General features: G+C 35.5%; 4 protein-coding genes and 1 long non-coding RNA gene across 7 annotated transcripts; 4 read left to right on the top strand and 1 right to left on the bottom strand.

Moving 5' to 3' along the window:
• The first annotated feature begins 3610 nt into the window (after nt 1-3610).
• On the top strand, nt 3611-5574 carry LOC133854015 (ankyrin repeat-containing protein BDA1-like). Its single transcript, XM_062290035.1, has 2 exons — nt 3611-4573; nt 4921-5574. Exons 1-2 carry the CDS (start codon nt 3716-3718, stop codon nt 5572-5574), a joined length of 1512 nt encoding a protein of 503 aa, XP_062146019.1. The 5' UTR covers nt 3611-3715.
• Nucleotides 5575-24469: 18895 nt separating this feature from the next.
• Nucleotides 24470-27974, top strand: LOC133854076 (ankyrin repeat-containing protein BDA1-like). Its single transcript, XM_062290103.1, has 3 exons — nt 24470-24971; nt 25786-26420; nt 26958-27974. Exons 1-3 carry the CDS (start codon nt 24944-24946, stop codon nt 27675-27677), a joined length of 1383 nt encoding a protein of 460 aa, XP_062146087.1. The 5' UTR covers nt 24470-24943; the 3' UTR covers nt 27678-27974.
• A 16298-nt stretch (nt 27975-44272) lies between these two features.
• Nucleotides 44273-49012, top strand: LOC133854077 (ankyrin repeat-containing protein BDA1-like). The gene is made up of 3 exons (XM_062290104.1): nt 44273-45072; nt 45400-45921; nt 48827-49012. Exons 1-3 carry the CDS (start codon nt 44479-44481, stop codon nt 48995-48997), a joined length of 1287 nt encoding a protein of 428 aa, XP_062146088.1. The 5' UTR covers nt 44273-44478; the 3' UTR covers nt 48998-49012.
• An 8213-nt stretch (nt 49013-57225) lies between these two features.
• On the bottom strand, nt 57226-60018 carry LOC133855007 (uncharacterized). 3 transcript variants are annotated; one of them, XR_009896905.1, is made up of 4 exons: nt 59821-60018; nt 58913-59031; nt 57632-57778; nt 57226-57512 (listed from the first exon to the last, which is right to left on the bottom strand). It is a non-coding gene; the product is annotated as an uncharacterized LOC133855007 (long non-coding RNA). The 3 variants fall into 3 exon arrangements; XR_009896906.1 differs by having other exon boundaries at nt 57632-57807; nt 58913-58961; XR_009896904.1 differs by having other exon boundaries at nt 58913-58961; nt 59821-60016.
• A 9895-nt stretch (nt 60019-69913) lies between these two features.
• LOC133854987 (ankyrin repeat-containing protein BDA1-like) lies at nt 69914-71575 on the top strand. Its single transcript, XM_062291278.1, has 2 exons — nt 69914-70604; nt 70732-71575. Exons 1-2 carry the CDS (start codon nt 69939-69941, stop codon nt 71500-71502), a joined length of 1437 nt encoding a protein of 478 aa, XP_062147262.1. The 5' UTR covers nt 69914-69938; the 3' UTR covers nt 71503-71575.
• Nucleotides 71576-72089: the final 514 nt, after the last annotated feature.

The raw sequence follows: 72089 nt of genomic DNA, 5'->3' as shown, positions 1-72089 counted from the left end.
GATCCTATAAAGAAACACTTGATTCTAATATATCTCTACATTTACAACGTATCTGCACTTTAGTTTTTAATCCTTATTTTCAAATTCCTACTCCTTACTCAAATTTTTGGATGAATTCTAAGATCCTTAAATATCTTAAGAAATATTATTCATACGCTTTGCCTTTATCTTAAAGAAACTAGGGTAGCATAACGACAAGTCTACGTGTGTAATCAAATCGCATGCATGCTCCTTTTTACATAGTTTTATAGAAATAATATCTAAATATTATATTACCATATTATGTATTCTAATTTAACCACATAAACGGTTATCATAATTTTCCCATACCATCATGATAACATCAGTACATCACCACAACCTGCCACACCATCATTTAAAGTAATTGGCATTGTACACATCAGTCGACCGAGCTCTTGCAGGAAGCTTGATATTTTTCATCTTCTCGGTCCGTTTTTGACCTCTTATTGAACTCCGATTGATCTCATTTTTTGAGGGTATCCAAGTAATTTAAGGTAATACACACAGAGAGAGAGAGAGAGAGAGAGAGAGAGAGAGAGAGAGAAGGGTTAGGAATTTTTACCGAATTCAAAATCTTAGGGCTCTTGCATTTCTCTCTTCAAGCAATCTCTGAAACATTTACGATATTTTGGCCTGATCAAGGAACTCTCACCTGACCTTTTTAGTTGCTGGAAGGTCTTTCTCTTACACTCTTTGCGACATGCTATTTTTGCTTCTTCTAATTTTGAAATATGAGCTTCTTTTTCCGTAGGAGTATTCACTGGACCAGGACTTTGTTTTGCATTGGGAGGATTTTGTCTATTTGAACGATTCCTTCGAGATTTAGCATCATTATATGGAGAGAGGGAGATAATTGGAAGGGAATGCAAAAAAGGAGTGAGAGAGGGAGGATGATTAAGATAGTGATCATAGGAAAAGGAAGGGTTGTCTACTTGCACCATAGCTTGTACAAGTATAGCCAACTCCAATTGGAGCCGTTTTGTTTAAGCGGCTCCATGTTGAGCCGTTTCGCTTAAAACGACTTCAATTGGATCCGTTTGTATAAAGCGGCTCCAATTGGAGCCGTTCTAGAACGGCTCCAATTGGATCCGTTTTATAAGGAACGGCTCCAATTAGAGTCGGTTTGAACTAAAACGGCTCGAATTAGAGCCGTTTTAACAAAACGGCTCCAATTGGAGTCGGTTTAGTTAAAACGGCTCCAATTCGAGCCATTTTCATTCAAAATGGCTCCAATTTGAGCCGTTTTGTTAAAACGGCTCCAACTAAAACGGCTCTAAAAGCCAGTTTTTTTGTAGTGATGGCATTTATGGAGTTCAAATTTATGAGTTCTTTACTTCAATTTACCCATAATAAGTTGTGATGGTATTCATCAACTCCATTACGTATATCGACTTCATTCAATGGAATACTTGAAGTAGATGTACATCTTCTTTGCCGCAATTAAAAGAACAACCAGGGGTAAAAAAAAATAGTCTCTGAAATTTGGTCAAAAAATCACTGAAAAGGATTTCTTCATGAACAAGCCCACATATTTTTTGGGACCCTCCCATTCCCCATTAAAGCCCACTTTTGTTTTGCCTTTGCCACGATGCTTACCTTCTGTTTGTTTTTTTTCTTTTTTCTTTTTTCTTTTATCTTTTGTGATGGTGGTGTTATGGCTATTAATAATATTCCATGGTTTGAACTTTGAACTCTGCCCCCAGCAAAAGAAGAAGAAAGAAGAAGAAGAAGGTACATGCACAAGTAGAGTAGCAGAAGCAGTACCACTGACCTACCAGACAATCCCAGGCCCACGTACATGCATATGATATCATTCCGAAAGAAAAAGCTCGATCCATCTCCATCCAGTAAACGTGCTTTACACTTGATTGTCCGCAAACAACGTTAAAACGTTGCTTCAATAGACAGATCGACAGTTACTTTGGGTTCCCTTTTTCTTTTTCTTTCTTTTCATTTTTGTACGTCTGGATATTTAAATACCACTTATTCTGACACTTTAAGCGGATAAGAATAAAAATAAAAAATAAAAAAATTCACGTATCACTCGATCCTGACATTTAATTACTTTTCCAATCATACTCATAAACTTTAAAAAGTACTAAATTTAGTGTATCACTCTTTTAATTTTTTACAACTTTACCTTTTTTCTTTTTTTGTTTTCTTTAAATCCTAAAATGGAGTGGTGGCAAAATTCTTAAAATATCCCTATTTTCTTTTTTGGAAAAAAAAATTTCAAGGATTTAGGAGTTGGTCAGGATTTAATAGAATTTGCAAAAATACCCATGCTTGAATATTTGATTTTATTAAATTTTTTTTAATACGAAGGTCATTTTTCCATATCATTTAAATATTATTTAAATTGAATAGTAAGAGAAAGAAAGATGAAAGAGAAATCATTTAAATATTGTTTCAAATAAATGTTAGATTGTTAGAGGAATGAGAGAAGAAAGAGAGAGTTTTTTTTATTTTTTTTTATTTTTTATTTTTATATATATATATATTAAAATAATGCTAAGCAAACTACTTTTGCTTCCCTATACGTAGGGTACAACTTTTGATTCTCTCGATATTTCCTTAGTTTTAGAGAACAATAAGAGAATCTGATTCAAGTGGTTTTCTTAGAGTTCTTTTAACATGTAAGGAAGTGAATGAAATTTAAAAAAGTTGCTACTAGTGCTCTAATATAAATAGTTTGGTACCTCATTTTTGTCCAGATTAAACCCAGTTGTCTTAAGGAATTTCTGGAATTTAACTTTATGGGCTTTTTACTTCAATTCATCCTTGCAGGAGAATAGTCGATGTGGAGGTTTACTCCCTAATAAGGTGTGATGGTATTCATCAACTCCATTACATCGATTTCATTCGAAGTAACCCTTTAAGTGTACGTATATCTTCTTTTGGCCATAAAAGAACACCCAGGGGGTAAAAAAAAATAGTGTCTGAAATTCGGTCAAAAAATCACAGAAAAAGGGTACATGCAAGCCCAATTCTTTTTTCTTTTTTCTGGGACCCTCCCATTCTTTTTGTTACGGTGGTGTTATGGCTTATAAATTTTTTAATATTCCATGGTTTGAACTTTGAACTTTAAATAAATACATTACTGTACATTACTGTAATTTATAATTTATAAATACATTACTGTACGGCCAATCTTCTCATCATTTAAAGCCATTTTCGCTCAAGATCCCCAGAGGTTTTCTTTCTCTTTTTCTTTTTTCTTTCGATTCTTGTAGCTAGGTCTGGATTCCTAGCTATAGCCTATATATGGCCTATTGGCATATGATCTGTATGTATTAACAGATCAACTTCTAATGGGTTTGGCGTATAGTTTGTTATTTCTTGAATCAGTACGTCGTTTATGCTAAAATAAACAAAGAATATTATATTGAAGAGAATATGAAAAAAATAATAATAATTAGAGAATAATGCTGAAATGCATGTAGTGATACATTACATAAAAGGAGGATGTGTTTTTCTCATCCCTGGCTATATCCATACTTCTTAGCATCACATGTTCACTCAGCCAATCCTATAAAAGGAGGACGAGCTAATTAATCTTCTCAGTTCTCATTTGCCAAACAATTAAGAACTTTCCTCATCTCCTCATAGTAGTTGAGTCGTTAGTTTTAACATTTTACTGCTTAACTCATTTTCTAAATTTGGTTGCCTGACTATCACTCTCTTCTGAATTCTAATGGATCAGAGTTTGAGGGATGTTGCTCAGCAAGGAAGCATCGATGCCTTGTACGAATTGATACAAGGGAATCCAAATGTTTTGGACAGAATCGATGACATTCCATTTGTTGAGACTCCTTTACACACAGCTGCATTTGCAGGGCACACCTGGTTTGCCATGGAGATCATGAGGTTAAAGCCCTCATTTGCTAGGAAGCTTAACCAAGATGGTCTTACTCCCTTGCACCTTGCTTTGCGAAAGCTCCGTGCACTTGATCAAGTTTTACTTGAAAATGAGCCAAATGACGGCCAAGTTTTACTTGAAATTGAGCCAAATGACGGCCAAGTTTTACTTGAAAATGAGCCAAATGACGGCCAAGTTTTACTTGAAAATGAGCCAAATGACGGCCAAGCTTTACTTGAAAATGAGCCAAATGACGGCCAAGTTTTACTTGAAAATGAGTCAAATGACGGCCAAGCTTTGCATATGAACCAAACCCAATTGGTATACCGACTAGTTCTTGCTGATAAAGACCTTGTCCGGGTCCAAGGAAGGGAGGGTATGACTCCTTTGCATGAAGTTGCTCGAATAGGAAATCTCGATATTTTGTCCAAATTTCTAGAAGTTTGTCCCACGTCTATAGAAGATGTAACAATTGGAGGAGAGACTGTTCTTCATATCGCCTTGAAGAACAACCATGGACATGCTTTTGAGTACCTTCTAAGATGGCTTCAGTGGACCAGGATTGAAGATGCTTCATTCAGTGTAAAGAAATTGCTGGACTGGAAGGACAAGGAAGACAACACTGTGTTGCACATTGCGGTATCCAAATTCAACAATCAGCCCGCGGAAGGTCCTGGCCCCTCATGGTTTCAGGCAAGTTCTCTCCCCTCATGGTTTCTAATTAATATATTAGGGGAATTGAGTGGGCGTCTAGGGGGGTCTATCTTGTTGGTCGAATGAATGATACTTAGGATTTAATTTCAGGAACATGCTAAAAATTGTCTTCTATAATGATTTTCACTTCAACTTTTGGTACCGAAATTTTATGTTCTCTCTTATTTTTTTCTTTAATGTGTAACATTACATTATTTTTGTCCATTTGTAAAAAAAAAAAAAATTAGCATTGTTTTAAGGCATGGGGTAGATTCGTTGAATGTTGTGAACTCTTTTACGTACAGTGATGAGATCAGTAATTATGCATCACTAATTAAATCATACAGGTCGTGAGGTTGTTATTGGATGCTGGAGTTCGAGGAAACAGTAAGAATTTAAGGGGTTCTACAGCTTTCGACATCTTGCAAGTTCAAATGCAAGTCAACAACAATGAGATGATTCGGATGAAGGATATGTTATGTCGTGCTAGAGCTTTAAGTGCTTCTTCTCTTCCTACAGTTAAATCTTATGAAGCTTTCCTCCAATCTCATCGCCCAGTTGACACGACTTTAAGAAGGTTATATACGTCGATGTATCGTGAACATAAAATGACAAATGAATTGCGCAGTATGTTCATGGTGGTTGTGGTGTTGTTCATAACAGCAACTTACCAAGCGGCACTCAGCCCTCCCGGAGGAGTTTGGCAAGATAACTACAATCCTCCAACTGATCAGTTCAATAGCACATCCGCGATCAACGTTACGAGTGAACTTAGTCCTACCCCACACAAGGCAGGGACAGTAACCATGAACAAAAAATATTTTTGGGCACTCGGTGTCGTTAATACTTTTTGCTTTGCATCAGCTTTCGCAATGATCCCTGTCCTCCTCCCGTTCAATATTTTTAGTTTTTTCTGTATGTTATCCATGGTATTCCTCTATCTGTCCTATGTGATTTCACTTTCCGTCATCGATCCATCTCGATCAAATAGCTGGTTTTAACTTTAATCATGAATAAAACTTTAGGAAAATATCAAATTTTGATTTCTTATGCTTTCACCTTTTATCAAGAAGCTAGCGTATTGTACTTTTAGTTTTACCAAATACATCTTTGTAATTGAATACTTCATCACATAGATATAATATATCTATATTCAACCAATTTTTCTAACAAAATATTAATTATACTCTAATATATATATTTTTTTTTGGAGTATAATTATTAGGGTCATGAAGGGCCATGGAGCCAATTCCAAGGGTCCTAGCTAGGGGTAGGGTTGTCATGGGGGTGAATATTAACTACAAGCATCCTCTATTTACAACAAATTACAATTCATATCCGCACATACGAATGCGGTTAACAAAAATTATAATTTATATATGTGAATACAGATAATAATTTTAGGATATGTGGATGCGGTGATTAATTGCACCGCACCCACATGTACACCACTACCTAGGGGGCATGAACGTTGAGTTTGGTGAGAAGTTGAAGGAAAATGAAAAAGAAAAATTATCGGTAGTTGATTCGGGCCTAAGAAATTTTTGATTTAAAAAGGAGCCCAAGTTATAAGGTTTCAAATGTAAGTAGGCCCAAAGCTGCCATACCCTAAATTAAGGCATGACTCAGCTTCCAAAATTGTGTCGTTAAAGTGAGTCATTACACACTGTCCCTCCAAAATTTTAAAAAATATCTTCAAATCTTATGTTTTTTATTTTTATTTTATGAATTAATTAATTTTTAGTTTTGTCCCTTCCCATCTGAAATTTTTTAATTCTGCCCTGATGAGGCTGCCACCCGATCGAATCAGTGGTTACAACTAATTTGATTGTGTTTGGAATATTTATTGTTAGCTGAAACCAAACACAAGCGACCAATTAACCCAAGCCCGGCCAACAAGTTTAGTTATATTTTGTTGTGGCCTGTCTTAATTAAGACTATATTTCCCAAGGCCACCAGAATACCACCCTAGAGCTCTCGATCAATTGATTTACATTAAATTAAAAATATATGTATTCATATTTTTAATTTAATGTAAATCATATTTTACTCAAATAGGGTGTAGAAATACTTGTATGATGTAGGAGTTTAAAGTCAAGTTTTGGCAGGTAATTATATAAATAAAATTAAAAATTTAATAAAATAAAAATATATACTTTTTTCTCTAAACTAAAATACACCCTTGCATGACAGTATAGTAATATATAGTTTTTCCTCGCAATAGTAAGTTTTGCATGACAGTGTATCTGCAATATGAACATTATCATGATTATCCAAAACTAAAGGCATAAGGCATGCGTGCATATCATTAAAATTTTGCAGCAAATGTTCAAATTTACCGAAGTTATGCATCACAATAGCTAGAGCATTTGACTAGGACTTGCTTTTGATGCCTCTTTCACTTTTCTTACACGAAATATATACAACAACATTTTCAAAATATGTATGCATGTTCAAACCTTAATAAGCTAATACAACACTTAATAATGCATGAATGAGTTAATAGCTTCAAAGTTTAGACATGTTATATCTCAAAACAGATTTCAAGAAACCAGTGATCGACAACACGTACATGATGCAAATTCGATCTATATTTGCATGAATAGTATCAGAGTCATCCAAGTAATTAAAATCTCTGTCCTTCTCTTCCAGCCTGAACATATACATCATACATGAATTTCATGGTCAGTGAGCAATAACTAATTAATAAGTCGGTTAACATGTAAACAAATGTACGTGATAGGCTCACCCTGCTAGATATAAAGGATCACATGAGATCCGTTCATCTATAGTAGTCTGCTTCCTATATAACACATTAATATAAAAACATAGTCAGTAGATCTCCCCCCATTGAGGACGTACAATTATCATAGAGGTAGTAGTTCACAAGCAGCACTATGTTAGGATGGGAATGCCATAATGAAAATGAGAAAATTATCTTTCCATTACATTAATACAATAATTCAACGGACAAAGTTAAGCCTTTTGACTTTTAAAATGCAGAATAAAAAATTCGGATACAAGTACAATTTGGATATTTGTTACTTTGTCCCCGTTCTAATTTCATTTTTTTTTTAATTAATATAATTTTTATATTGCCCATAATTCCCCACATTTGGACATAGCGGCGTAAATGCCTCCCCTTGTTGTCCTACAAACAACGTGCATGTATTGCATGCCTGGCAATATATATGCATCCAAAAAATTAGAAATGAGTTAAACAATCTCTCTATTTTCATCTCAGTTTTAACCATAAATCCATCTTCACTTCCCCGTGAATTTTGGGTTGGCATGTGAGTGCCATTATTCTACTTTCGTTGTTTTTAATTGTTAATTTGTTCAAGAGTCACAAAGAACTCGTACAAGATTTCCTTCTTTCCCAAAATCTACTTTAATTAGATCGTTGATCGATGTTAGACTACATGCATGAAAGTGAGGTGTAGAGTTACACAGTTGGTTAGTCTATAAATGAAAGAGGAATTAATGGATATTTTTTCTGGGAATCGAATACACCAATTAAGTTATTTCTTATGCTTTCACCATTTATCAACAAGCTTAATATTCTACTTCCAATTTTATCAAATAGATCTACTTTCCTCTATATTCAACCAATTTTTCTAACAAAAATACTTAAAATTTATTAGACGTCATACTCCAAGAAATTATTAAAAGTAAACTCTCCATGGTCGTGGCAGACCATGGAGCCCATTCCAGAGCCCATAGGGAGCCATGGAAGTTGAGGTTTGTAAGAATTAAATTGAAGGAAAATGAATAACATGCAAAAATGCTTGGTAGCTAGTTTGGTCCTAAGCGCGCATTTTATCCGTCAGGCCACGAATTAAAAAGGACTTCACTGGGCCTGAGCTGTAAGGTTTTAAATGCAGGCCCAAATCAAGCTGCTTAATTGGCCGGTTGGCCATAAATGAAGGCATGGCTCAGCCTTAAAATCAGGCCCTCAATCGGCCTTGGCTTTTAATTTATAAATAAATACAAGTATATTAACTACAAACTAGGAATAATATTCATGGAAAAAAAAAATAGTTTTAGAAAATTAGAAATCAATCTAAAAAGCTTTAGAGAAGGCCAACTCTAATTAAGAAGGAAGAAATAATGGTCTCCTTTTGGAGGAAGAAATTTCCATCATTTCATACAATCCAAAAGCCTCACAGAAATTGAAGTCAAGATTATATATGGAGTACTATGCATGTCACACGAATTGGTAGTTTCCACCAAATTTGATTGAGTTTGGATTGTCAGACGAAACCAAACACAGGATTCAAAAATCCATAGTCCAAGCTTGCCCCTAAAGCCTTGGTTGGGTACGTATTTTGTCCGCTCTACAAATTAAATTGTGGAACCCAAACCCACAGGATAGATCGACCAACCTAAGGCCAAAAAGATTGCTTATATTTTGCCTTACCCAGTCGTCTTTTAAGATTATACTTATCATGGGAACCAGAGTACTTTCCAAAATGTTTACTCTAATATTAGTTGTCAAGTGATGTGTTACTATCCTATGACTGAAACAATATTATTTGAGAATTAATTTTTGAAAATATAATTGACTAAGGTGCATGTATCACTTCTCGAATACTTATACCATCCTTCCTCTACTAATCCTAATATAAATAATTTGGTGATTTTCAAGATTAAACCCATCTGCCGTGCATGGCATTTATGGAGTTCAAATTTATGAGCTCTTTACTTCAATTTATCTCTAATAAGGTGTGATGGTATTCATCAACTCCATTACGTATATGGACTTCATTCATTGGAACACTTGAAGTAAATGACTAGATGTATATCTTCTTTGCCGCAATTAAAAGGACAACCAGGGGTAAAAAAAAAAAAAATAGTCTCTAAAATTTGGTCAAAAAATCACTGAAAATGATTTCTTATAGCTAATTTTGTACTAACCAAAGGACTACTTATAGATATAAATGAAAATAGAAGGTTAAATGTTGATATGTTGTGTATGTCTTACTATGTGGATGCTTTACTTTTCATAAGTTCGAGTTTGTATCTCCCCTTTTATTCCAAAATGAGGGCGTGGCATTTTCTTTATGATTAGTGTCCGAACACGCGTTCTAATTCTTTCTCCTTACCCCAACCAAATTAAACCAAGAATGGTGCTTCGTTTGTTTGACCACCAGTTGTTGATGAGTAGAGCTGGCTCTTTTATTGGGGCTAGAGCAACCAACGCCTTGGCCCTCAACCCTCTGACGATCTGATTACCACAATGCAGCTTGAGATTGATGTCCGGCCTGTAGTTGCTGGTTACAATATTCGTGATAGAATTCTTAACTAGCTTAAATAGTCAAATCCTAAAATTTGTTGAGGTTTCCACTTCAACCGAATGCACTAATACGTACCTAACGGTCCTAACCTGCAACTTTTTATTAACTCACAACACGCATTCAGATATATTCATAGCTATCAAACTAATACGATCAAAATTGACTCAACTATATATAAAAAGAATACTTCAATTTGTGCTTTGAATTAAAAATGTGTTTAGAATAGTTTAATTATAATAAGCCCGGCCAAGCATGTCGGACAATTCACACTACTCAATTTTCATATTCTTACAAGAATTTAACGGAACTTGCAAAAATATCAATACCTTAATCTTTAAAATTTTTGAGAATTTTAGTAGAATTTAACGACAAATTTAAACAGAATACCTGTTATTGAGACGTTTTAAAAATTTGATACCCTAGTTTGAGACATTTTAAAGTTCAGTATCCTTAAGTCAAATAAGCCGAGAGTTCGATACCCTTAAATAAAGTTCTCCAAAAAAAAAAAAATTGTGTTTTTTTTTAGTAAAGAGTAGGTCTTTCTTTATTACCTAGTAGGTGCCGTGGGTTTATTATAACTTTTATATACTAATCTCAAATAGTTGCAGTGACCGGGTAAAAAAACACGTACATATGCTTTCTTTTTCTCCCATGCATTCCCTCTGATATATATTACTATACTGCTTGAGATTGATGCTTCCCTAGTTGTTCGCTTTCTTAATCTTTCTTTACGACATGGTAGATGGGTTTCTTTTAAAGGGGCTTTTAGGTAGTATCTTTTTAAGAATTTCAATAGAGAATTTCATTGTATTAAGATAATGTTTATTAGGTATAAATGTTTATATATATCTCTCTTAGAGTATTTTATGTATTTTGTTGTTTAACCGTTCAACCATTGAAGTCTAACCAGAGAGGAGCTCCAGTAAATGAATCAATAGAAGAACTCTTTAGAAGGGTATGTGAGAGAGGTAGACAAGTAGGCGTTTGTTAGAATTCAAGAGAATGACTACTGCAAAGAGTTGTGAGGACGAATTTCTTGTAATTAATTATTTCTTCTGATAATTGATTTCATGGATTTGGCTGTCTCGGAGTAACTAGTTTTTATTTTTGATGCAAAGAATTTTTACTTTGTAATCAAATATTTGTATTATTTACTTTTATTGATTTACATATTTAATTAACTGTTTGGTTGAGGTTGTTTAGGAGTCTATATTAATTTTCATATATATACTTTCTTTACTTTTACAATTTTTAATGTTAGAGGTAACGCCCTGAAAGTGCCTATTTATAAGTCTAGATGTTTACTTTAAATTTTCATGAATTATTTGGCATACTAATTATTTAAGAAAATTCGGAGCTATTGTGAGGCCTAAATACCAAAGGACTTCCGAAGGGCCTAACCATGCATCCAAGTTGCTGAGAGAAGAGGGGGCAGAGACAAGGTGGGACCCACGGACGGACTTGGACTGGTGCAGCTGATTAGGGGGACACGTTGTAGGCCCATCGATGGGCAGGCCGCAGGCTGGATCTTCTTATACCCTTTCCGATTGGAGAAGCCTCACTGGTGGCGGTGGGTCACACTCTAACGTAGGGCTGAACCAGTATTTGAGATTTGAAGGGTTAAATTGAAAAAAATTAAAAAAAAATAAAAAAATAAAAAATGAGATGACAAAATTAAAAGAATATAAAAGTTTAGAGGTAAAATTTTAATTTTTTTAGGGATTTTTAAATTTTTTTTTTTAGGGACTTTCACTACCTACCCACCAGACAAGTCGAGGAGCATGGAATATTTTAAAAGAAAATGGATGGAAAAAATTAAAAGAAGTAGGATTGGTACAAATCTGAAGGTGGGTTCAGGGGGCATGTGTTTTTCTCATCCCTATATCTATCCATCTTAGCATCATATGTTCACTCAGCCAATCCTATAAAAGGAGGCCGGACGAGCTAATCTTCTCATTCGCCAAACAACTAATTAAGAACTTTCCTCATCTCCTCATAGTAGCTAGCTGAGTCGTTAATTTCAACATTTTACTGCTTAACTCATTTTCTTTGATTGCCTGACTACCACTCTCTTCTGAATTCTAATGGATCAGAGTTTGAGGGATGCTGCTCAACAAGGAAGCATCGATGCCTTGTACCCATTGATACAAAGGGATCCAAATGTTTTGGACAGAATCGATGCCATTCCATTTATTGAGACTCCTTTACACAGCTGCATTTGCAAGGCACACCTGGTTTGCCATGGAGATCATGAAATTAAAGCCCTCATTTGCTAGGAAGCTTAGCCAAGATGGCTTCGCCCCCATGCACCTTGCTTTGCAAAAGCACCATTCGTTAAAAAATGACGACCCTGTTTTGCAAAGAAACCAAACCCTATTGGTGCACCGATTACTTGACGATGATGAGGACCTTGTCCGTGTCCGAGGAAGATAGGGTGTGACTCCTTTGCATTATGTAGCTGAAATAGGAAACCTCCCTCTTTTGACCAAATTTCTACGAGTCTGCCCAAAGTCTGTTGAAGATGTGACAATTCAAAGAGAGAATGTCCTGCACATAGCCCTGAAATATGACATGGTCGAAGCCTGCCCCGATGGATTCGGCAGGCTTGGTTTGAAGATGCCAAATTGTTGGAGGAGAAAATGCTATTTTGGCGGGACGAGGAAGGCAACACTCTATTGCACGTTGCAGTATCAAAAAATAAACTCGAGGCAAGTCCTTTCCACTCAAGTTATCTAGTGAAGGAGAATAGATCGACTTGGTATATTAATGGAGGTCTATCAATTAAGCTGCGGAAAGGATTCAATGTTACGAATACACAGGCATATGAAAATAAATGTTATTTATCTAATGAAAATATTATTTCTATTAAGATTTTTGTAAAAGATAATATGTTATTTCTAAGTAGCTGTGTTTATCTTTATTATTATGTCTATTATTATCTTTATTAATAATTGTTAGTGATAAGATTAAGGGCGAAGCCAGCCTTTAGGATTTGGAAAAAAAAAAAAAAAAAATTAGACGGGACAAAACTAAAAAAATTAAAAATTTTATAAGTAAAATAGTAATTTTTCATTTTTTATTTTTGGAGAAAACCTTGGGGTTGATGAATAAAATAAGTAAAGATTACTAATTAATATTCAGTTAGCTCTTGAGTTGATGATCAGAAAGGAATTAAAGTTCCTTGAACTACTAGCTTTGGTTAATGGATGTTGATGCATATATCTCTGCTTACTTAATTAATTCTCTAGCTACATCTTCTAGGAAGTGTCGTGGTTAATGGATACAAAATTAGTTGATTTAATGAAAGCCAAGAATTTAGTGGGTGATACGGTGTTTGACATATTGGAACGCCAAACAAAGGAGGCCAGGACAGGCAACGGATGAGAGATAGGCTACAACAAGGTAATTGTTTCAGTCGTTTAAGAGCTAGAGGTATATTATTATTACCTGTAAGAGCTCTGGGATGCCTGGGACGAGAGTGTGAGAAGCTTTACGTACGAATACTGTTGGCATGAGTTGTCAATTTAGTAGGTGATAGAGTTACTTTAGTAGGTAATTGATGATAGCATAGATTCATCATTGTAATTATTATTCTACTTTAGTAGGTAATAGAGTTACTTTAGTAGGTAATTGATGTTTAGTAGATTCATCATAATGTTTAGTAGATTCATCATTGTAATTATTATTCTACTTTAGTAGGTAATAGAGTTACTTTAGTAGGTAATTGGTGTTTAGTAGATTCATCATGATGTTTAGTAGATTCATCATTGTAATTATTACTCTATTTTCTATATAAGATGCAACCCTCACAAAGAGAGGAATTGAATTCAAAAAAAAAAATTCTGACATGGTATCAGAGCATCTCACGATCCGGTTCCTTGTTCACGCCCAGCCCTAGGATTTAGCCTCTTATCTACCTATGGCAGCCACCGAAACACCAACCCAGACAGAGGAATCCACCACCGACCGGATTCTCTCTGAATTACTCACCTCCAAGATGGCCGAAGCTCTGTCCAAAGCCCAGGCCTCAACCGTGACTTCAGAACCTGCAGCTCTACCGATAGGCATCAAGTTGGATGGCTCCAACTATGGCTTGTGGTCCCAAGTTGTCGAGATGTACATCTCTGGCAAAGACAAGTTGGGCTACATCAATGGCGACCTGACCCCGCCATCTCCTAACGACCCGTCCTTTCGCAAATGGCGCACTGACAATGCCATTGTCAAAGGATGGCTTATCAACTCCATGGATCCGACGTTAATTGGAAACTTTATTCGGTTTCCCACAGCCAAACAGGTGTGGGACTCTGCTGCCACCACCTATTTTGATGGTGGTGATACATTCCAGGTTTATGATCTCCGGCGCCGTGTTTCACGTCTCCGTCAAGCAGGTGGATCCCTGGAAAGATATTACACTGACTTGCAAGGTCTTTGGCGTGAAATTGATTTTCGACGTCCAAACCCAATGGAATGCCCTGCTGATATTCAAAGGTATAATACTCTCCTCCAAGAAGATCGGGTCTACGTTTTTTTGGATGGTCTTGACGACAAGCTGGATAACATCCGCAGTGACGTGCTGCAGCTACACCCGTTTCCTACCGTAGAGCAAGCTTATGCTCATGTCCGTAGAGAGGCCCTTCGTCAGGTGGTGATGAACGCAGGTAACCATGAACTTCCTCCAGGAGCAGTGCTTGCTTCAAGAGGCCTCAAGCTTGGAATCCATGGATCGAACCCACAACATGCTGGAAAATCTGGTTCTAAAGGCCGATCATCATCTGACGGATTAAAGTGCACTCATTGTGGCAATATGAAGCACACACGGGAAAATTGCTTCCAACTGCATGGGTATCCGGACTGGTGGCATGAACTCCAAGCCCGGAAGAAACAAGACACTGCTGGTACAAGTGCAGGCATAGGCAAGGCTGCTGTAGCAGCAGCTGAACCGTGTCTCTCTCTAATCCCTCAACATAATTTTTCTTCTGTGGATCAAGGTAATCCCTGTCATGCATTAATTAGTTCTTGTTGCAATACTGACCGTGATGATTGGTTACTTGACTCTGGGGCCACGGATCATATGACCTTTGATCCTACGGATCTTTCTCAACATTCATCTCCACGGCGCACTAGCATTGCAAATGCCAATGGAGTGGTCTCTCCTGTCACAGGAGCTGGTTCTGTGACATTATCACCCTCTCTTCAATTATCCAACACATTACTTGTTCCCTCATTGTCCCACAAGTTACTATCTGTGAGTCAAATTACCACAGACCTGAATTGTGTGGTACTCATATTTGCTGATTTTTGTCTTATACAGGATATTCTCACCAAGGAGATAATTGGGCGTGGTACTAAGAGGGGGGGATTATACTACATGGAAGATTTCAGTATGGGAAGAACTCATCATGTGTCTTCACTGAGTTCCAAGACTCAACAGATTTGGTTGTGGCATCGTCATTTGGGACATCCTTCATTTGGGTATCTAAGGCATGTGTTTCCTGATTTATTTTCTGATGTAGAAGCTTCTGAGTTAAATTGTGATACTTGTATTTTAGCCAAGAGTCATAGGGCTACTTATCCTTTAAGCATGAATAAAAGTGACATTCCTTTTGCTTTAATTCATTCCGATGTATGGGGACCATCCCCCGTGTCTATTGTCTCTGGTGTACGTTGGTTTGTAACGTTTGTTGATGATTGCACACGCATGACTTGGTTATATTTGCTTAAACATAAGGATGAAGTATTTAAGGTTTTTCAGTCATTTCATGCTATGATTCAGACTCAGTTTTCAGCTCAGATTCGGATTCTTCGTTTTGACAATGGTGGAGAATATGTCAATCACCATTTTCAGTCCTATTTTCAACTCCACGGCCTTATCCACGAAACTTCATGTCCCCAGACACCACAACAAAATGGGGTAGCTGAAAGGAAAAACCGACATATTCTTGAAACTGCCCGAGCTCTCCTCCTCGGCGCCCATGTTCCCACAAGACATTGGCCCGATGCAGTTACCACCGCTGTCCATTTGATCAACCGCCTTCCATCCAAAGTCTTAAATTTCCAAAGCCCACTACAATCCCTATCAACCTTGGTCTCTCTACCTTCTGCCCTCATGCTCCCACCCCGTATCTTTGGATGTGTGGCGTATGTACACCTTCATAAGAACCAACGTACCAAACTTGACCCTTGTGCTCGTCGGTGCCTCTTCTTGGGCTATGGTACATACCAAAAAGGCTACCGCTGCTATGACCCTACTACTCAGCGTACTTATGTGACTATGGATGTCACTTTTCTGGAGTCCGCTCTTTTCTACCCTTCCTCGGTATCCACTGCTCCTCTTCAGGGGGAGACACTAGATGAAGAGCTGAAGTGGCTAACCTTTGAATGGCTTGAGAATCAGAAAGACACACCATCCGAAGAAGAACCTCTGGCAGCTGAACCTATACCATCCGAAGAAGAACCTCTGGCAGCTGAGCCTATACCATCAGGAGAAGAACAAGAATCCCCCCGCCTCTCAGTTGCTGCAAGCCCATCTCCTGAGAATATTCCTGAGGTAAGTAATATTGGCACACCCTCAATTGTCAATGCTATAGATACTGGGTATAACTTACCTTTCAGGCATAACCGAGGCAAACCACCAAACAGATACTCTCCAGACATGGAGGAAAGAAGGTCGAGGTATCCAATTGCCAACTATGTTTCCACCGAAAAATTGCCTGAGCCACTCAAGAGTTTTTCACAGGAGCTCTCTGCATGTCATATTCCTACTACAGTTCAGGAGGCATTAATGGATCCTAAGTGGACAAAAGCAATAGAGGAAGAAATGGGGGCACTACTAAAGAATCAAACATGGACCTTGGTCCCACTACCCCAAGGGAAGAAGACAGTCGGGTGCAGGTGGGTCTTCTCAATTAAACATAAGGCAGATGGATCTATAGAACGATATAAGGCGAGACTGGTTGCAAAAGGATACACCCAAACATATGGTGTAGAGTACCAAGAAACTTTTTCACCGGTGGCTAAACTAAATACAGTCAGGGTTTTGCTATCACTCGCAGCCAACCTTGATTGGCCATTACATCAGTTGGATGTAAAGAATGCCTTTCTTCATGGCGATCTTGAAGAGGAAGTATACATGGACACTCCTCCAGGCTACACAGCATCTTCAAACACTGAAATAGTGTGCAAGTTGCAGCGTGCATTGTATGGACTGAAACAATCACCTCGAGCATGGTTTGAACGGTTCAGTCAAGCAATGAAGAAGTATGGCTTCCACCAAAGCAATTCAGATCATACATTATTTTTGAAGCATCAACAGGGCAAGGTAACAGCTTTAATTGTATACGTTGATGACATGATCATTACAGGGGATGATGCATAGGAAATTGATAAGCTTCAAAAACAATTGGCAACCGAATTTGAGATGAAAAATCTGGGAGGACTCAAATATTTCCTGGGAATAGAAGTTGCTAGATCAAAGAAAGGTATATTCTTATCTCAGCAAAAATATATACTAGACTTACTTTGTGAGGTTGGAATGCTGGATTGTAAGCCAGCAGACACTCCAATTGTTCAGAATCACAGGCTCGGAGAACATCCAAGTCAAGTGCCAACAGACAGAGGAAGATACCAGAGGTTAGTTGGGAAACTAATTTACCTCTCGCATACCCGTCCTGATATTGCTTACGCAGTGAGTGTTGTAAGCCAATTTATGCACCAACCGAGTAAGGATCATATGGAAGCAGTGATTCGGATTTTACGATACTTAAAATCCTCCCCAGGAAAAGGACTTATGTTTGCAAAGAATAATCATCTCAGAGTTAATGGTTATACAGACGCAGATTGGGCAGGGAATACCACAGACAGAAGATCCACCTCAGGCTACTTCATGTTTGTCGGGGGAAATCTTGTTACGTGGAGGAGTAAGAAGCAAAAGGTGGTGGCACTGTCAAGTGCTGAAGCAGAGTTCCGTGGAATGGCTAAAGGACTTTGTGAACTTCTATGGCTAAGAAGACTTCTAACCGAAATTGGCTTTGCACCTACCTCCGAAATGGACCTCTTTTGTGATAACAAAGCAGCGATTGCTATTGCTCACAATCCTATCCAACATGATCGCACTAAACACGTGGAGATTGACAGACATTTTATTAAAGAAAATCTCGAAGCTAAAATAATTCGGTTTCCATTTGTGAAGTCCGAAGATCAACTGGCAGATATTCTTACAAAGGCCGTATCAAGCAGAGAGTTTTACAACTCACTAGACAAGTTGCGCATTGAAGATTTGGATGCTTCCACTTGAGGGGGAGTGTTGGCATGAGTTGTCAATTTAGTAGGTGATAGAGTTACTTTAGTAGGTAATTGATGATAGCATAGATTCATCATTGTAATTATTATTCTACTTTAGTAGGTAATAGAGTTACTTTAGTAGGTAATTGATGTTTAGTAGATTCATCATGATGTTTAGTAGATTCATCATTGTAATTATTATTCTACTTTAGTAGGTAATAGAGTTACTTTAGTAGGTAATTGATGTTTAGTAGATTCATCATGATGTTTAGTAGATTCATCATTGTAATTATTACTCTATTTTCTATATAAGATGCAACCCTCACAAAGAGAGGAATTGAATTCAAAAAAAAAAATTCTGACAAATACGTCGTCAGGAAACAGTTATAACAGATGATAGGCGCAATACGCTGTTGGTTGTTGCTGCACTACTATTAACGGTCACCTACCAAGCGGCACTCAGCGCTCCTTCAGAAGCTCAGAAAGCCATTCACTTCAACAGCACAACCCCGATCAACGCATTCGCCCAATATCCGTTAAACATGACAACCCTGCTCAGAGCTTATAGGGACAACATCATTGGAATGGGTACTTTCATCAACGAGAACGTGTTAAATGGAAATGCCTTCCTTTTAGGTAATACTGTAACCTATTTCCTAACAAACGTTACACTTTTATTCCTCATCCCTCCAGATCATATTGGAATCGCGCTCTACTTGCTCTTTGTACTCCTCTCTTTTTGCTATTTCACTTCAACTCCCTTATTAATTAATATTCATCATATAGGCGCTACCGGTGGGTTGTTTGTGGTACTTATTCTCTATCTTTTCGTACTTGTGTTCCGTGTCAAGATGCTCGTCAAACATGCCGTCCCACCTTCCTTTAATATATATAGTAGTGAAAGCTAGCTAGTGTTTGCATACACGCGCCAAAGTTTTTTTTTTTTTATATAAATCTTTCTGTAATTTATTTGATCGTATAAAAAACTCTATTTATAAGTAAAGAGTCTAAAGGTTACAAGAATCTCTTATTTTTATATTAATAAAAATAAATCTAATTTATCATCGATCTTATAACTCTTGTCTTTTAAATGCTTGTAACTCTTTCAATACTCACTCATTATGCTCCTCTATCTATTCTATTACATCTCAATTTTAATAATGAATACATCTTCACTTTCCCGTGAATTTTGGGTTGGCCGGCCGGTGCCATTATTTTGCTTTCGGTTTTTCTAACTCTTAGTTTGTTCAAGAACCACAAAGAACTTGTACGAGAATTCATTCTCGATCGCTCAAAATCTACTTTAGATCGATGATGTTAGACTACATGAAAGTGAGGTGTAGAGTTACACCGTCGGTTAGTCTGTAAATGAAAGAGGAATTAATGGGAAAAAATAAAAATTGGGAATTAATATACCAAGTTATTTCTTATGCTTTCTCCATTTATCAACAAGGTAAGCTTATTGTACTTTCAGTTTTATCAAATAGATGTACTTTTGTACTTCTATATTCAACCAATTTTTCTAACAAAAACACTTATAAATTATTAATTATACATCAAAAAATTCCTAAAAGGAAACTCTCCATGGTCATGGCAGCCATGGAGTAATGGAAGTTGAGGTTTGTAATAAATTGAAGGAAAATAAATAAGAAAAAGGTTTGGTAGTTGGTTTGGCACTAAGCATTTTTTCCGTTTGGCCACGAATTGAAAAGGCCTCACTTGGCCCAAGCCGTAAGGTTCTTATAAATGAAGGCCCAAATTAAGTTGCTTGGCCTAAATGAAGGCATGGCTCAGCCTTAAAATCAAACTCTCAATCCGCCTTGGCTGCTTTTAATTTATAAATAAATACAAGTATATTAACTACAAACTAGGAATAAACATGAAAAAAAAAAAAAAAAATTAGTTTTAGAAAATTAGAAATCAATCTAAAAAGCTTTAGAGAAGGCCAACTCTAATTAAGGAGAATATGTAAAATAGTGATTTTCCTTATAATCATCTAACCAAGAAACAATTGGTCTCCTTTTTGAGGAAGAAATTTCCAATGCATACAACCCAGCCAAGAGCCTCACAGAAATTGAACTCAAGGTTATGGTGTATGTCACACGAATTGGTAGTTTCCACCAAATTTGATGGGATTGCCTTGGTTGGGTATTTTGTTGCTCCACAAATTAAATTGTTGGAACCCAAACCCACCTGATCGAGCAACACAAGGCTAAAAAATTACTTATATTTTGCTTTGTCCAGCCAGTCGTCTTTTAAGACTATAATATTTATCATGGGAACCAGATCAAGTACTTCCCAAAATGTTTACTCTAAAATTAGTTTTCAAATAATGTGTCACTATCCCCTGATTGAAACAATATATATTATTTGAGAATTAATTTTTGAGAATATAATTTGGTGAGCGTAGCATTTCTCGAATACTTATGCCACCCTTCCTCTACTAATCCTTACATAAATAATTTGGTGCTTTTCCAGATTAAACCCATCTGCCGTAGCATTTATGGAGTTCAAATTTATGAGCTCTTTACTTCAATTTATCCCTAATAAGGTGTGATGGTATTCATCAATTCCATTACGTATATCGATCGACTTCATTCAATGGAACATTTGAAGTAGATGTATACTTCTTTGCCGCAATTTAAAGAACAACTAGGGGTAAAAAAAAAAAAAAAAAAAAAGTGTCTGAAATTAGGTCAAAAAATCACTGAAAAGGATTTCTTCAGGAACAAGCCCAGATATTTTTGGGACCCTCCCATTCCCCATTAAAGCCCACTTTTGTTTTGCCTGAGCCACGATCGATGCTTACCTTCTGTATTTATTTATTTTGTGATGGTGGTGTTATGGGTATTAATATTCCATGGTTTGAACTTTGAGCTTTGCCCAGCAAAAGAAGAAGAAAGAAGAAGGTAACTAAGTAGAGTACGTAGCATGCAGTATCAGTACCACTGACCCATGCCAGCAGACAATCCCAGGCGCACATGATATCATTCCGATTTCCCAAAGAAAGAGCTTCGGCCATCTCCATCCAGCGAACGTGCTTTAGATTTATTCTCCAAACATTGCAAACAACGTTAAACACGTTGCTTCAATATACAGACAGACAGTTACTTTATTTTTTTTTAGATGAATAAGTAAGCATATTATTAACAACTAAACCACCAAAACAGAGTTACACAAAAGCAACTCAACAAAACCATCCAAACTGCAGAAACAAAACTGCAGCCAAACAAAACAACATCTCTCGTCAAAACAAAACAAATTGCAACCAAACAACAACAAATTAAAAGTAACAGACTGGAATTAGTTCAAAACAGAATCATCTAAATTCCAAATCTGACAAAGCAAAACATTTTCTCTAGTCTTCTTGAAAGAACCTTTCCCAGAAATCCGGGTTCTAACATCACAAAATATCCTCTTAAGAATCAATTAATGATTCGGAGGCCGGGATGCAAATGCTTATTATAGGAATATATACTTCCTCCCTCTCCGCTCAAGTTTCCGGAGGTTCCCTTTTTCTTTTTTCTTGATTACTTCCTGCCTCTCCGCTCAAGCGACCAAGTCTCTCCAGCTAGAGGTTCCCTTTTTCTTTTTCTTCTTTTCATTTTGTGCGTGTGGATATTAAATAATCACTTATTTTAAAAATTTAAACGAAAAAAAAAGAAATAAAAAAATTCACTTATCACTTATGATATTTAATTATTTTTGCAATCATACCCATAAACTTTAAAAATTCAATGTATCAATCTTTCAATTTTTTACATGCAATTTCATCCTTTGTTATATTTTTTTTTTGTTAAATCTTAACGGAGTGGTGGCAAAATTCCTAAAATATCTCTTTTTTTTTTTTTTCTGGAAAAAAATTGCAATGATTTAGGCGTTGGTCAGGATTTGATGAAATTTACAAAAATATACATGCTTGAATCTTTGATTTTATTTTATTTTTTTTCAAAAAAAAAAAAAACACAAGTATTTTTGAAATTTTGACCGGATTTAATGGAGAATCCTAACAAGTGAGTAAATTTGAAAAAAATCGAAAGATTGATACACTAAATTAACACTTTTTAAAGTTTAAGGGTATGATTGTAAAAGTACTGATGAAAGATTAATGATAGTAAGTGAACTTTTCTAAAATTAAAAAAAAATAAAAAAAAATAAAAATATGTTTGCTTAAGGGATTAATGAATTATCTACTTGTCTACCATTGTAAGGATTTGATAGCGACTGATTACACATATTATGACTTTTTGTTTGATCGTGACTCCTAAAAGCCTACCATAGGGTACATTTTTACCCTAAGTGGTGGAGCCATTAATTGGATAATTTTTAAGCATTCTTGCATGGCTTACTCCATTATGGAAGTTGTGTATGTTGCGGCTTATGAAGAGGAGAATAAAGCGGCTTGGCTTAAGGAGTTCCTAAAGGATCTTGGTGTTATGAGGATAAAGTAGTCTCCTATATATTAAGTTGTTCTGTGACAATAATGGAGCAGTTGCACAATTCGAAGAACTAAAGAATTATAGGAGTGGGAAATATATAGGGGGCAAGTATATATAATCCCATTAGAGATATTAGTATTTCAATGAGATGTGGCTGTCGCAAAGATTTCGTCGGATGAGAACTTGGAAGATCCGTTGAATCTCACTTAGAGGGATTCAGAGTCAATTACATGCCTAATTGAAATTAAAGGCAAGTGGAAGACTGTTAGGAATGGTGCCATAAACTCTAATTCCTTTGTAAGACATTTTAGTTTATATTGAATAAATTTGTTATTCATTGATTTATTTAAGTGAGCATATGCGATATATATAACATATTTACATGTTATCTTTATTGATTCTTATTTATCATATACATGTAAATAGTCCATAAATTGCATTAAATATGGTTTATGGTGTGAGTAATGAGATTATCACATACAAGATCATAATGTTCATTGTCCGTAATGAATTTGAACATTACATTTGTATATATTGTAATACATCAATCATGATAATTTATCTTGATCATGTGAATTGGTGACTTTGGATTGATATGTTAGTGCGGATACCATGCACTGAACGGACCACATGAGTTTTCTTTCTTTTAAAACATTGTCAAAATGAATGTTTATAGTTCATAAACTTCTTATGATATTGATTCTAAATCCTAAGAGGATTGTGAATTTAGATGTAAAGTGGAGACACTACAAAAATTTCAAGAATTTTGGACGGTTTTAAACCATCCAGAAATTTCAAAAAACCGTTTAGAACAAAGTCTAGACAGTTTATTCTGAACGGTTTAAAACCATTCAAAAAAATATGGGTCGTGAATTCGGATTCTGGACGGTTTGGGCCACATTGTCCGGAATTCTAGACGGTTTAGCCTAAACCGTCCAAAATCAATTCCTGATAGTTTGGACAAAACCATCTAGAATTAAATTTAGACAATTTTGGTAAAACTGTTCACAATTATTTCCTGTTATGATTTAGGTTGATCCCGTGATTCTCGAGATTAGAATAATTTAGACAATTTTGGTAAAACTGTTCACAATTATTTCCTGTTATGATATAGGTTAATCCCGTGATTCTCGAGATTAGAATGTTGGTGCTAGGTTTACCTCTATTCTTGGATATCTGAACTGTGATAAGTCCTTTGGCATGAGACTTTTAATCGGGTAGAGTGAGAATCCGTAAAATCTTGAAAGGGTCAGAGAGAGAGAGAGAGAGAGAGAGAGAGAGAGAGAGAGAGAGAGAGAGAGAGAGAGAGAGAGAGAGAGAGAGAGAGAGAGAGAGAGAGAGGGAGACAGACGTGAAGAGTTTAGACTCAACTTGAGCGTTATGGGCCCTTCTTACCATTGGGCCATTGTCTTAGAACTATAACAGTGGGCTAGAAGGTTTAGTCGGCCCAATTATCAACAATTATAAAGACACATGCTGATTGTGTCATTGATGAGATTTTGTGTAATTAAGGTGTTAGATAGTTCAGCATTGGTTTGAAAAGAAAGACAAAGATATAATAAATATTAAATAAGATACGTAGAATTTAGCCAAGATTATTTCAAACTTTAATATAAATAAAGTTGGAAAACATGGGGGCATTGTCAATATAGTTTAATGGATGGTAGTTTGACAATAAAATTTTAAAGACAGAATATAATTTTGATTCTTTTTTTTTAAAGAGTAAATTATATTTTATACAATATTTTTTAAACAAATTATATCTTCTTCAACTTTTTCTAAAAAATCAAACGATTTTAGTTTCAAAAATCCAAAACAAAAACGAGCTCCGACAAAAGCACTGTAGATTCGCAGGCCCAAAGCAATAATAATATACCGAAAGGTGAAATGGGTGAGTTCGAAAAGCAGGACGACTTACGACAAACAAAAAAGAGAGAGAAATGAAGTTAGTAGAAGAAGCAGAAACCCATTACTCTCTTATGCCCTGTCGCTCATTACCCTCCTCACCTTCTTCACTTTCCACCTCTCACAGCTCCTCTTCTCTGCCTCTCTCTCGCTCCTCTCCTCTGCCCACCCCCACCGCCCGGCCTACCCTTTTGAGCTGATGCTCGGCCTCGTCCGCTTTCTTCTTGTCTCGGACTCATCGTCGGCGTCGGTGCCAGTCGATTTTCGCCTCCGGGCCAAGGTTTCTCTGAGCTTCGTATTGTTTGTGGCGGCGTGTGCTGTATCAGGCCAGGAATGCTGGGAATGGTTTCGATGTGCTGGGTGAAATCGAGCGGCTTTGCTGTTGAGTGGGTGATTCGGGGTTTTGGGGTTGGATTGCTTTACGGGTTGGTTTATATTTATAAGCGCAGATGGGTTTTGGAGTTTCCCATTATCCAGGTTACTTTTTGTGTATGTGTGTGTGTGTGGGTTTTGTTTGCTTTTTCTGAAGTTTTTAATTTGGGCCTATGCTCTGGTTGGTTGCTGAGAAAAGCTGGAGTTGGGGGAAGAGAATTTTGACAAGTTTTTACAGATTTTGTTATTAGATGGCGTTTCATGTTCTGCTGGTTTCAGAAATAGAAAAAAAGAAACATCAGTACTTGTTTTTGCTACATATATATGGCTCATTTTTAAATGGGTCTATTTGCTGTCGGTTACTTGGTTATTATTGGAAGAAAGTTGGTGTTAGTTTCCCTTGCTTCATCTGTTGAAGTAAATTTCTCTGGAACGATTATTGTGGATGCACTCACTAATCCCCCACCCCTGTATTCTGAATTTCTGAACAAAAAGAAAGAAATTGATGCTTCTTTCTGTTGGAGTTGGAACTTAGAAAATAGTGGAATTCTGGAAGTTTATCCATTTTGACATGTTTGCTGTACTTTAATGCTTTCTCTTCCATCATGTCTCCTTTTCCCTTGATTTTTTCATTTGTTTTTTTAAAGGATTTTGTTTTGGTGTTGGTCATTGTTGGTATCTCTGGAATGTGGAATTCATGATAAATAAAACGCCACTAATTTAGTGGCGTGTCACTTTATAAAACACCACTAATTTAGTGGCCTGTCACTTTCTAAAACGCCACTGACTGGCAAGCTGGAAACGCCACTAAAAACTAGATTTTTTTTTTTTGTAGTTAATACTACACTCTCAACATTATAAAGGTTTTAAACCATCTCCTTTAACAGTCTGACTCTCATTACCACTCTCTTATTATAAGGAATGGATGAGAGTTTGGGGGATATCACTCTCAAAGATCTCGATGGGAGTTTGAGGGATGCTGCTCAGAAAGGAAGTATTGATGCCTTGTACGCATTGATACAGAGTGATGCAAAAGTTTTGGATAGGATCGACGAGATTCCATTTGTTGCGACTCCTTTACACACAGCTGCATCTGCAGGGCACACCCTGTTTGCCCTGGAGATCATGAGGTTAAAACCCTCGTTTGCTAGGAAGCTTAATCAAAATGGTTTCACCCCTATGCACCTTGCTTTGCAAAATAACCATACCCAATTAATGCTCCAACTACTTGATGTTGATGACGACCTTGTACGTGTCCAAGGAAGAGAGGTTGTGACTCCTTTGCATTACGTAGCTCAAATAGGAAACCTCGAGGTTTTGGTCAAATTTCTAAAAGCCTGCCCCAAATCGATTGAAGATATAACAATTCGAAGAGAAACTGTCTTGCATATTGCCCTCAAATACGATATGTTTGATGCTTTTCGGCTCCTGCTTGGATGGCTTCAACGGGCTTGGTTTAGAGATGTGTCGCAGTGGGAGAAGAAGTTACTCAACTGGCAGGATGAGAAGGGAAACACTGTGTTGCACATTGCTGCATCTAAAAATCAAACCGAGGCAAGTTCTCGTTTTCTACTATATATATAATCTATCTTGCTGTGCAATGAGGTTACTATAAGGATTCAGATTAGAAATTAAATCATTTTTTACTTGAGCTTTTGGCTATTTTATGTTTTCCTTTTAATCCCTTTAATTAATTTATGTCATTTGCTTTTATTTTAGTTTGTCCCCTTTTCAAGTTTGTTTTAGAATTTGCTTTCCTTTTTTTTTTTCTTTTTTTTTTTTTCTTTTTTTTTTCTTTTTTTTTTTTTCTTTTATTGTTTTATTAGGGGTGGATTGAGGGGTATTGGGGGTTGAATAGTATAGTCTATTAATATACATGTTGAGATTTGTGTATAAATCTAAAATAAAATTAATAATAGCGGAATAATAGGAGAAGCGAGTGAAAAAAGACAGAATTTATGTGATTCGGTCTATGATCTACATTCACAGAATAAAGTCCAAAAGTCGATATTGTGCTCATTAATTTGTTTGTCTACAATCCGAAAATCTCTACCGATGGCATTAGTGATTGTGCATTTTTATTTCATGCAGATTGTGAGATTGTTATTGAAATTCAGTACTGTTGATATAAACATCAAGAATTCAAGTGATTGTAAAGCGTTAGACATGTTGCAATTAGGGGGCTGTCACCCACAGATCAATTCTGCAAGACGTTTAATTAGGAGGCTCAGGCTCTTGGTTTTTCCGAGTGCTGCAATAGCTGATGCAAAGTACTTTAAAGCTCCTGTCAGTAATGAAGAGAAGCTATACATAATGTTTCTCCGTCTGACAACGAAAGTCACAAATGACATGCGCAATGTGTTGTTGGTGGTTGCTGCGCTGCTTTTCACAGTCTCCTTTCAAGCAGCAATCAGTCCCCCTGGAGGAGTTTGGGGAGAAGACAAAAATCTTAATGATAACTCTACGGAGAACGATCAGTATGCAGGGAAAGCAATCATGGGAAGCCCCCTTTTCCAGTTACTCGGGGGTTTAAATGCTACATCCTTTTTTGTAACAGCCTTTACAATATTCCTCCTCCTCCCCAGTGGTTTTGGAACTCAGCTGTTCAGCTTACCCCTTTATACCCTCTCTCTGATTTTTATCTTGTCATGGTTTGAATTAGATCCCACTACCGATGCAGTGCATAAGATGTGGGTGATCTCTCCTACTGCGTTTATATGCTTGTTAGTTATTGTGAGTTTCAGGCGAAACAAACTTGTCGCGGCCTTTCGTCCAAAAGTGAAAGTGCTGGACACATCTCTAACAATGTGAGTTAAGCAGTACTTTGTTCATTGGTTCGTTCGGCAAGACGCGGGACTGGATCGTGGTACGTCCTCATCAAGCCGATCATGAGCCAGGATGATCGTGGCCCACGTACGACCTTGGTTGATTATTCATGTGTTACTAGCTAGCTGTAACGTACGTACCGCTTGTGATATGTCATTTGAGCCTCTTCTTTTTTTTTTTTCGTTTTTTCTTTTGGTGTACGTGTTTGTGTGTGCCATGCGTGTAATGGAATCTCAGTCCGTGCAACTGCAATCTATATATATATATGTTCATGATTTCTTATATTTTTTGTAACGCATCTGGTCCATGTATGATTATATATGAGTAATGCTACACATCATTTTTTTGTATTTTTTTTTTCTCTCAAAATTGATGTAGTTCTTAAAATTACCATTGTATCAAAATTAAATAGTGATCTATTATAAATTCAATGGTGATTTTAAGAGCCACATCAATTTTTGGGGGATAAAAAGAAGACAAGGAAATGATGTATAGCATTGTTCGATTATATATTCATATTATACTACGTACAGGGACAATGAACTACAAAACTGTGGTGATAACATGCCCGCATGCACAACCCTACGTATGTTACCATATTTAATTGTTTTAAGAATTATATTTTGCTCTTATGTATTGATTTGCATTTTTATTGCAATATAATTAAAGATCTTTATTTACAGAGAAACTGTAATAAATGAGAGAATACAAGTATTTTAATTAAATACCAAAGATTTGACTTCAATCAAACATGGATGAAGAATATTTTATTATGAACAAAATATAGAAAAAAAATGTTAGAGAATATGCGAGATTGAGTTGAAAAATAGAGATATTACAGCAAAAAAACATAAAAAATTAAAAATTAAAAAGTTTAAAAAAATTAAAAAGTTTAAAAATTAAAAAATTAAAAAATTAAAAAAAAAGTTTTTCTCATAAGTGTGTTTTAACCGTTTTTAGAGTAAAAAAAGTCAAAAAAGAAAGAAAAAAAAAAAAAGAAAAAAGAAAGAAAGTATTTTTAGAGTTTTTTTACCCAACATATCAACATTTTGTTTGACACAACTTTTTAGGGACTATAAGTACTTTTATCCTTCTTGACATAATTTCAAACAAACTATTAGAGCATGTTTTGAGATTGCATTGAAAAATATAGCTTTTAAAGAAAAAAAATGAATTTTTAGAAAAAGCTTTATTTTAAAACTTTTCTCAAGAGTGAGTTTTTTTTTTTTTTTTGCCATTTTTAAACTAAAAAATATTTTAAAAAAGTAATTTTGAAATTTTTTACCAAACAGATTATCCTTTTACTTAGCATAACTTTTTATATAATAAAAGTACTTTTTAAACTTACTAACACAATCCAAATTAAAACCTGTTCTTAAAGCTTTTAAAATATATATATATATACAAAAAAAAAAGTAATAATAAAATTAGAAAGACCTTTAGTTTTAATTTTTTTCCAAAGTGTCTTGATCCTTTTTACATGTTACAATTGGAAGCCGCACATGTATTCATCTTAATTGAAATCCAGTGCACATACGGCGCAGAAGCTAGGAACAGAACAAGGTCAGACGAGAGAGAACTTTACACACCAAAGAAAAAAATAAGAAAAGAAAAAAAAGATATGATGTGAAATTTATAACGGTTAGAATTTAAAGTTATTATATCTAATAGTGTATATGATTTCGTATTATCTAATTTTTAAAACACGTATTAATATTGACTTCATTTTTACTATCAAATGCGCTTACTTCAAATCCTGTCATTTCATTTGAAAGAATAATATTAAATGAAATGGAGAGGATTATATTTTAGAAAGAAAAAAAAGTGGGTATTTGCTTGTATAATTTACGAAGATATTGCCAAAAAAACTAATATAAATTACTAATTAATGAAATAATTTTGTTTATTGGGCGTATACATGTTTCTTCAATTTTATTTTATTTTTAATATTTTTTTAAATTCAATCACACAATCTTTTTATTAATGTGAAAAATTAAGAATACTGCACTCAGTAGTTACAATGTCAAGAATACATTGATGAACTTCCTCTATACGAATTTTTTCATCCATAAGAGAGTATTTCCTTTGCTAGCCTATGAGCTACTCCATTTGCCCCACTTCTGGCATAATTATCATTCTAAAATTGCAAATTATTGAATATAATTTTGGCATTGTTAATCAATTCTTTTCCTTCATTTGTTGGTGCGTGCACCAATATTTTTAGTTATCATATACATTTTGAAGACATATCAATTTAATAAATCACATTAAAAAAAAAATATTCATCCAACACAATCTCGAATAAACAGGTCAGACCCTTCAACACTAACCTACTAATTTCATGTTTCATTCACAGATGGTGTAAAAAATTGCCAACCCTTATGTCATGTGTCAAGTTCGAATCATGCCGATGCATGTCTATTATAAGACTATATAAGTCAACTTTAATCCGATCAATTTAATTAAACGGGTCAAACTTCTTCAACCTTAACTCCCTAGTTTTGTATTAAATTTATGGTTAAATACCTTTTTGATTCTCGAGTTTTGAAAACTTTATTTTTTAGTTACTGAGTTTCAATTCACATCATAGATGATACCTCAGTTTTGGGAAATAAACGAATTAGTACCTCGGTTAAGTTTTTCGTTAAAAAACTAACGTCCCGTCCCGTGTTAAAACCTGAGGGTTGACACGTGTTCTAGTATTAAAAAATAAAAAATTTAAAATTTTAATAAAATATTAAAAACTTAAGAAAAAATGGGGAAAAAAAAAAAAAACAAAACAAAAACAAAAAGAAGAATGGTGGCCACCTCCATTTTGGCCAAGGGGGTGGCTCAACCCTATATCCTTACTACTCTGGATCTAAACAGAAGAGATTGAGGATGATAAATTTTGTAAGAATGCTTCTAAAAACATGATTGGTACACTACGAAAAGTCAACAATTTCTGGATGGTTTCAAATCGTTTGGAACAAAGTTTAAAACTGCCAGAAAATATAGGTTGGGAATTCAGGTTATGGACGGTTTAGACAGAATTGTCAGGAATTCTAGACAGTTTTTCCTAAACCGTCTAAAACTTATTCTGGATGGTTTTGCCCAAAACTGTCCAAAATCATTAATTATTATTATTATTTTTATATTAATATCATTTTTTTATTTATTAATATTGATAGCATCTAAACCCTAGCGTAGTCCTCCTCACCATCGATCTCCTCCCTCTTAGTCTTACGCCCCCACGAATCGGATCTCTGGCCTTCCTTGCCGGCAATCGGCCCCACCTTTGTCACTGACGGCGGAAAGTCCTCTCTCCTCGCCCGTTTGATCATTGTCACTGGCGACGGGAACTTTGTGTTCTCTGGCTTTTTCTGGCGGTCCCCTAGCGACAGAAGGGGCGAGTACTGTGTGAACCTGTCAAGAGCGACGATCGCCTTGAAGTTTTCGGTGGGCTTCCCCTGTGAGTTCTCCAGTGACTCGAAGGGTGGGGACTCCGACAGGTCGTCGAGCGGCGAGTGCGACGACTCCATGTAAGTCAACGACGCGCGACTCTGAGTTCCTTGGTGACGATTTCTTCATGGTTGCTTTGTTGTGTTGGCGTTGGTAGCTGGTAGTCTCCTTTTAGGAGGGGCGTAGGGAGAGAGGAGGGAAAGGCGTAAAGTTTTGGGGGCAAAAATATTTTGGAAGAAATTGAATTGAAGTTGTGTTCATATAAATGCAGGAATTGAACTTACAATATGTGCGGACGGTTTGGGACCAAAATTGTCTATAACAGTTACAGACAGTTTGGTCCCAAACCGTCTGTAAATTTGCATTTATAGACAATTTTTTGAAAATCGTCTTTAATTCTTATAAACAGTTTGTTTAGAACTGTCTGAAATTTTATAGACAGTTTGATTAAATATGTGCTTTAAAATTGACATTACGAGTTACTTTCAAAATATTCCAACTTGATGATCGTTATATATATATATATATGTGTGTGTGTGTGTGTGTTTCGAAACGGTCAGCTAGTTAATTACTATTCAAAATGGTTGTTCTATATAAACTTAATTGCTTGGGTTAATAATTTCTACAAATTTTGTTTCTATGAATTTTGATGCATGGGTCCTTTATATGAATTTTACACCTTTTAAGGGATCCACTTAAGCTTTTAGCGATTCCAAGGAAAGGGAAGAGCAAACATTTGGGCTTGCGTTCATGAGACCAAGGCACATTTGCTTTGGAATAAAAAAAAGGGCAGAAGCTGATCAATAATCATCATCAGGACAAAAAAAAAAAAAAAAAAAAAAAAAAAAAAAAAAAAAAAAGGAAAAAGAAAGGCATTTGAGCTTGTTTTTAAGTTAAAATAGTTAGCAATTTTTGGTAATTAATGGACCTACATAAATCATACAATTATTCATGCATTATATATTGTTAAATAAGATATGTGTATCAATGCAATTGTATGATCAAACCATTGATCACACGTCTGGAAAACACATTTTTTTGCCATGTCTCGTGCATTAAAGTGGTGCGGGTTAAATCCTACCAATTTAAAGACTTGTTAATGCTCTGTTTATTTTGGCGTAAAATAATTTATTGAAAGTTATTTTAGCATTTTTCGGTGTTTGATAGAGGCGAAAATAATGGTTAACCGGAAAATGATTTCCGTTTGACAAAAAATGTTTAGTAAATTTCAAAAAATGATTTACTCTTTTTAAAAGCGTAAATTATTTTTCATAGATGGTAGACGCAGTCGACCCTTTTTTAAACAATGCAATCGACTTTTATGTTCAAGTAGTCGACTATTGCCGGATTTTGACTAGCTAGATTTCGCCACTAACTAGTGCCGAAATCTAAAAAATTATGCCGGAATCCGACGATGTCCAGCTACCGTCACCGGATTTCGGCGTTACTGTGCAAGATTCCAACTAGATTGGCTGGAATCTGGCTAGAACGGCCGGATTCGGCCGTTATGGCCGGGATCCTCCCAAAACAGCAAGATCTTGGCCATCTGGCCAGGACGGCCGGCTTTTGGCTAACTGTCAGGGATCTAGCTGTTTTGTGTTGGATTTTGGCGATCTACACCGGAATCTGACCACTTTTGCTGAAATCCGTATGTGCCAAATATAAAAGAAAGATATTTTACATTAATATTTTTTATGTTGGGAATAAAATTTGATTTTTATAAATTAATATGATTGAATAAAAAAATAAAAATTATTTGTAATTTTTCATACGTGCCAAACACCGAAAAATAATTACGATGAAAATATATATATATATATATATATATATATATATATATATATATATATATATATATATATATATATATATATATATATATATATATATATATATATATATATATTCTTCTGAAAAATGACTTTTCTAAAAACATTTTATGACTAAAACTATTTTACACAGAAAGAAATGGAGTATAAATTTTATTTTAGTAGGATTGGCCAAAATGAAACTTGTACACATTCTATTACTGTGTGAGACACTTGAGAGAGAATTTTGGATGTGGAAGACGAACAACATACTACTGCATTTTTCCCCTTCCATTCAATACGAAGAACAATTGTACGTGCCATGCAGTTTCAAGCTGTGACTCCATATATAAATTCTAAAATATCTTTCACTTGGCTCATAATGAAAGATAAAGAAACATATATAAATATATTTTTTTTATTATTAATAAATAACGTACACATAACCCCCCCTGTGAATTTGGACTTCACGATTTCATTCTCTATCATATTTTTATGAGAAATAAGATATTTTAAATTTGATTAATTAAATTTAGAGTTCATTGAGAATTATGTATCCCAAGAAACTCATGCTAAGTTGCTTTCCTCAAATCAAATTAATTAAATACCTAAAGGAAAGAATCATGCTGACTTAAATTCGTTGAGTGTTATCAAGTCCGTTTTGGAGGAATTTGAAGACATATCGGGATTAAAAGCAAATCCTGCCAAAAGTTCTCTGTTTTGTGTAGGGGTTAACGATGTAGATAAAAAGGAGCTTCTAAAGTTGATGCATATGAATGAGGGTAAGTTTCCAGTCCGGTATTTGGATGTTCCCTTGATTATCAGACGCTTGATGGCTTCTGATTGTAGTGCTCTTGTTGACAAAATAACAACAAGGATTGATTCTTGGCTAGTTAAACATCTTTCCTTTACTGGTCGACTTCAACTTATCAATTCTGTTCTTATGAGTTTGCAAGTCTTTTGGGAAAGGATATGAAAATCATTCGGTTAGTTAAGCAGAAATTGAATAGGTTTTTATGGTGTGGTAAAGATGAGAAAGCAAAGGCTAAAGTTGCTTGGTCCATTGTCTGTTTTCCTAAAATGGAAGGTGGGTTGGGGATAAAATAGCTTGAGGTTTGGAATAAAGTTGCCATGTTAAATCAAATATGGAGCTTGTTTGCTAGAGCTAGTTCTTTGCGGGTAGCTTGGGTGGATTCTACATGGCTTAAGGCGAGAAGTTTTTGGAATATCTCCATTCCTAGTTCCTGTTCTTGGGGCTGGAAGAAATTAAACTACTAAAACTTAGAAGTATAGCTAAGCAGTTTATCAGATTCCAAATTGGTAAAGATAGTAGAATTTTTCTTTGGAGTGACTCATGGCATCCAAATGGGTGTCTCTTGGATTCCTATAGATTTAGGGCAATGTATGATGCAAGAAGTAATATTAGAGCTCGAATATCCTCTATCATTAGAGATGGAGAGTGGTTTTGGCCTATTGCAAGGTCAAATGCTCTTGTTCAGATCTAAAGTCGGCTTCCGAAAGTCCTTATTTGTGATTCTAATAAGGCAATATGGAATTCAGAGAAGTAAAATCTACTCTTGTGCTGAAACTTGGGAAAGTTTAAGGGATAAAAAACCAATTATTCCATGGTCTAAAGTTGTTTGGTTCTCAAAGGTGATTCCTCGTCATTCCTTTATACTTTGGTTGGTTTTTAGAGGGGCTCTAGTTACTAAGGTAAAACTGAGTAGTTGGGGATATGGCAGGGACATTTTATGCAATTTTTGTTATGCAAAACAAGAAATTGTGGAGCATTTGTTCTTTCATTGCAGTTTTAGTAGGCGTGTGTAGAGGGCTGTTATGAATGATTGTAGGGTGAGCAATCCGGCTATGGAGTGGGATGATGTGGTGAATTGGAGTGTGATTAATTTCACAGGAAGTAGCTTGTGGGAGAACTTGTGCAGACTTTGTTTGGGTGCCTTGGTTTGTTACTTGTGGAAACTGAGAAATGACTTATGTCATGGCAATATTCCTCACACGGAAGAAGATGTGGTGAAGCAAATGAAGTGGGAAGTAAGGTTCCGGATCAAAGACAGGCCAAAATGCTGCACTTGTTCATTTGTGGAACTTGTAATTGTTGTTTGTCTTGTGTTGTTGGCTTGGCTTTTGTTTCTACTTGTTTGCTAGGGTAGTTGTTGGCCTTTTAAAGGTTCTTTGCATCCAGTTTTTATTGGAGTGAGTTTGTAAACTATTTTGTTTGTTCTATAAAGGTTTTAATTCATTCAAAAAAAAAAAAATCATGCATAATATTTTAAATATATTTATTTATCTAAAAGAATTTTATTTTGTCTCTAAATTTAAGGTTATTTTTATATTTCTTTATTTTTCTCAAAGTATTTTGCTTGTAAAATACTCAAACTTAACCTATATAAATGCATGTATGTATTATTTTGAAATAGAATTTCAAAGTATCAATTAAATTTTAATCTTTCAGAATTATTTTTCTATTTGTTTATTTGGGGCAATTAGAGTCTTTATCTTCCTTATTTGTTATTTTTTTTTTTTCATGAATTCATTTTTCAATTTTTCAATTCTTAATTTTTGTTGTTATCATACGCTATCAAGACAATCTTATTTTTGCCCAAAGTCATTTACAATGCCAATCACTTAAAACAAAAACAAAAATAACAATACAAACCATTCAAAATACGTCTTATCAACGTACCGTCGATATGATATGAACATAATAAATAAATTTAAAGGGTAGCATTGCTGGCTAGTAAGTTTCGGTGTAACAGATAGTATATATAACAAATCATTTTTATAATGAATATTACGTGTCTAACTGAGTTTGTATGCAGGAGGTTGGAAATAGACAATCATGAAATTAAGTACATCAGATGATGAGCTTCCATTATTGCATATCTCGTGTCACCCTACTGACATACCTATCTGTTAGGGAAATTTATAAATTAAAAACTTTTGATGACCCTGGACAAGCACAGAGCCCAACGGCTATAACAGGGAGAGTCCGGGGAGAAAAGGAGGAACAGTGAAACATTAAATGAAGGCATTAATGGGGAAATCACTTCATGAAAAAGCAGTGATCCCGCTGGTCAAAGACAACCGCCGCCATCCAGAAAAGCACGAACTGCTACGTGAAATGACCATCTGAGACTGTCGAAGGGAATTAATGGGGAAAAGATGAGCATCTCAGAGTAATAAATGACAGTACGGACTAAGAAGGAAAAAGGAATAAGAAGGAACAGACAGAAGAGAAGAGGGCATTGAGAAACACACCCCCAGGTTCTCTGATCAAAAAGATTTTCCATCCTCCATCTTTGAATCCATACTAATTTGACCGTCGGAGGGGGCTTGGCCGGAAACCCCGCCGGTCCTTTTGTTTTGCAGGGCGTGGAAAAAATCGTTCCAAGGCTTTTTGCTCTAATCAACTCAAAGTCCGGAGACCAACCAGGAGCCGACACGTGTCGTACTCAGAATTGGACATTAACAATTTGGTGCCGTCTGTGGGAACGACGTGGTCGCGTGTTCCCGGCAACACAAGCGTGTTTAATGCCTCTCATGGTGAGTACGCGGTTAACCCGAAGAAGTATGACTGAAGAGAATATGCGTGAAGAAGTGGGGGCCTCACATGACCCCCAGGCAGAGATAGCCCGCCTGAACGAAAAGGTAGCACGACTCGAGAGGGAATTGCAGGAACGAGACCGCACGGAACGGCAGGAAACCCAAGAAGAAATGTCGCAGAGTGACCGGAGGAACCTCGAGCGTGATATTGGGCATCCGGAAGGAGTAGTTGGGGATGAGAGTGAGGCCGATAGTGATGTTGAGCTTGCCAACCTTATGAAGAAGGGTGGAAAGGTGAAAAAGAAGTGGGTAAAAAAGTTGGCTAAATTAGAGTAGCAGTGTGATTATTTGATGGGTTCTGCCCAAACGGGAGTGAAGGGAAAAGCTTTGTTGACCGACAGTTTGTTTTCTACCGCTGTGTCCCCTTTTACTGAACGTATCATGTCGTGCCAGCTCCCAAGCAAGTTCAAAATGCCCTAAATACCAGAGTATACGGGATTGGGGGACCCCATCGAGCACTTGGCGAGTTTTCGTGCGCATGTGGCGCTGCATGCTACGCCGGATGAAGTTGCTTGTCGGGCTTTTCCCCTTACCTTGGCGGGGGGAGCCAGGGAATGGTTCAGGACCCTGCCGCCCTCCTCGATCGCGAACTTCGAAAGCCTTGCTAAAAAGTTCGCGTCCCAATTTATGGCTGGCATTGTCCGTAAGAAGCCTGCTCAACAGTTGATGACCATCAAGCAAGGCCCTCAGGAGTCATTAAGAAGTTATTTGCTTCGCTTCAACCAGGAGAGGTTGGCCGCCGAAAGCCAAAACGAGCAATTTATTCATTGTGCCATCTACCAAGGTATAAGGAAGGATGGCGCCCTTATGGCGGATTTGGCGAGGAGGCCGGCTGAAAGATTGCAGGATTTTTATGATCACGCGGAGGAATTTGTGAACTAGGAAGAAACCCTCCGAGCATTCCGAGAAACGGAGGAGGCCGCGAAAGGTAGTTCCGGGGACAGAGGAAGATTGAAACAGGGAGCTATTCCATCAAGTAAAGAGTTCACTCAGCGTAAGCCTGTCAAGAGGGTCGAAAATTACAGCTGGACGCCTGTTAATGCTCCGGCTAAAGAAATCCTCATGGAGATCAGAAAAGACCCGAATTACAAGGATCCGTCCCCGATAAAGGGCCGACCACATCCGCGCAATCGCCACAAATATTGTCACTTCCACGACTCTTTTGGCCACTAGACCAACACATGCATTGCCCTGAAAGAAATGATCGAGAAGTACATAGCTGATGGTAAGTTGACACGTTTCCTGGGAAAGCGCGAGGAGTTGACAGCGAGACTCCCGCCGGACAGATTAGCCGGAGGTCAAGGTTCGGGCGGACGGGATGCACGCTCGGGACGTCCCCCGTACCGCCACGAAAGGAGGACGGCCCGACAACCTGACAGAGACTTCCAGGCAGAGAGGGCGCGTCAGCGAGAGCGGAGTAGAAGCTGCACCCGGCAGGATCGCCCGGGTGATTTTCCAAAAATTCAGACTATAGCGGGAGGTTTCGGAGAAGGGGCGAAACTTATTCGGTCCGAAGGTCATATGCCTGAGAGATGAGGGAGGTGTCCATCTACTAGGTCGCAAGACCGCTGAAAGCTGCCAAGCGTGAGAAGCTGACCATCACTTTCTCGGACGAAGACTACGAAGGGGTTTACCTGCCCCACTCTGATGCCCTGGTGGTGACCATGGTAATAGCGAATCATAGGATACACCGGGTCTTGGTGGAAAATGGTAGCTCTACCGATATCCTATATAAGTCGGCTTTCGATCTGATGAAGATTAGCAGGGATAAAGTTTCTGCCTTTCGCTTCCCTTTGGTAGGATTTGCTGGGGAGCTCGGTTTAGTCCTTACTACGCAACACCAGTTTGGGTTCTTGTCGTCATGGACATAGTATACTTGGGATACTTGTGAAGATAATACGTTTGGATCATCCAAAATGTTATCTCCCGTATGTATTAGGTTTTTGAAATTCACAAGTGTCATACCATACTCATCCTCCGACCATCTTCTATCCTTTCTAATGTCCGCCCAATCACACTTAAATAGCACATACCTAGTCGTGTCATAGTACTCTACCTCTATTATTCGAGTTAGCTTCCCATAATAGGTATCCACATCAACTGTAGGCACACACACGCCACTGTTTTGGGTTGTTTTTCCTTCATCTTGGGCCACAGTGCGAAACAGCTTGCCGTTAACTACATATCGGTTATATTCGAAGGCCGTTTCAATTGGCCCTTTAGAATGCCATACAAGCTTATCCCCTAACTCAGTTCTACGTGTCTGGTCCATTTGGTTGACCTGCGATTTGAGATAAAATTGCTTATAGTTGGCGAGATGTAGAAAATTACATATACAATAAAACGTCGCTCATAGGAAAACCATATGAAATTCTTACGTAGTTACGGTACCAAACACAAAATGTGTCCCTATGTTGTCGGTGCAATTCTCTGTCCAATAGTCGGCCTCTATTGGAGTCGTGCCTCAGCTCATCCAAGTGCGTCCTATATGTTGACAGTCCACATTTAGAATAAACAAGTGTATGTTTGAGCCAAAGTAAGATGTATTAATAAATATAACTCACGTGCGTAATTGAAGGAACTCGTCCGAGTTAAAAATAATATATCGATGGATTTGCGTCAATGTGCGTTGGTCAAGAGTTACTCGTGTTACCGCTCCCCTAGCCTCATCAGGGTTTCTCTGAGGCCTATTGTGGACTGTGAGTGCGTTCTCTAAGTACCGCGAATAGAATGTGATCATTTCATCCGCTAAGTAACCTTCCGCTATAGAACCCTCAGGTGCAGCTCTGTTACGCACTAGGGATTTGTATCGTCCAAGGGACCTACATAGAGAAAACATAATTATCTCTTGTATTACCTCGTTGAGACAATAAAGGAAAATAAAAAACCTTATATATACATAGAATACATAATTACCTCTCAACCGGATACATCCACCGGTAGTGTACTGGTCCACCAAGTCGACATTCACGAACCAAATGTATGACAACATGAACCATAATTGTAAAGAAGCCCGGAGGAAATATTTGTTCAAGCTTGCACAATATGATAGGGATTTCAGCTTCATGTCGGGCTAGATCTTCTTCCGTCAATGTTTTTGAACATATACCCCTAAAAAATGTAGACAACTCTATCAAAGGTTTCACAGCCTTCTTTTCCAAGGATCCACGCAAAGCTATTGCCAGCAGTTGTTGCATGAGTATATGGTTGTCATGACTCTTCATACCAACAATGGTACGGGCTTTAAGGTTCACGCAACGGGACAAATTGGAGGCATATCCATCAGGTACTCTAACATCTTTGATCACTGTTAAGAAATTAATTGTTTCCTCCTTAGACATCGTATAGCACGCCGCTTGTATATATGTTTTGCCTCTCTCATTTGTGAATGGATGAAGTGTTTTTCTCAAACCCATTTTACGTAAGTCCAAACGTGCTGCGTGGTTGTCTCTTGATTTTACTTTCATGTCCAGTAGGGTCCCAATGATATTATCCATCACATTTTTTTCGATGTGCATCACATCAAGGTTATATCGTAACAAATTATCCTTCCAATAGGGCAATGTGAAAAAATACTTTTCTTTTTCCATACCGCGGTCTCATTTGCCCCATGACCTTGCTGCACAGTTTTTTGTCGTTTGTCTCTTCTTGTGTCTTCATGAACAACATCAAATCCCTGTAATTGTCGTAGGATTTCACCACCATCTGGAATAACAGGCGCAACACCCAGCTCTTGTTTACCGTCAAAGGTTCTTGCCATCTGTCGCCACTTATGATCAGCATACAACCATCGTCTATGCCCCATATAACAATATTTATGCCCGTATGTCAACCATGTTGACCTCGTTGAATGCATACAACAAGAACATGCCATTGGACCCCTAGTACTCCATCCAGATAAATCTGCATACGCTGGAAAGTCATTTATTGTTCACATCAATGCTATCCGCATAACAAATGACTTTTTCTTGGATATGTCATATGTCCGTACCCCTACATTCCACAACTCCTGTAACTCTGATATTAAAGGTTGTAGGTAGACATCTATATTCATTCCTGGTGCAGTTGGGCCTGGAATAATCATAGATAATATGAAATACTGTTGTTTCATGCACATCCAAGGAGGTAGGTTGTATGGAACCAACATGACAGGCCAAGTACTGTGGCTTGTGCTCATGTTCCCAAAAGGGTTAAAACCATCCGACGCTAGACCAAGCCTAACATTTCGTGGGTCTGATGCAAAGTTTGGGTGTAGTGTATCAAATGTTCTCCAAGCTTCACCGTCTGCCGGATGCCTGAGCACACCATCTTTTGTGCGCCCATCAGCGTGCCACCTCATGTGGGAAGCGGTATGTTGTGACATGTACAACCTTTGCAATCTTGAAGCCAATGGAAACCACCGCAACACCTTTACCGGTCGTCTCTTCAATGTTTGGGATGACCCATCTTCTTCAATAATTTTGTCCTTCCACGTTGATGCTCCACACACTGTACATGTATCTAACTTCTCATTTTCCTTCCAGAATAACATACAATGATTTTGACAAGCCGGAATCTTTTCATATCCAAGCCCCAAGTCTCTTAAATATTTTTTTGTCTCATACATACTTTTAGGCAAAGCTGACTCATCTGTTAGTACTATCTCATTGATGAACTCAAGCAACAATGTAAAAATCGTATTACTGAGTCCACCCATACACTTCAAGTTGTATAGATGAACAATAGCTGACAATTTGCTATATTGTGTTTTATCATGAAGTGGCTTGTCTGCATCCTGAACCAAGTTGTAGAATTTCTTGGCACTCTCATCAATCTCTTCATCAACTGCTTCAGGTACATAATCAGCTTCCACTTCCACTTGACACTCATCATCGTCTACCCGAGTACTATGCATGCCAAAAACATCTTGCAACATGGACTGCATCGTTCTTGACTCGTCGGGTATTGGTACAATATTTGCAGCCAGAGTTGGCTGGGGAGATTCAACAACACGTACTTTATTAAGTACAGGAGCCCTAATCTGAGAGCTGGAAGGATCAATTGTCTATTCTCTCAACTTAAATAAATCAAAATTATCTCAAGCTGGTAATCTAACTTGATTTCAACCTCAAAGGCCAATATGGTGTTTCCAGCTTTCCCTTTATATTTCAGTGTGTTTTAATCCTTTTTAGAGTAAAAAAGTCTAAAGAAGTATTTTAGAGTTTTTTACTAAACATGCCAGATTTTTGTTTAGCACAACTTTTTAGGTACTAAAAATATTTTTTAAGCTTCTCACCACAATAAAGCATCTTCAATAAGCGATTCATATGGCTCATAAAACCTACATTAAACCATTTTATCTGTCTAACCGATACTTCAAAATAGAGCATTTCCATCCATTTTGTTACGATAATGTATGAAAGTTTACCGTAGCACATTTTAGTCATTTTTTTTTTAATTATTATTCATTTCTCTCTCTATCTCCCTTCTCTCTCCCTCCCTTCAACTTTAATAATAAAAAATACATTGAAAAATAATATTTAAAAAAAGAAAAGAAAAAAGAGTGTGATAGATAATCTATTGAAATTATCTAAAATAAAAATAAATATTTTAAGTAGCTAAAATATCTTGGAGATGCTCTTAGCCTAATATGAAAACATATATTTTAACAGTAATTAAAAGAGAGTAAATTATTAGGTCGGATCTCTCGTCCCCGGCCTCTTTAACCAACAAAGTGTAGTGGGATTAAAATTTCTATATATAATACTCGGACTAAGCAGCTAACATTGACCCATTATCTAATAAATTAACGTCAGTCTTCGTACCAATTTAAACACATATTTTACTTTTGGATTGTGTTGAATCGTTTCCCACTAATTAAAGTTGGGTACGTATAAAAAAGAAGAAGATTTAGGATTAGTAAAGGAAGGGTGGTATAATTAAGTATTCTTGTGAGAGTAAGGCAACCGCGTCCTTGTGTCACCACCCCTCATTCTACTGGCTGAATTGCAGTGTTGGCTTCATTTATTCATTTTGTAGGCCCTGAAATGAAATGATTCTTTCCTCTTTTTTGTTCTCTTTTTTTTTTGTAAAAAGTAGTTGGTACGTGCATGTTTTATCAAAGAACCAATAAAAGCAGATTGAGCTTTTCCTTCATTTGTCGGCACCTGCACCAAAATTTTAATTATCATATACATTTTGAAGACGAATCAATTTAATAAACCACATTAAAAAAATAAAAAAAAATCATCCAACACAACCTCGAATAAACATGTCAGACCCTTCAACACTAATATACTAATTTCGTATTCCGTTTGAGAATTGTGTAAAAAATTAACAACCTTTATGTCGTGTGTCAAGTTCAAATCGTGTTGATGCATGTGTATTATAAGACTATATAGGTCAACCCTAACCCAACCGATTTAATTAAACGGATTAAAAGTTTTGTATTAAATTTATAGATTCGTGAGTTATGTAAAAAATTGTATTAAATGTAAGAATAGTATAGTGTATTATTAACTGTTAGAGAGAAGTAATGCTACATATCATCCTTATGCCTTCTTTTTGTCCCCCAAAATTGATGTGGCTCTTAAAATCACTATTAGATCAAAATTCAATAATGGTCTATCATAAATTTAATGGTGATTTTAAGAGTCACATCAGTTTTAGGGGGACAAAAAGAAGACACAATGGTGATATGTAGTATTACTCGTTAGAGAGTATAAATAACAGACTACCGGCCTTGGTTGTAAAGAAAAATAATATTTAAAAAAAAAATAGAGTGTGATAGATAATTAATTTGTTGTAATTTGGATTGAAAAACTAGTATTTAAAATAAATAAAAAAAATACATTTTTTAAGTATCTAAAATAACTTGGAGATGCTCTTAGCCTAATATGAAAACATATATTTTAACAGTAATGAAGGAGAGTAAATATAGTTAATCCAAAAATCTGACTTTGGTCAAAGCAGCACGCGCTAGCTACAGGCCACCATGGTACAAGGAACCAAGGAACTAGGAAGGGGGTTGGTTGACAGCATCAACGACAGTGTGTACAAGGAAGGAGGACGACGCTGCATGGATTTTCTTGGTCTTTCTTTATTCAAGTCCTTTATTCACTGCGGTTTAGCGGGCCGGGTGGGATTATAATTTCCATTCTTAAGTGATTTTTGACATAATTAAGTCGGATCTCTCGTCCCCTCTTTAACCAACAAAGTGTAGTGGGGTTATAATTTCCATATATAATACTCGGACTAACCAGCTAACATTGACCCATTATCTAATAAATTAACGTCCGTCTTCGTACCAATTTAAACACATATTTTACTTTTGGATTGTGTTGAATCGTTTCCCACTAATTATTATTTAAAGTTGGGTACATATAAAAAAGAAGAAGATTTAGGATTAGTAAAGGAAGGGTGGCATAATTAAGTATTCTTGTGAGAGTAAGGCAACCGCGACTTTAATTTTAATTTAAAAAATATAAAAGTTTAGAGATAAAATTTTAATTTTTTTAGGGATTTTTTATAGTTTTTTTAGGGACTTTCCCTACCTCTTTTCCTATTTTGTTTCATAAACAAAAAGAAAAAACACACATAAGATTCCAAGACCCACCAGACAAGCTGAGGAGCACGGAATATTTTAAAAGAAAATGGATGGAAAAAATTAAAAGAAGCAGGATTGGTACACATCCGAAGGTGGGTTCAGGGAGCATGTGTTTTTCTCATCCCTATATCCATCCATCTTAGCATCATATGTTCACTCAGCCAATCCTATAAAAGGAGGCCAGACGAGCTAATCTTCTCGATCATTCGCCAAACAACTAAGAACTTTCCTCATCTCCTCATAGTAGCTAGCTGAGTCGTTAGTTCAACATTTTAGTACTGCTTAGCTCATTTTCTTTGATTGCCTGACTACCACTCTCTTCTGAATTCTAATGGATCAGAGTTTGAGGGATGCTGCTCAGCAAGGAAGCATCGATGCCTTGTACGCATTGATACAAAGGGATCCACATGTTTTGGACAGAATCGATGCCATTCCATTTGTTGAGACTCCTTTACACACAGCTGCATTTGCAGGGCACACCCAGTTTGCCATGGAGATCATGAGGTTAAAGCCCTCATTTGCTAGGAAGCTTAACCAATATGGTTTCACTCCCATGCACCTTGCTTTGCAAAATAACCAAACCCAATTGGTATACCGACTAGTTTCTGTTGATAAAGACCTTATCCGGGTCCAAGGAAAGGGGGGTGTGACTCCTTTGCATTACGTAGTTAAAATAGGAAATTTCGATGTTTTGTCCAAATTTCTAGAAGTTTGTCCCACATCTATAAAAGATGTAACAAATCGAGGAGAGACTATTCTTCATATCTCCTTGAACAACCACCTACATGCTTTTGAGTACCTTCTAAGATGGCTTCAGTGGACCACGATTGAAGATGCTTCAGTCTGGGAAAAGAGATTGCTGAATTGGAAGGACGAGGAAGGCAACACTGTGTTGCACATTGCGGTATCCAAAAATCAACCCCAGGCAAGTTCTCTCCCCTCATGGTTTCTAATTAATTAGGGGAATTGAGTGGGCGTCTAGGGGGTCAATCTTGTTGGTCGAACGAATGATACTAATTAAGGATTTAATTTCAGGGCCGGAACATGCTAAAAATTGTCTTCTAATGATTTTCACTTCAACTTTTGGTACCGATATTTTATGTTCTTTCTTATTTTTTTCTTTATTGTGTAACCTTACGTAATTTTTGTCCATTTGTAAAAAATTTAGAATTTTTTTTTAGCCAGGGGGTTGAATATTGTAAACTCTTTTACAGTGATGAGATCAGTAATTATGCATCACTAAATCATGCAGGTCGTGAGGTGGTTATTGAATGCTCGAGTTCATATAAACCTTCAGAATTTAGAGAATCGTACAGCTTTAGACATCTTGGAAGGACGAATGGAAGTCAACAATGAGCAAGGACAAATGCAAGTCAACAACAATGAGATGAATGAGATGATTCAGATGAATGATATGTTACGTCGTGCTGGAGCTTTAAATGACTATAATCTTCCAATAGTTGAACCTCATGAAGCTTTCCTCAGATCTCATGGCCCAATTTACTCGACTCGAGGAAAGTTCAGTATATCGATGCTTCGTCAACGAAAGAATATGACAAATGACTTGCGCAATATGTTGTTGGTGATTTTGGTGTTGTTCATAACAGCAACATACCAAGCGGCACTCAGCCCTCCTGGAGGAGTTTGGCAAGATAACTGCAATCCTCCAACTGATCAGTTCAATACCACATTGCCGATCAACGTTACTCGTCATGAACTTAGTCCTACCCCACACAAGGCAGGGAAAGTAACCATGAATAACACATATTATCTGGTACTATTTTTTACTAATACTATTTGCTTTGCTCTATCAGCTGCCATGATATTCATCCTCCTCCTCCCGTTAAATAGTACTAGGCTTATGTGTTTCTCACCCATGATATTCCTCTATCTGTCCTATGCGATTTCAAATTCCGTCATAGATCCATGATTTGTATCACATTTTCCTAGAAATTTTAATCATGAATAAAACTTTGGGAAAATATCAAATATTGATTTCTTATGCTTTCACCTTTAATTTTATCAAGATGCTTATTAATTACTGTGCTTTTAGTTTTATCAAATACATATTTGTACCTTTCAAAAAAAAAAAAATACAAATTTGTAATTGAATACTTTATCACATAGATAAAGTATATCTATATTCAACCAATTTTTCTAACAAATTAAATATTAATTATAATTAGGGTCATGGAGCCAATTTTAAGGGTCGTAGGAGTAAGGGTATATACATGTGGGCTGATATTAACCACCCGCATCTGTTATTCACAATTAACCACTATCCACATCCGCACATCAAATGCAGTTAGCAAAATCACAATTTGCATATATAGATGTATATAGTGCTTTTAAAATATGCAAATGAGGTTATTAACCGCATCCTCATGTACAACACTACCACTACCTAGGTGGCATGGAAGTTGAGTTTGGTGAGAAGTCGAAGCAACGGCGGAGACAAAGGGGGGCGAGCAGGGGCTCTCGCCCCCCTAAATGTCTAAAGATTTTTTTTTTTTTTTTTTTTAGATATCTGAAAAAAGAAAAAAAAATTACACTAAAAAGAAGAAAAAAAAAATATTGATGCTGATGCCCGCCCCCTGCTGATAATAGAAGAAAAAAAAAATTACATGGAAAAACCAACTGTAAAATATATATATATATTATATATATAAAACCATTAAATGCTCAAAAAGAGGAAGGGAACAATTTTGTGAAAAAACACAAAAAAAAAAAACCTTATATATACATAGAATACATAATTACCTCTCAACCGGATACATCCACCGGTAGTGTACTGGTCCACCAAGTCGACATTCACGAACCAAATGTATGACAACATGAACCATAATTGTAAAGAAGCCCGGAGGAAATATTTGTTCAAGCTTGCACAATATGATAGGGATTTCAGCTTCATGTCGGGCTAGATCTTCTTCCGTCAATGTTTTTGAACATATACCCCTAAAAAAATGCAGACAACTCTATCAAAGGTTTCACAGCCTTCTTTTCCAAGGATCCACGCAAAGCTATTGCCAGCAGTTGTTGCATGAGTATATGGTTGTCATGACTCTTCATACCAACAATGGTACGGGCTTTAAGGTTCACGCAACGGGACAAATTGGAGGCATATCCATCGGGTACTCTAACATCTTTGATCACTTTTAAGAAATTAATTGTTTCCTCCTTAGACATCGTATAGCACGCCGCTGGTATATATGTTTTGCCTCTCTCATTTGTGAATGGATGAAGTGTTTTTCTCAAACCCATTTTACGTAAGTCCAAACGTGCTACGTGATTGTCTTTTGTTTTTACTTTCATGTCCAGTAGGGTCCCAATGATATTATCCATCACATTTTTTTCGATGTGCATCACATCAAGGTTATATCGTAACAAATTATCCTTCCAATAGGGCAATGTGAAAAAAATACTTTTCTTTTTCCATACCGCGGTCTCATTTGCCCCATAACCTTGCTGCACAGTTTTTTATCGTTTGTCTCTTCTTGTGTCTTCATGAACAACATCAAATCCCTGTAATTGTCGTAGGATTTCACCACCATCTGGAATAACAGGCGCAACACCCAGCTCTTGTTTACCGTCAAAGGTTCTTGCCATCTGTCGCCACTTATGATCGGCATACAACCATCGTCTATGCCCCATATAACAATATTTATGCCCGTATGTCAACCATGTTGACCTCGTTGAATGCATACAACAAGAACATGCCATTGGACCCCTAGTACTCCATCCAGATAAATCTGCATACGCTGGAAAGTCATTTATTGTTCACATCAATGCTATCCGCATAACAAATGACTTCTTCTTGGATATGTCATATGTCCGTACCCCTACATTCCACAACTCCTGTAACTCTGATATTAAAGGTTGTAGGTAGACATCTATATTCATTCCTGGTGCAGTTGGGCCTGGAATAATCATAGATAATATGAAATACTGTTGTTTCATGCACATCCAAGGAGGTAGGTTGTATGGAACCAACATGACAGGCCAAGTACTGTGGCTTATGCTCATGTTCCCAAAAGGGTTAAAACCATCCGACGCTAGACCAAGCCTAACATTTCGTGGGTCTGATGCAAAGTTTGGGTGTAGTGTATCAAATGTTCTCCAAGCTTCACCGTCTGCCGGATGCCTGAGCACACCATCTTTTGTGCGCCCATCAGCGTGCCACCTCATGTGGGAAGCGGTATGTTGTGACATGTACAACCTTTGCAATCTTGAAGCCAATGGAAACCACCGCAACACCTTTACCGGTCGTCTCTTCAATGTTTGGGATGACCCATCTTCTTCAATAATTTTGTCCTTCCACGTTGATGCTCCACACACTGTACATGTATCTAACTTCTCATTTTCCTTCCAGAATAACATACAATGATTTTGACAAGCCGGAATCTTTTCATATCCAAGCCCCAAGTCTCTTAAATATTTTTTTGTCTCATACATACTTTTAGGCAAAGCTGACTCATCTGTTGGTACTATCTCATTGATGAACTCAAGCAACAATGTAAAAATCGTATTACTGAGTCCACCCATACACTTCAAGTTGTATAGATGAACAATAGCTGACAATTTGCTATATTGTGTTTTATCATGAAGTGGCTTGTCTGCATCCTGAACCAAGTTGTAGAATTTCTTGGCACTCTCATCAATCTCTTCATCAACTGCTTCAGGTACATAATCAGCTTCCACTTCCACTTGACACTCATCATCGTCTACCCGAGTACTATGCATGCCAAAAACATCTTGCAACATGGACTGCATCGTTCTTGACTCGTCGGGTATTGGTACAATATTTGCAGCCAGAGTTGGCTGGGGAGATTCAACAACACGTACTTTATTAAGTACAGGAGCCCTAATCTGAGAGCTGGAAGGATCAATTGTCTATTCTCTCAACTTAAATAAATCAAAATTATCTCAAGCTGGTAATCTAACTTGATTTCAACCTCAAAGGCCAATATGGTGTTTCCAGCTTTCCCTTTATATTTCAGTGTGTTTTAATCCTTTTTAGAGTAAAAAAGTCTAAAGAAGTATTTTAGAGTTTTTTACTAAACATGCCAGATTTTTGTTTAGCACAACTTTTTAGGTACTAAAAATATTTTTTAAGCTTCTCACCACAATAAAGCATCTTCAATAAGCGATTCATATGGCTCATAAAACCTACATTAAACCATTTTATCTGTCTAACCGATACTTCAAAATAGAGCATTTCCATCCATTTTGTTACGATAATGTATGAAAGTTTACCGTAGCACATTTTAGTCATTTTTTTTTTTAATTATTATTCATTTCTCTCTCTATCTCCCTTCTCTCTCCCTCCCTTCAACTTTAATAATAAAAAATACATTGAAAAATAATATTTCCAGATTAAACTCATCTGCCGTACGTATGTGGCATATATTTCTTGATTTAAATTTATGGGGTTTTTACTTCAATTGATCCAAGAGTAGAATAGTCTACGAAGGTTTACTCCAAAATAAGGTACGATGGTATTCATCTAACTCCATCCATTACATCAACTTCATTAGAAGGAACACTTGAATTGGCCGGATGAACATTTTTACACACACTCTCACTTTTATATTTTTAATTTCACTCATGACTTTTAAAATTACTATTGAACTAAAATTTAATAATAATCATTCTCAAATCTAGTGGTAATTTTAAAAGCCGCTCAAAAAGTGTAAGAGTAAAAGTGTGGGAGTAGGAGTTGTACTACTCTAGGAGCTAGTAGGAGTGTGTGTAAAGCATTACTCTCTTTCTTTTTTTTGCCACAAAAAACAGAGTAATGTTAGAAGTTCATCTTGTGTCTCTAAAAAAATGATGTGGCTTTTAAAATCATGCACTATTGAACTTATGATTGATCACTATTAAATTTTGATCAAATTGTGATTTTAAAAGCTACCTCATTTTTTAAGAGATACAAGAGTGAAACATGAGAGACTTTTAAAATTACTCTATAAAAACCACTTTAAAAAAAAAAAAAAATAGTGTCACAAATTAGGTCTAAAATCACTGAAAAGGATTAATTTGTTCACAAAGAAGCCCACGTTTTATTTTTTTTTGTGAGCCCACTTTTTGTTATGAATGATGAACTCCTCCGGCAGATAAGAAATACCTCCTGCATGTCTCTCGCCTTAAGTCTCCAGAGTTTTCCTTTTTCTTTTCTTCTTCTTCTCCCTTTTTTTTTTTTTTTCCTTTTCTTTTTTAATTTTTTTTCCTTTTTTCTTTTGTTACGTACGGTGGTATTATCTTAATGGCCTATTGTTCCATGGTTTAAACTTTAACTTTGCCCAGAAAAAAGAAGCTAAGAAGAGCATTATTTAGATTTAAAAAAGAAAAGAAAAAGTAGAGCATTGAACTTTGAACTTTGTTACGGTGGTGTTATGGCTATTAATATTCCATGGTTTGAACCTTGTCAGAAAAAGAAAAGAATAATAAAAAAAAAAAAAGCTAAATGAAAATATAAAAGAATAGCGGAATAAAATAAAGTAAATACAATGATTTTATGTGGTTTAGTCTTTGACGTATGTTCACAAGATAAAGCCATATACTGCATATCGTGCTCTTATTGTTTTATAATTTTACAATACAAAAGGTTTTGTTTACAGAGTTTACATACAATTTGAATCCAATATAATCCTAATAAAATCTCTTAATTAATTTAGGATGATTAATTCAATATCATCAAATCCATAGATTCAAAGTAATATAACCTTTATCAAAGATAATACATATACGGTAAACCCCACTCAAATAAAACTAATACATGGATAATGGGTAATATGAGGAGGACTTTCTCCTATGTATTATGTGACTTTTTACAATTATTATAGGATCAAAGTTCAATAATGATCGATCATCTCAAATTCAATGGTGATTTTAAAAATCACATAACATTTGAGAGAACACAATGAGAACTCTAGTCTTCCTTATGACATTACTCCTCTGTATCTCTTAAAAAACCCCACCCTTTATCTTATTTCACTCCAAATACCATACTAATTAATTAACTGAATCATCGAAGTATCTCCAATCCTCAAGGACCAACAGATCCAGTAACGATTTCTAATTTTTCTAGGTAATTCATCGCTGGTCCAATAGTTCAAAAAATTACATCATTAGTTTGGCGCTATATGTGAGAATTATTGACATAAGGAACATCACAATGAGCTCATACTGCCTTCAAAGGAGTAGCTTCGATCAGCCGGCCACTTGCAAAATAAGAGAGCTGAGGGTATCGAATATATCTATCTTAAATTGACCAAATATATTTTTGTATACTCTTCCTTGGTTTTAAGGTAATATTAATATATATGAAAAAAAAATTCAAACGTTTTTTTATTTATTTATAAAATTTAAAATTTATTTTTGATAGTAATATTTGTTTAAATAGGCCACCGAGAGAATAATTCTGACGACAATTTCTAGGCTCTGGTATATTGAAGCGGAGATGCCGAAAATGCTATAATTAAATGAGAGTCACTGCCACAAGTTACAATTGGAAGCCGCACGTGTATTCATCTTGAAATCCAGTGCACGTACGGCGCAAAAGCTATGAACAAGGTCAGACGAAAGAGACCTTTACACACCAGAGAAAAAAAAAAGATATGATCTGAAATTTATAACGATTAGGATTTAAGATTGACATAATGTACATAATTTTGTATTATTTAATTTTTTAAAACACGTGTTAACTTTGATTTCATATACATTGTTAGATATATATATATATATATATATATATATATATATATATATATATATATATATATATATATATATATATATATATATATCAATTTTAAATCTTGACCTTTCATTTGAAAGGATAGTATCTATTTTATTTAATGAAATAAAGAAAATCCTATTTTAGGAAAAAAAAAAAAAAAAAAAAAGTGGGTATTCTTTTGTGTAATTTACTAAGATATTGCCAAAAAAACAATTAATATAAAATACTAATTAATGAAATCATTTTGTTTATTGCGCATATATGTTTCTTCAAATTTTTTTTTTTTTTTTTAATTTTTATTGATCTCTGTATGGATCAGAACAGCTGTGGTAGAATCGCTGGCTGAGGAAGAAATCTGAGTAGGAGGGGCGGGAGTGTCACCTGTGACATAACCATACAGAGAGTGACCTTCAAGGTAGGGGACGATCTGAGCAGCCCATACCATGTAGTTATCACGACCAAGTTTGGCTGGAGAAAAATGGTTTGAGTGGCTAGACTGCAGGGGAGATGCAAAGCTAGAATTAATGGAAGAAGATGAAGACGACATAATGAGAGATGAAAAAAAAAAAAACTGGATGTTAATCCTTGAAAGGCTCTGATACCATATAATGACACAAGAATATTTGGTTAAACAATCCCAAATAATCCTTTGGAGATGCTTTGTATTTATAGACAAAGTTTACAGTGGTTGTAACATAGTAGAAGTGTATAGAGATAACATTCTACACGTAATCAAACTAACTTGATATATCTTTACATTTGAATTCTATTCTATCTTAGTAACACTAAAATAGCAATTATCCTCATCTGTTATTTTGAAAGAGTATCCACGTGTGACTTTATTGAAGAAGAGTCCTTATAGGTTTGTATTTCCTTTTATGAAGAGTCCTCATGAGTTGAGGTTCTAATATATATCATGCAGATTGTGAGATTGTTTTTGCAATTCAGTACTGTCGATAGAAAAATCAAGAATTCAAGTGATCGTAATTAGGGGGCTGTCACCCACAGATCAATTGTGCGAGACGTTTAATTAGGAGGCTCAGGCCCTTGGTTAGCCCGAGTGCTGCAATAGCTGATGCAAAGTACTTTAAAGCTCGTGTCAGTAATGAAGAGAAATTATACATAATGTTTCTCCGTCTGACAACGAACATCACAAATGACATGCGCAATGTGTTGTTGGTGGTTGCTGCGCTGCTTTTCACAGTCTCCTTCCAAGCAGCAATCAGCCCCCCTGGAGGAGTTTGGCAAGAATTCAAAAATCTTGATGATAACTCCACGAAGATTGACCTCGATCAGTATCCAGGGACAGCAATCGTGCCAAACCCCATTTTCGAGATACTCGCGGGTTTAAATGCTACATCCTTTTTTGTAACAGCCTTTACAATATTCCTCCTCCTTCCAAGTGGTTTTGGAACTCGCCTGTTCAGCTTACCCCTTTATACCCTCGCTCTGTTTTTTAGCTTGTCATGGCTTCTCTTAGATCCCTCTACAATACTTCACGTGCAGTGGTGCAGATTTGGGATGATTTTATCCTTTTTACGGTGATATCTCCTGCTGTGTTTATATGCTTCTTAGTCATCGTGAGTTTCAGGCGAAACAAACTTGTCGCGGCCTTTCGTCCAAAAGTGAAAGTGCTGGACACATCTCTTACAATGTGAGTTACGTTAAGCAACTACGTACGTACGTACTAGCTTTATTAATTAGTTTGTATTAATTGTTGGTGAAAGAAGGATTTATCGCGGCCTTTCGTTCGGCAAGACGCGTGGCTGGATCGTGGTACGTCCTCATCGAGCCGCTCATGATCGAATATGATCGTGGCCCACGTACGGCCTTGGTTGATTATTCATTTTACTAGCTAGCTGTAACGTACGTACCGCTTTGTGATATATATGTCATTTTAACCTTTTATTTTATGAGTAATGATTCACTACCACCTAAATATACAATTTTTTACCACCTTGTTTATGTGGCAAGGTGGTCCCCCACTTTAATTTATTTTTAAAAAATAAAAAAAATTCAAAAAGTAGTGGGGGACCACCTTGCCACATTGGCAAGGTGGTAAAAAGTTGTATATTTAGGTGGCATTGAATCATTATTCTTATTTTATTTTATTTTTGGTGTGTTTGTGTATCATGCTTGTAATATAATGGAATTTCAGTCCGTACAACTGCGATAGATATATGTTCATGATTTCTTATTTTTTGTAATGCATGTGGTCCATGCATGATTATATTCGGTGCACGCCGGATCCTTACGTGAATTAGGCTACTGCCTATAAACTCTCAATTTAATAAGGTCTCAATTGAAAAATACTAATAGAGATTTATTTTTTTAAAAATAAAAAAAAAAAAAAAAAAAAATTAAGGCCCTAATTACCATCAAATAAGGCCCCAAATTAGGTAAAAATAAAATGAAGAAATGCATTAATATAATGCAGGGCTCCAATTTAATAAGGCCCTAAATTACGAAATATTAATGGAGATTTATTTTCAAAAAACAAGAAAAAAAAAATTATAGGCCATAATTTCCAACCTTCAAAATTGAAGGTTTTTTGAAACTTGATATCTATTATGATATTGATGGCTTAAATTTATCTTTAGAATTAAAAGTTTTAACAGAAATTTTATAAATAGAAGAAAGTATTACTCCAATTGACACATTAAATTATATAAAATGTCTTGATTCTTTTTCCGAATGCAAGTATTGCTTATAGAATTTCATTGACAACACCCGTTACGGTTGCTTCTACAAAAAAGAAATTTTTCAAAATTAAAATTAATAAAATTCTATCTAAAATCAAAAATGTCACAAGAAAGATTAAATAGATTAGCCATATTATCAATTGAAAATGAAATATTAAAAAAAATGAATATAAAAACTTATTAAGTAATTTTGCATCCCAAAAAGAGAGAATAACGTATTTTAGATAAAAATATAAATTTAAATTAATTAATATTTTAATTTTAAATAAAATGTCTCACTTAAACTTCTCGAGTAAAGCCCCAAAATGTATCAAGCCAGTTCTTATTATATTATTCTAAAAGGACAATGGACTTCAAAACTCAGTGATAACACGCCTGCATGCGTGCACACCCCTACGTATGTAGTACCCTACGTACATACGTATGTTTAACATATCTAATTGCTTTAAAGGCTATATTTTGCTTTTATAGTTTTATATATTGACTGCACCATTATGTAGTGGGGGCATGAATGAAAAGCTCAACACCCTTTTAGATAATACCCAATTTTTGTAAATAAAATGTGCAGTGAGGCAAATATACCCACCGGTTGTCAAAGAAGTCCACAAATCAAATGTTAAACTAATCCTCCTAGGACAAACATTTAATAAAGACTTAACCTTTTGTTTCTCCAACATTTGCATATTAATCAAATCAGTCTTAATTAGCAATATTTCTACTAATTAATGGTACATCACTATGCAAGTTTCTATGAATTTCTCTTACACCATCATATTCAACATATAAAAAAGGCAAGTCATGCTTAATAATCATACCAACCAACAATTCTCTATATCTTTTAGAATAAAATTTTGAGGCACTTACTGACAGAGTTCCTTGATCTCTAGATAGAAGCATTTGTTGAATATCATGATCATTTTTCCCCCTACAAACCTTCATATGTTTATGTAGATTTCCAGTTCCATGTGAATTGTTTGTTATATATTTATAGTCACAAAACTTGTGTTTTGCTCATATCCTTGTGTCATTTGGATCTGTAGAAGGAAGTTCATTAAAATGGGTCCAAACTGTTGAAATTTTCATACACTTCTTCTGCACCGGCCTTTTTTTTAATCATCGGATTCGTATGAATAAAAGGATCTTCCATTGTATTTATTTTAACCATATCGTCATCGAATACAACTGAATCTTCGTTAATCACCGACACACATAATCGTTAGTAAGTTAAAATTTCTGCACCTAATTTCTTATACCTAAATCTGAACATAATTTCTTCTAATCCTATAAAAGAAATTCTGCACTCTCAAAAAATGAAGAAGCATAACACATAATTAGTTAATGACACCAGCATATGATAAGAATAAGAAACACATAGAGGCAAAAGATACAACATAATGAATTTACTGATTGTTTCATATTTGAAAACACATATATACAAAGACTAAGAAAACACATATATACATAGACTAAGAAATCAGCAAAAAAATGGGGTTGAGACTTGCTGGAATACCAAAAGTCATCAAAATATTTTTCTTTTTGTTTTGTTTTTTGTTTTTTTTTTCAAATCTTAACTCATGAATCCATGATTAGCCAATTAGGTTTGGTACTAACGTTATAAACAAATAAACAAAGATTAACATATTAGATTTGGAAGGTTATAAACAATTTTTTCAAAGATTAACAAATAAACAAAGATTAACATACCGGTATCAGATGCAACATCGGAAATGTTATGTTCCCAGTTGTACATTAAGAAGAAAAATATATTCCGCTACTAAATTTTAACTCTGATGATGTTATAATGTCACGTAAAAATCGAAATTTTCACTTATGTTTTTTTGTAAAAAGCGAGGCGTTATACTAGGGTTCCTTAAACTACTCTTATTTATTCGTTATGTATTTGAGTAATTAGACACATAACATTCGATCTCCAAAAATGTTGTCTTGAAAATTTTACTTGAGTCTTGAGCTTTGGTTAATGGATATTGATGCATCTCTGCTTAATTAATTAATTCTCTAGCTACATGCATCTTGCAGGCACTACAAAAAAAAAAAAAAAAAAAAAAAAAAAAAAAAAGATCATTAGCGACGACTTTTGTCGCCGCTAAAAGTCTTTTTTGTCCCCACTATTGATCAATAGCGACGACATGTGGCCGCTAATGTGGTCACCGCATATACCCCGCCTCTAAAGATCAATAGCGGCGACATATAGAGTCGCTGCTAATGTTCGCTCAATAGTGGTGACAAATGTCGCCGCAAAAAAATTATAGAACGGAAATCATTAGCGGCGACACGAATGTGGCCGCTAATGTGCTATCATTAGCGGCGACATACGGGTCGCCGCAAATGATATGAAAAAAAATTAAAAAAAAAAACAAAAAAAAAAAAAAAAAAAAAAAAAATTATTAGCGGCAACATGTATGTTGCTACTAATGATATTAAAAAAAAAAAAATTAAAAAAAAATCATTATTAAAAAATATATATTTTTAAAAAAAAATGCCCAAATTCAAGAACCCATTGTCCCACACCTACAATGAACCCATACCCAAGAGATGAAAAGAACCGGTGAACCCAAATCGTAATATTTGACCGCAACATTAAAACACAAAAATTAACAAATTAAAGACATAATTTTTTTTTCTTCCTTTTTTTTAACTGGCAAGTATGAAGCAAGACATTTCCTTGCCTCAAGTAAAGTTTACAAAGATGCACACCGTATTGAATTAGCTGACTTGTTTAAATAACAATCACATTTCCCTCATTTTGTATAGGATACATGGCTAAAAATAAATATCAAATAAACACTCATGTGAGGGTTTGCACAAAACCGTGTCAAGAGTCTATGTGGTAAGAACATAAAGTGCACATGAAATCCTGCAGGGACATTCATCATTGCCAGCAGCTTCAGCTTTCCGCATGGAATCCTGCAGGGACAAAGATTAGAACATGTGTAACCAGGATAGCACTTTGCAACTTAAAAATACCTTTAAAAAAAAAAATGTCTAAAAATAGGCGCACATCAACAAAAGAAGAAAAATAAGACCTTGATGTGAAGAACAACATCAAACTGGAAGCATTTCATTTCAATGTCAGCCCGAGTCTTCAATAGTTGTGGGGTCATCCTTCTCCTAATATTTTTTTACCAAAGCTTCTTTCACATCCTCCGACATAGCAGGAACCACCTTAGTCACTTGTAAGGTACATATATATGGTGAAAACCTATGTTAAAACACTGAATTAAACAAGCTTATCCAAAATATTTAAGGTACATATGGTGAAAACCTATTAGATGTAGCTATTCCAGATCAACTGTATTTGATATTTCACACCTACATCAATTCTGGTAGATGCAAGCAACTAAATGACCTTTGCCCATCAAAATGCAAGACAACTTATGTAAAATAACCTTATTTTGAAGTACTTTCTAGAATAAAGAAACTAATAGAACAGAAAGATGTTCAAGTTCAAAGGAGCAATAAGACCTCACTGGCTCACCGCAATGAAACAATCATAAGCACATATTATATTTATATACTCTAATTCAAAATATTTTAATGCAAATCCTAATGATGCAACAGAACAGATAAAACCAAGAATGTAAAACATAAACACCAACCCAAAACCCAATGCAGGACACAAACACCAACCCAAAACCATTAGATATATAACAAACTACCTCCAATTAGCTGCTTAACTTAAAGGAGAAATTACAGGTTCCTATCATTCACTACGAAAACAACAGCTTTTTGACTCCTTTTTTTAAAGCTGTTTTAAAGCCTAAAAATGGCTCAAAACAGTTTGAGCCATTTTCAAAACGGCTCAAATCATAGGGTTGGTAAATCTTGTCTTGAGCCGTTTTGGTTCCGGTTGGAGCCGTTTTGTCCAAAACAGTTCCAACAAATTAGAGTCGTTTTAAGGACCCTAAAACGGCTCAAAATTTAAATTAAAATATATATATATATATATATATATATATATATATATATATATATATATATATATATATATATATATATATATATCAGAAAATAAGCTGAGGTGTCCAAAAAATTCAAATTGGAGAGAAATTGAAGCAACAAAACTATCCAAATCCACGAACAAAAAAAAAAAAAAAAAAAAGCATAAAAACTTAATAAAATATGAAACCAATTCATCAACTTGTGCGTGCTCAAACACACCTAAAAAAGACCAGATAAGCATGTGATGGCAACAAAAGTATGAGAATGAACATTAAAATAATTAGATTTGAAAGGATCTTGGAGTCAAAGACCAGAAAAGAAATCCCTTATAGTAGCAAATTTTCAAAAGGTTAACCAACACATACCACATATTCCCAACCATGCCTTTCTGCAAACGACTTTGCAGCTTCTTCACTGTCAAAACCAAGCCCAGCATCACCAACATTAGCATATGGGTCTCCAATGGATGTCCAATGAATAACCACTGACAATAAATCACTAGAATATAATAACTCCTAAATGTCAAATATTTTGGTATGATTTAGAAAATTTCAGGAAAAGCTCAATCTCCCCAATGTTAGAGCAAAAGAATCTGCGTTCTCTCACCAATGGCAAACATGCTCCATGCAAGATGTTGTTGGGAAATAAAATAGCAGAAAACCAAGGACGAGGAGGCGCTTGACCTCAAGCCTCATGCTGCCTTGAGCAATACATCGAAACAGATAACAATATAATCTAAAAATTGTAGGCAGCAACTAGCATTTCATATGAAAGGTAACATGATCAAAACACCCAAGTTTTGGGATCAATGGTATTGATGGTAAATTCATGGAACCTACTTGATTCACTTGGGCAAATCCCAAACACCTAATCTGCAATCTAAATTACAAAACTGGGTTTAGAATATGACTTCTTCTGGTTGGCCAAAAAGGAAAAATGAAGAGGAAGCCTCTTTGAATATTTTCTCAAAAGGAAAAACCAAAGAGGAAATTGAAAGAATCCCGGAACATTTCAACAAAAGCACTGTTTGTCTGCCAAGATATGCTAGAAAATTTCTGACATCTATCTCTATAAAATCAATCTCCAGTATTTTAACTTGGCAAAATGAAATTCCCCAACCCTTGGAATTACAAAGTCATCAAACTCTAGCTATTATCAATAAGCAAGTGATTCATTTGGAAAAATTTCAAAAACACTGAAAGAATGTGACCCATTTAAAAATGGGTAAAAAAAAAATCAATTCTATGGAAAATAAGGTTGGTCAGAGTCGTACCCTACGTCGAAGATGTTCATCTGGGATTCTGGAGACTATGCGGATCTTGCCGGGAAAAGAGAGAAAGAAAAGTGAAGAATAAAAGAAAAGAAGAACAAGAAAGAATTGAAGAAAGAAAGGGAAGGCCACGGAGAAAGGAAAAAAAAAGGTTTGAATTTTTTTTTCCAAAAAGCAGGGGGCGAGCGCGGGACACGAAAAATTTCGTTTCCCACGCGCCAATTACCCCCCCCCCCCCCCCCCCCCAAAAAAAAGCTCCAATTAATATAAAACTTAAATTAAAAAAAAAAAAAAAAAAAAAAAAAAAACTAAAAGATTTAAAAATTTAAAACTTCTTTTTTTTTTTTTTTTTTATATATGACAAAAATTATGTTAATAATTTTAAAAAAAAAATGAAAAGAGAGATTTTCTAAAATAATTAAATCTAATATTTATTTTTTAAAAAAAATGAGTTCATATTTTTATTTCAAAAAGTAAAATAAAATTTTAATCAACTAAGATTATTCTCAATTTTTTTTTTAAAAAAAAATTAAATTTAAATTTATTATTTTTAATTATTTTTAATGTTGTTTCAGTTTGTATATAATGATTGATCGGAGTAATTAATGCACTATGATTGATTAGATGGTCTATTGATCATATTGTTCTATCATAGTCGACCAGTTTACTACACTAGGATCGATCGGACGTTCGATTGAACCTTCACTGTGTCAAGTATGGTCGATCAAACTCTATCACGATCGATAGATCATCCGATCCATCATGATAGATCAATATGATCGATAGATCATCCAATCCATCATGGTAGATCATCTGATCAGTCATTATAAATCATCCGATCGATCATGATAAATCATCCGATCGATCATGATAGATCAATAGGATCGATAGATTATCCGATTGATTATGATAGATCCATAAGATTGATAACGATAAATCATCCGATCAATCATGATAGATCATCCGATCAATCATGGTAAATAATCCGATCGATCACAATAGATCATATGATCAATCCTGATAGATCAATAGGATCGATAGATCATTCGATCAATCATGGTAGATCATCTGATCGGTCATGATAGATCAATAGGATCGATAGATCATCTGATCGATCATGATAGATCATCTGATCGATCATGATAGATCAATAGGATCGATAGATCATCTGATCAATCATGGTAGATAAATATGATCGATAAATCATCTGATCAATCATGGTAGAAGATCTGATCGATCATGATAGATCAATAGGATCGATCGATAGATCATCCGATCGATCATGATAGATCTATATGATTGATAGATCATCCGATCAATCATGATAGAACAATATGATCGATAGATCATTCGATCAATCATTGTAGATCATCCGATCAGTCATTATATATCAATAGGATCGATAAATCATCCGATCGATTATGATAGATCCATAAGATCGATAGATCATCTGATCAATCATGATAGGTCAGTATGATCGATAGATCATTCGATCAATCATTGTAGATCATCCGATCAATCATTATATATCAATAGGATCGATAAATCATCCGATCGATTATGATAGATTTATAAGATCGATAGATCATCTGATCAATCATGATAGATCAGTATGATCGATAGATCATCCGATCGATTATGATAGATCAATAGGATCGATAGATCATCCGATCAATCATGATAGATCAATATGATCGATAGGTCATCCGATCAATCATGGTAGATCATCCGATTGATCATGATAAATCAATAAGATCGATAGATCATCCGATCAATCAGGATAGATCACTATGATCGATAGATCATCCAATCAATCGAACTAATGCACTAGGATCTATCGGATGGTCTATCGATAATATTATTCTATTATGATTGATCAGACTACTACACTAGGATCGATCAGACATTCGATCAAACCTTTATTGTGTCAAGTTTGATCGATCGAACACTATCATGATTAATCAGACTAATGCAATAGGTTCGATAGGATATTCGATCGATCGGAGAAATAAACTTAGATCAATCAGATATTCTATTGATCCTATGATCCTATGATCCTATCATGATCGATCGAACTAGAACTTATGATCAATCACGCGTTAGATCAAACCTTCACTATGTCAAGTTTGATTGATAGAAATCTATCACGATTGATCAGACTAATGCACTAGGATCGATTAAATGGTCTATTGATCATATTATTCTATCATGATCAATTAGGCTACTACACTATGATCGATCGGACATTCGATCGAACTTTCACTGTGTCAAGTTTGATCTATCAAACTATATCACGATCGATCAAACTAATGCACTACGATCGATTGGATGCTCGATCGATCAGAGTCATACGCTTGGATTAATGAGATCTTCTATCGATCCTATGATAATGTGATGATTGACCGAACTAGTACTTAGGATCAATCGCACGTTAGATCGAACATTCATTGTCTTAAGTTTGATCGATCAAACTCTATCATGATCGATCAGACTAAAGCACTAGGTCGAATGGTCTATCGATCCTATTATTCTATCATGATTGATCAGACTATCACTACAAAAGGATCAATTTGACGTTCGATTGAACCTTCACCGTGTCAAGTTTGATTGACCGAACTCTATTAATGTAATAGGTTCAATTGGAAGTTCGACCAATCATAGTAATACACTTGGATTGATCAGATCTTCTATCGATCTTATGATCTTGTCATTATCAATCATGACAAAAACAATTTATATATATATAGCTACAAAAATTTTTATAAACGGTGAATATATTTTAAATAAGCATAGTAAATAAAAAACTTCACAGATAATATTTAAAAAAATCAATTTTCCTCTATAGGGTTTAATTGTTTTAAAAAAGTTAATATGCTAATTTGATTTTAAGAGGCTAGAATATGATTTTATTTTTTTATTGTGTAGGGTCAATAGCGGCGACCCCAATTGTCGCCGCTATTGACCCATTATTAGCGGCAACATTTAGATGTTGCCGCTATATGATTTATTATTATTTTTTCTATTTTTTAATTGTGTAGGGTCAATAGCGGCGACCCCAATTGTCGCTGCTATTGACCAATTATTAGCGGTGACATTTAGATGTCGCCGCTATTGATCTAGCATTAGCGGTGACTTCTAAAGTCGCTGCTAATGAATATGATTTATTTATTTATTTTTTTTTCTATTTTTTATTGTGTAGGGTCAATAGCGGCGACTCCAATTGTCGCCACTATTGACCCATTATTAGCGGCGACCGGCGACCAACAAGGGTCGTTGCTAACGATCTAAAGTATGTTTGCGGCAACTTTTTAGCGGTGACCTTCCTGTCACCGCTAAAGATCACTCATTAACGGCAACCTCTAAATGTCGCCGCTAATGAGGTGTCTTTAGCGGCGACTTTGGTGTCGCCGCTAAAAAGTTGGCCGCTAATATACAAATTTTTTGTAGTGAGGTAGTGTCGTGGTTAATGGATACAAAATTAGTTGACACTCATTAACGGCAACCTCTAAATGTCGCCGCTAATGAGGTGTCTTTAGCGGCGACTTTGATGTCGCCGCTAAAAAGTTGGCCGCTAATATACAAATTTTTTGTAGTGAGGTAGTGTCGTGGTTAATGGATACAAAATTAGTTGATTTAAAGGCCCAGAATATAATGGGTGATACGATCTTTGACATATTGGAACGCCAAATACATGTGGACATGCAATAGATGAAAGATAGGCTACGACAAGGTTGTTTCAGTCGTTTATGAGCTAGAGTTATATTACCTTATCAGAGAGCTCTCAAATGCGTGGAACAAGTGTGTGAGAAGCTTTACATACCAATACGTCGTCATGATACAGTTATGACAGATGATCGGCGCAATGCGTTGTTGGTTGTTGCTGCACTACTATTAACGGTCACCTATCAAGTGGCACTCAGCGCTCCTGCGGAAGCTCAGAAGCCATTCACTTCAACAACACTGCCTCGATCAACGCTATCAGGGACCCATTCGTCCAACTGTTAAACCCTCGCTCAGAGCTCATAGGGACGCAATCATTGCAGCGACTATTGCTATTGCATTTCAACTCCCTTAATAAATATTCTTCTTTTAGGCACTATTGGTGAGTTCTTTGCTCTACTTAATAGCTATCTTTTCGTATTATTGTTCCCTGGCAAGTTCGTCAAACATGTCCCTTCCTTGAATATAGAGTAGTGAAAGCTAGCTAGCTAGCTAGTGTTTGGATTCACATATCAAAGCCTTTTATTTGCTATATCTTTTCTTGATTTATTTGATTGTATACAAAAATTTATTTATAGAGAAAGAGTGTCTCTTCTATTTTAACATTAACAACAATAAATATAATTTATCATTTTATAACTCTTATATTTTTAGTGCATGCAACTCTTTCAATACTCACTCATTATACTCCTCTATTTGTTCTATTACATCTCAATTTTAATCATGAATCCATCTTCACTTCCCCATGAATTATGGGTTGGCCTGTGCCATTATTCCGCTTTAATTTGTTGTTTCTATCTGTTAATTATTTGTTCAAGAGCCGCAATTAAAGAACTTGTATGAGAATTCATTCTTGCCCAAAATCTACTTTAGATCGATGATGTTAGACTACATGAAAGTGAGGTGCAGAGTTAAATATATGAAAGAGGAATATATTAATGGAAAAAAAAATGGGAATATTATACCAATTAAGTTATTTCATATGCTTTCACCTTTTATCAACAATTAAGCTTATTAATTATACTTTCAGTTTTATCAAATAGATGTACTTTCGTCTATATTCAACCAATTTTTCTAACAAGAATACTTACAAATTGTTAATTATACTCCAAAAAATTATTAAAAGTAAACTCTCCATGGTCGTGGCAGGCCATAAGGAGCCATTGAAGTTGAGGTTTGTAAGAAATTGAAGGAAAATGATTAAGAAAAATGCTTGGTAGTCGGTTTGGCCCTAAGCATTTTCTCCGTCTGGCCACGAATTAAAAAGAGCCTCACTTGATCCAAGCTGTAAGGTTCTAAATGAAGGCCCAAATTAAGCTGCTTGGCCCTAAATGTAGGCATGGCTCTGCCTTAAAATCAGGCCCTCAATCCGCGTTCAATGTTGGTTTGGCTCGGCCCGAGCTCTAGCCCACTCCATCATTGAAGGTCGGACTTGACCCGATAGTCAGGCCCTGACTTTGAATTTATAAATAAATACAAGTATCTTAACTACAAACTAGGAATTATCATATATTAAAAAAAAAAAAAGTTTTATTACAATATTAGAAATCAATTAATTTAAAAAGCTTTCGATAGTTTTAGAATAGGGAAATGATTTTTCTACATCATATTACCCTACATTAATCTTACACCAAGACACATAGGGTGTGAGACCCATGCATGTGAGTCCCATATACATGGGTCCATGGGACCCACACCCAATATGTCTTGGTGTAGGATTGATGTAGGATAATGTGATGTAGTAATAACACATCCTTTTAGAATATTAGAAATCAATCTAAGAAGAAATTGTAAAATAGTGTTTTTTCCTAATTAGAATCATCTAATTAACCAAGAAACAATTGGTCTCCTTTTGGAGGAAGAAATTTCCATTTTTGTATACAACCCAAAAACCTCACAGAAATTGAAGTCAAGGTTATGGAGTATGTCACATGAATTGATATATAGCTTCCACCAATTAAATTTGATTATGAGTTTGGATTTTCAGCTGAAACCAAACAACGAATTCGAAAATCCTTACCGCCTCGGCGCCTCCAATCATCGTTGTCGACCATCGTCGATTATTGTCATCTCCAACACAAAAAAAATAAAAATAAATAATAAATAATAAAAAATAATTTATTGCAAACTCAATTTTCCAGATTATTCCACCTTGAGTTTGAGGGTGATGTTAGAGAATATATTCTCTATATAATTGTGGTTGGATTTGGGAGGGGAATATATGAGATTGATTTAATTGTAATCAAATTTGATGGTAATCAGGTTACATTGATTTGATTACCATACTTATCTATCACAATTCTCCTATAAATAAGAGTTTTATGTATTGTAAAACTATTAAGAGAAATAAGAGTGTGTATATATATATAATATAGTCCTTTGGACTTTATCTTATGGATATAGGTCATAGACCAAACTATGTAAAATCTCGTCTCTATTTTCTTTTATTAATTTTCATAACTTATTTATTTTTCTATTTCATTATTAATTTCTTCACAAGCCTGCCTAAGCCACGGTTGGGTATTTTGTCCGCTCTACAAATTAAATTGTTGGAACCCAAGGCCAAAAATTAAATTGTGGCCAGTGTTTTAAGACTATTTTTATCAAGGCAACCAGAATTAATACTTATATATACCCAGTACCCTTTCCTCTACTAATCCTATATAATATGTATATGAATAATTTGGTGCATTTCCAAATTAAACTCATCTGCCGTACGTACGTGGCATATATTTATGGGGTTTAAATTTATGGGGCGTTTTTACTTCAATTGATCCAAGAGCAGAATAGTCTATATATGAAGGTTTACTCCAAAACAAGGTACATACGATGGTATTCGATCGTCTAACTCCATCCATTAATTACATCAACCTCATTCGAATGAACACTTGAAGTGTTCGAATGAATATTTTTACAAGCACTCTCACTTTTATATTTTTAATTTCACTCTTAACTTTTAAAATTACTATTAAATTAAAATTTAATAATAATTTATCTCAAATCTAATAGTAATTTTAAAAGTCACTTAAAAAGCATTACTCTTTTCTTTTTTGGCCACAAAAAATCAATGCTAAAGGTTCTTCTTGTATCCCGTCTTTTAAAATTACCATTGAGCTTATGATCGATTATCATTAAATTTTGATCAAATGGTGATTTTAAAAGCCATATATATCTTTTTTGGAGAGACATGAAAAATACATGAGGGACTTCTAAAATTACTTTAAAAAAAAAAAAAAAAAAAGGCACCCTAAAAAAAAATTAATTAGTGTCTGAAAAATTCGTTCTAAAATCACTGAAAATGATTTCTTCAGGAATAAGCCCACGTTTTTTTTTTGTGAGCCCACTAAACCCACTTTTCGTCATGAACTCCTCCGGCGATAAGAATATCCTTGTCTCTCCCCTCAAGTCTCCAGAGTTCCCCTTTTTCTTTTATTCTTCTTCTTCTTCTTTTATTTATTTATTTATTTATTTTTTTCATATTGTACATCAGCACGTGGAGAGGTTCCTTTCTTTCTTTTTTTTCCTTTTTTTATTTTTATTTTTTATTTTTTTATTATTTCTTTTTCCTTTTATTATTATTATTTTTTTCTTTTGTTATGTACGGTGGTGTTATCTTAATGGCTATTATTCCATGGTTTGAAGTACTTTTAACTTTGCCCAGAAAAAAGAAGCAGCTAATTAAGTAGAGCAGAAAAATAAAGTAGCTATTAATCAAGATGGTCTTATATGGCTATTAATATTCCATAGTTTGAACTTTGCCCAAAAAAGGAAGAAGCTAAGTGAAAATATAAAAGAATAGCGGAATAAAATAAAGTAAACAAAATGATTTTACATGGTTTGACTTTTGATATATGTCCATATATAAGATAAAGCCTAATACTACATATATATGATACTCTTATTCTTTGATAATTTTACTATACAAAAGATTGTTTATAGAGTTTACATACAATTTGAATTCAATATAATCTTAATCAAATCTTTTAATACTTGGTGATTCAATACCATCGAATCTATAAATTCAAAATAATATAATCTTTATCAAGATAATATCATTCTCATCAAATTTTTAACTTCAGGATAATACCCACCAGAGACAATCCCAGGTGGCGCACATATATATGAATCCGAAAGAAAGAGGCTCATCCAGCAGACGTCCTTTACAGTACTTTATTCTCATCAAACAACGTTAAACGCGTTGCTTCAGTGATGTCTGATCATCCAATCTTCTCATCATTAATTTAAAGGCATTTCCTTTTTAAAGTGTCTGTCTATTAATGAGTCGGAGGGGTACGTATACGCAATCATGCAAATGCTTATTAATTATAGGAATACTTCTGCCTCTCCGCTCAAGTCTCTGGAGGTTCCCTTTTTCCTTTTTCTTTTTTCCTCAGCCCACATGCTTAATTGCAGAAATACTTCATGCCTCTCCGCTCAAGTCTCTCCAGATCGAAGTTTCATTTTTTTTTCTTTTCTTCTTCTTTTTGACTTTTCATTTTTGTACGTCTGGATTCCTTGCTATAGCCATATAGGCATATCTGTATATATGGATTAACCGATCAACTTATAATGGGTTTTGGGGAGTTTTCTTTCTTAATTAAAAGTAGAGATGTAATCGAGCCGAGCCGAGTCGACTTCGAAGATTTCAAGACTGGCTCGTTTATGAGTCGAGCCTAAATAGTCGAGCTCGAATTCGAGCCGAGCTATAAATTACATGTTCAAGCTCGGCTCGTTTAAAACTCGGGCGAGCTCGAGCTCAAGCTCGAGTTCGTTGAAAATAACATTCGAGCCGAGTCGGGTTACTGGACAAGCTCGGCTCAACTAGAGCTCGATGTAAACTATTAAATTTTTCAATAAATGATCAAAGCAGAATTCAAGCCCAAGTTTAATTATGAACAACCTCTATGTATTTATTAATAACATAAATATATAATATGTAAGTATATAAGTCATATTATAAAATATATTACATAACTATAGTTTATAAGTAACAAATTAATAATATGTTATTATATATAACTACAGAGTATAAACAATGGTATATGTATAATGTGAACAAATAGTAAGTCTAATATATTCTATATAACTAAGTAACTATAATATAAGTATAATATATAACTATTGTTAACCATGTGTGATGTGATATATGTGTTTATATATATATATGCTAACTATTTAATATTGTTATATTGTTATATACTAACTATTAATAACTTAATATGTTAATTTAACATGCTAAATATTGTTATCAAAGTATTATAATTAATATGTAATACTATATATATTATACTATGTTTACTATTTACTAATATATATGTAAGATATGAACGAGCTAACGAGTCGAACTAACGAGTCGGGCAAGCGATCCGGTCGAGCTTTAAACGAATTGAGCTCGCGAGCCCCTATCGAGTTTTGTCGAGCGAGTCGGGTATGTATCACTTACTAATCGAGATAACGATCGAGTTTCTACAGTATCGAGCTCGAGTTCGGATCGGGCTAAACTGAGCGGGTATCGAGCGGACTGTAGAATGGACTGGCTTATTTACATCCCTAATTAAAAGGATGCCATTTGTAAAAATAATATCGTTTTTTTTTATTTTATTTTTTTTATTACTTGAACAAGTGTACGTCTTTTATGCTGCATGATCAGTGTCAAAAATAAAACAAAGAATGTTATATTAATTGAAGAGAATATAATAATTAAAAAGAAAAAACATTATATTGAGAAACCTTTCTATAAAAATACTTAAATATATAATTTGTTAGAGGATACGAAGTCTAGCTACTTCAGTGGGAAAGAAAAATGATTTCTATATTTTTCAATCATATTCGGTTTTGCTGATCACAAAGACAACCAAAAAAAAAAAACCCAAACAAAATTAAGCTTATTATCAGATGGAGAAACCCATAAGATTCCAAGATGTAAACAAAAGCTTAGTTGGTGGACGTCCTATATATACGCTTCATTATTCGCAAACAAGACGTACAACGTTAAACTCGTACGTTGCCTCAGTACGTGCAGTACGTGTGCAGATATGATCCAATCCTATAAATAGCTAGAGTAGTACGCCCATTAATCTTCTCATTTCCGCAATAGTACTAGCTAGTCGAGTCTCGACTCTCAACTCATCAGCTAGCTCTTTTAACTGTCAGACTCACTATATATATATATATATATATAGGAAAATGATAAATATACAACTCCATCACAACTTTGGTACAACCTCCACTCACAATGAGATGGGACCCACGTGTATGGACCCCACCTCATTGTGAGTGGGTTGTGCCAAAGTTGTACAAAGGGGTTGTACCCCAATCATCTCCCATATAGGAAAATGATAAATATACAACTCCATCACAACTCCATCCCATATATATATATCACTCTCTTATTCTAAGGAATGGATGAGTGTTTGGGGGATATCTCTCTCTTAGAAGAGGGTGGGAGTTTGAGAGTTGCTGCTCAACAAGGAAACATTGATGTCTTGTACAACTTGATACGGAAGGATGCAAAAGTTTTGGATAGGATCGACGACGTTCCATTTGTCGAGACTCCATTACACACAGCTGTACGTGCAGGACACACCTCGTTTGCCATGGAGATCATGAGCTTAAAGCCCTCGTTTGCTAGGAAGCCCAACCAAGATGGTTTCACCCCAGTTCACCTTGCTTTGCAAAAGCATGCTTTTGAAAATGACCGTGTTTTGCAAAAGAAACAAACCATACTGGTTAACCGACTACTTAATGCTGATAAGGACCTTGTCCGTGTCCGAGGAAAGGAGGGTGTGACTCCTTTGCATTACGTAACTGAAAAAGGAGACCTCTATTTTTTGGAAAAAAATTTAAAACTCTGCCCCGAGTCTGTTGAAGATGTGACATTTCGAGGAGAGAATGTGCTGCATATAGCCCTGAAGAATAACATGCTCGAAGCTTTTTGGTACCTGTTAAAATGGGTTCGGGGGGCTTGTTTTAAAGATGCCAAATTGTTAGAGGAGAAACTGCTGGATTGCACGGATGATGAAGGCAACACTCTGTTGCACGTTGCAGTATCCAGAAATCAACCGAAGGCAAGTCCTTAATTTCCAGTATTAGCTAGTACTACTGATCGATCAAGTTAATTATCTAAAATGTTGCGTGCATGTTTAGCAATATTATTAGTTTGGGTTTTTATCTTTGTCTACGTACATCTTGCAGGTAGTGAAGTGGATACTGAATCATGAATCAATAGTGTTGAGGTTACTGAATATGGGATCAGATCATAGAAAGAATTTGGAGGGTTATACGGTGTTTGACATCTTGGAACACCAAAAGTCAACACAGGTGGACAACCATCGGATCAGAGATATGCTACGACAACGTTGTGTCAGGCGTTGTACAACTAGACTTGAACATTACTTAAGATCTTCTTTCACATTTTTTATGAAGCTTTACGTAGGAATACGTCGTCGGCAAACAGTTATAACAGAGGATAGGCGGAATGCGCTGTTGGTTGTTGCTGGACTCCTAATAACGGTCACCTACCCAGTAGCACTCAGCCCTGATCAACCCAACTTGTTCAACTGCACAGTCGCGAATCCGTTCAACGGTACCGGTGCCAATCACTTCAACTGCACAGCCCGGTTCGACCCTAGCAGTGAAGTCAATCCATCTCGAGACCAATATTCCACTATCTTTTACGGTTTAAATACTGCCGTCTTTTACCTAACAAACATTACACTTTTCTTCCTCGTCCCGACTGATTTTCTTGGATGGTTGCTCACCCTACTCGTTGGACTCCTCTTTCTTTGCTATTGCTTCTCAACTCCGTTATTATCCAACGCTCGTATTATAGCCTGGTTTGGTTTCTTTGGTGGATATTTCGTGTTTCTTCCACTTCTTTTGTGGTTCAGGATGGTTTCGGAATCACTCAAGTCTTTTTCTTTCAAAATGGGTGACAATGATGCTCATCCTTCAACACATATATAATTAAGTATATCTGCCACCGCCGCCAGTCTTCTCTTTCTTACTCGCCCGCCATCATTTTCCTCTAATTATTCCACGTTGCTTTCTTTCTACACTTCTAAAGTCGGGTGAGCTATTCCATCCTAATTAATTGTGAGAATTTTTTTTTTTTTTTTTTCTCTATTCGTACTTGTGTTTTGTATTAGCTAGTAAGCTTAAATATATGAATGTTTCTTGGGTTTCTTGTGAGCTAAGCAGTTATTTTAATTCTTCTGTGTCGAAAGCCAATCTCCGTCTCAATAATATATATTTTACAATCTCAAGATGAAACTAAATGGGGGCCGACGTGCCGTCCCTACATTAATTGCATTACAAGACTGATCGACTGAAGACATCTTATATATAGTTTGAAAGTTCCTTTCCTCGAGAAAATATGGCAGCATAAGAAATAAAAAAATAAAAATGTAGAAAATAAGCTGACAAACAAAACATGCAAAAGTTTATTTATTTTATTTTATTTTATTTATTATTTTTTTTTTTAGGAAAATTTAAACTTTCATTAATCATTCAGAAAAGGTACAAATCACCACCAACTGGTGTACACAGAATAA

This window comes from Alnus glutinosa, chromosome 13 (assembly GCF_958979055.1).
Source record: "Alnus glutinosa chromosome 13, dhAlnGlut1.1, whole genome shotgun sequence".
Taxonomy (NCBI): domain Eukaryota; kingdom Viridiplantae; phylum Streptophyta; class Magnoliopsida; order Fagales; family Betulaceae; genus Alnus; species Alnus glutinosa.
Note: the sequence above shows the minus strand (reverse complement) of the source record. Positions and strands in the feature narration are given on the sequence as shown.

What these genes read in the sequence shown, in the direction of transcription:
- LOC133854015 (XM_062290035.1), top strand. Translation starts at nt 3,716, where the DNA reads ATGGATCAGAGTTTGAGGGATGTTGCTCAGCAAGGAAGCATCGATGCC. An exon ending in CTGGCCCCTCATGGTTTCAG is followed by an intron (nt 4,574 to 4,920) that starts GCAAGTTCTCTC and finishes TAAATCATACAG; the next exon opens with GTCGTGAGGTTGTTATTGGA.
- LOC133854076 (XM_062290103.1), top strand. Translation starts at nt 24,944, where the DNA reads ATGGGTTTTGGAGTTTCCCATTATCCAG. An exon ending in TGGAGTTTCCCATTATCCAG is followed by an intron (nt 24,972 to 25,785) that starts GTTACTTTTTGT and finishes TCTTATTATAAG; the next exon opens with GAATGGATGAGAGTTTGGGG. An exon ending in CATCTAAAAATCAAACCGAG is followed by an intron (nt 26,421 to 26,957) that starts GCAAGTTCTCGT and finishes TATTTCATGCAG; the next exon opens with ATTGTGAGATTGTTATTGAA.
- LOC133854077 (XM_062290104.1), top strand. Translation starts at nt 44,479, where the DNA reads ATGGATCAGAGTTTGAGGGATGCTGCTCAGCAAGGAAGCATCGATGCC. An exon ending in TATCCAAAAATCAACCCCAG is followed by an intron (nt 45,073 to 45,399) that starts GCAAGTTCTCTC and finishes TAAATCATGCAG; the next exon opens with GTCGTGAGGTGGTTATTGAA. An exon ending in TGAATAACACATATTATCTG is followed by an intron (nt 45,922 to 48,826) that starts GTACTATTTTTT and finishes CAACTGCTTCAG; the next exon opens with GTACATAATCAGCTTCCACT.
- LOC133854987 (XM_062291278.1), top strand. Translation starts at nt 69,939, where the DNA reads ATGGATGAGTGTTTGGGGGATATCTCTCTCTTAGAAGAGGGTGGGAGT. An exon ending in TATCCAGAAATCAACCGAAG is followed by an intron (nt 70,605 to 70,731) that starts GCAAGTCCTTAA and finishes TACATCTTGCAG; the next exon opens with GTAGTGAAGTGGATACTGAA.